Source organism: Odocoileus virginianus, chromosome 4, assembly GCF_023699985.2.
Source record: "Odocoileus virginianus isolate 20LAN1187 ecotype Illinois chromosome 4, Ovbor_1.2, whole genome shotgun sequence".
Lineage (NCBI taxonomy): Eukaryota > Metazoa > Chordata > Mammalia > Artiodactyla > Cervidae > Odocoileus > Odocoileus virginianus.
This window is the reverse complement of record NC_069677.1, coordinates 66656818-66728906: the sequence shown is the minus strand read 5'-3', so window position 1 is coordinate 66728906 and position 72089 is coordinate 66656818. Positions and strand designations below refer to the sequence as shown.

Below are 72089 nucleotides of genomic sequence, written 5' to 3'. Positions count from 1 at the left end.
CAAAGCTCCCAGACTATCCATCTGCTTCCTAAAGATAGAGTCCCATCCTGGTCACCTTTTCTCCACCATGTCTTTTCATTTCCACTGCTCCATGGGCCTCCAGTCCCGGCACCGACACCCTCCTCAATCAGCCTTCCACCTTTCACTTTTAGTACACCCAGGGCCTTCTCATCCTTCCGCCTGTTCTTACTCCTCTGCCCTCTGCTGGATCTTCTTTCCCTATCCCTCTGCTTTTCTAAATTCTGCCTGTACTTCAAGGCCTTATTCCTGAGTAGCAAAGGGAAAGGACATGAGTTTGACATCAGACTGACTTGGGTTTAAATTCAGCTTAGGGTAATTATGAATGATGGAAAGAGGCTGAATGTGTCTAAATGAGAGTACAAAATATTCAGGATCCATTTCTGCATATTAATCTGTCTCAGTTTCCCCTCCTTCCTACATATATCCCTGGAGTCATATTTCCAGGACCGACCTCCTACAGAGACACGTTATGCATAATCATGAGACTATGGCCCCAAATTCCACTCAGTAAACTAGGCTGAACCATGCAGAGGACTTCTGTTACCTGAGAAAGATGCAGTTGTAACTAAAACCATCTGAGATGCTTCCTTTTAGGGTCTTACATCTCTCCAAAGTGGAGGAAAGGTATTCTCAAAAGAAGCCACCCCAAAAATAGCTGGAAAGAAATTTCTAACATGGAGAGTAGAACTGCCCTTCTCAGGTCACCACCCAGGCCTTTTCTAGGTGAGGCCCTTTCCAGGCAGAAGGTGCCCTGACCTTTATATGTAGGGACATGAGAGAAGTGGGAAAGGAGAGATAAAACTTGACTAGTTCTTTAGGACTTATAGCTCTAGATCAGATAAGGCCACTAGCATCTTCTGCTTTTAATTTTTTCTTTGGCCACGTAAGTCCCTAAACTTGTCCTTTAGAAGACCTCAGGAACACAGGGATGACCTTTGGCCTTTTGACATAAAACCTTTCCAAAAAGTAATACATCATGTTGATTTAATTTTGAAAAACAAAAACCACCCAGCCCAGTGTTTTTGCCACCCAAGGCCCCAAGAAATAAGTCCCTTCAAAGTTTATGGGCCTATGATTCTCTAGGAACTACCCAGGTTTTGTCTTTAATGAATTTGCCCAAACACTTCCCCTTGGCAGCAGGGAGACCTTCCTCTAGTGGAATGAAAGTTTCTCGGGGAGACTCCTGAATTAAATGGCTTCCACTCACCTGTATCCATTCCTCTGCTACCCTGCTTTCTGGTCTCTGCAGGCTGGTTCTCTGTCCCCAACACTATCAGATCACTATGGAACAAATTCACTAATCTGTGTTCACTATAAAATATGTGTCATGATTAATAATTTTGCTTGCCTTCTTAGAAATCTGATGAGCTGTGGAGGAAATCACTTGGTTAGCTTGAGTTTACTCATAAAAGATGTCCCACCAACCCAAAATTTGTGCTGAGATCTCTTTTTCACACTGTAAAGTTCTGTTCTGCAAGCAGAGACACGCCAATGTCTTTGAAACTATGAGTGCTTCCCTTAGAATTATAATGATGAAGGTGGCATCTCTCCCTTTGAAACTATTGGTAAAGGGCTTATTCAGCATTCCATGCCTTTCTTCTCTCCTCTTTCCCTCCTCAGGTCACCTGCTCAGATTCAGATGGAATGAAAGCTAATGGGAAACAATAACATCTTTTCCAAAGATTTCTCTACCTTTCTCTGGCTGACTTCACATTTTGTTGGCAGCCTTCAGGGCACTTCACACTTCTCTGGAAAACACTGAGAGCAATTTATAAGCTCTCAGCCCATATAATAAATAGGTTTTCAAAACAATCTCTCTTAAAATTTCCAACATTATCTAGACTGGGTGAGATTCAGTTTTTTCTCTGTTGGTTTCCCCTGGGAGATATTACCAAATAATTATAAAGACCATAGGGACTGAAGGAACAGTTCAGTGACCATAAATCACTGATACTCTGTGACAGGCTTGTCACTGAATGAAAAATATGTTGCAGAGATGACAATACACTGGCATCATATTACTTCTCTCAATCTGGTTTTTAAGTGTGGAAGTTCAAAATTCTTGGTCAGTTCAGGTGTGGTAAATATCTGTACTTTTGCTCCTTACCATCTATCTACGATGGTACTGGTAACCCCACCCCATCCTTGTAATTCTCTGGGGATCCACCCCCTCCCACACTCAGTCCATGTGCTCTTGGTAGGTTCAACCCATGCCCAGCTTCAGGAGTGAATGTGTAAGTTGGGAGTTGGGTCTAAGTCTGTCAGCACAGTGCATTCCTCTGGCCACAGCAGTTGGCTTAGGAATGGTCACATGACCCAACCCGAGCCAATAAGATGCTGCTAGGGCTTGCCAGGTGTCACTAGAGGTAAAGAACCTGCCTGCCAATGAAGGAGACATAAGAGAAGCAGGTTTGGTCCCTGAGTTGGGAAGATCCCCTGGAAGAGGGTATGGCAACCACTCCAGTATTCTTGCCTGGAGAATTGCCCATAGACAGAGGAACCCGGTGGGCTATAGTTCATGGATGGGGTTGCAAAGAGTCAGACACGACTGAAACGACTTAGCACACACAAGCACGCAGGTCTTCTAGGAGAGAGATGAGTGTCTTCATTTCTGGATTTAAACTGTAAGGAGGAAAGAGTTTGCGCCTTGTTGCCACCATCATGTTACCATATGGAACCTGAGACTCTCTGCCAAGTCAGAGCTGAAACCCAGAGCTGAGATGTGGAGAGAAACTGAGTCTGATATAACACTGTTTGAATCTTTAAATCCATCTACAACTCTGAAATAAATCCATCTATAGATGTCTGAAACCATCTGAGTGGTTCAGTTAAATGAGTCAAAATTTCCTTTTTTTTTTTTTGTTTAAGCAGGTTTTGACTGGATATTATTTTACTTCAAACCAAACAAAAAATCCTGAGTGCCCCACCATGTTCACTGATTTTAAGTTTGAAAAATATATTCAGTGATGGTAAAAGTGTAAACTGAGTAACAAAATGTTTGCATTTCTGTATTTCCTATGCTCTCACTGGCCAGACTCTTGACAAGGCCAAAGAGAGAAGAGCAAAACCTAAGGGAAGTCTTCCCTCTCAAGACAGGCTGGGACCTGGGACTCTTTGTTGCAGTGCTTGCACCTGGACAAATATCTCCTTGGGCAACAAAATACAAAGAAACTACAAGGGACTAAAAATAACTGCATACATGTGCAATTGGAGTGAATTCTGGACAAGATACAAAAATCTCCCCCAAAACCCAACTACCGCTTATGAAGAGCCAGGAGCAAAAATAGGGTACTGTGCATGTCACCTGCACTGAACACCACCAAAGGGTGGGCAAACCACCTAAGCCACCCTCCAGCCTGACCCCCTGGACACACCCCTACCCTAACCCTACATAAGGAACCAACTAACACCCTACTCGGGGAGCAAGCAAAGGAATTTGTTCTCACTCCTTCCCGCTGGAGGAGACCCGGTAAAGCCCTGCTTGAATGTCTTGTCTGGCATCTTATCAATTTCTGTTGACTGGGGAGGACCAAGAGTCCTGATAGGTATCACTTGCACTTCCCCATTGCAGATGGGCCTCTGGAGCAGGGAGCAATCAGATTCAGGACCTTAGAGTGCCTCCCACCCCAAAGGGATGTGGAAACGCGGGGTGAAAGAGGCAGCATGAATTTATGGAAGAAACTCATTCAGAGCCAGAGGTCCATGGCAGGAAGAAGCTGGCTTCCTCCTGACACAGGTCAGGTAAGTATTCCTGGCAATTCAAAACATCTTGCAGAGCTGGAAGGCCCTGGACTCCAAGAGAAGGGAGTCCTCACAAGACCTATAATGAAGGAAGAACCTGTACATAAGCAGGAACAGCTTCAGAAAACTGTAAACTGAGCAAAGTTTGGCTCTCACTCACTGAAACCTGTGTCCCCCTCTCAGCACCTTCCTCCCAGAGGTCCACGGTCCCAGTGTGGATTCATTCACAAGAGATGGGTTAGGACTCCTTGGCACAAAGGAGCTAGGGATTTATGTGAACGAAGGAACAACAGGAATAGAAAACCAAAGAAAAACAGAGATGATGAGAGGGAGGCCAGCCTTCAGTTTAGCTCCAGAGGTGAAACTTCTCAAGTGTTGAAAGACTCCCATCTCTAAACAAGGAACAGAATTCCACCACTAGAGTTGCATTCTTTTAGCCTCTGATTTTAATCTCATTAAAATCCAGATCTTCTTGGAGAGAAAATAACTCAGACTTTAAACTGTTGCCAATCATTTGCTCTTCTTTGTGAAAGCTTTGTTACTAGAGAAGAAAGTGTGGTAACTAGAAACATAAATACATGAAGAGGATAGGAAATGCAACATTGTTGAGGAGAAAATGGCATTTGGGCAAGTGGCACAATAAAGTGGGCAGAGCATAGACTTCCAAGTCAGAAAGACCTGGATTCAAATCTTGATTCTATCACTTACTAACTGTGATTGCCTTGAGCTAATTATTTCATTCCTTTGAAATTCAACTACCTTCTTTGTGACACAGTATATAAATACCTATCTCCTTGCCTTTGATCATTATACCCTTTCTGTCTTGAATGCCCACATATTCCTTGCCCTTTGCCTGACTATCTTCTATGTAGGCTCTATGTCACCTGTGTCACCTCCTCAGAAAGACTGGACTGGGGAGGCGCCCTGTGTCCTACAGCACCCACCCACACAGAACAGAGGCTGCATCAGAGGTAACTTGCTATTCTCTAGTGTGACTTCCGGAGAAGGCAATGGCACCCCACCCCAGTACTCTTGCCTGGAAAATCCCATGGACGGAGGAGCCTGGTAGGCTGCAGTCCATGGAGTCGCTGAGAGTCAGACAACTGAGCGACTTCCCTTTCATTTTCTCTTTCATGCATTGGAGAAGGAAATGGCAACCCACTCCAGTGTTCTTGCCTGGAGAATCCCAGGGACGGGGGAGCCTGGTGGGCTTCCGTCTATGGGGTCGCACAGAGTCGGACACGACTGAAGCGACTTAGCAGCAGCAGCAGCAGCAGTGTGACTTCTCCCTCTGAATTTTTCCCAGGGTCTGTGTCTTATTCACCAGTGAATAGCCAGTGCATGGTAAACTTGAGAAGATCAGGGAAGGGGACCTGAAGAGCCCTCACCTAGGAGAGATGGGGACATTGGGGTTTCATGGGCCAGGGGAAAAGCAGGGCCCTCTGTGGGATGTTGTTCTTCCACCATACAGAGAAGCCATGTAGGCAGGGCAGAGGGAGACAGATCGGCAGCCACACCACTTCTGCTCCCAAACCAGCTTCCTAACCTGGAGCAAAAGCCTAAATGGACTCAAGGCAGAAGCTGTGACTCTGCTGTTAGATAAAGTTGAATTCAAGGTCAAAAGCATTGTGTGAGGACAGAAGCAGTCACTTCATAATGATGATGGCTGCAATCCACAGTATGGATAATACTGTCATAAACCATTGGGAATCAAATAACAAAGCATCAACATTCGTAAAATAAAACTACAGGAAATACAAAGAGAAACTGACAAAAATATAAAACTAATAGATTTTTATATACCTCTTTAGATCTGTGATAGATCAAGTAGATGCAAATGAGGGTATAAACTATATGAACTATATGATTAAATTTATGGTTTTTTAGGAAGCTATGGTACATTTATAAAAATTACCATCTTTTAGACATAAATTCCAAGAAGTTGTTATAATGCAAACTACATTCTAAGAATGTAATATAATAAAACAATAATAAGTAGCAAACAGAAACAAAGAAATGCCAAGCACTTGAAAATTAAGGGGAAACATCTCTCTTAATTAACCACTGGGTCAAAGATAATAGATAAATTACAATTGTCAAATGTCTTAAAAATAAAATAATAGCATCACAAATTAGAACTGAGAGACATTCAAACTATACCAACAAGGAAATTCATAACTTTAAACACATATTACACCCATCAGCAGACAAATGGATAAGGAAGCTGTGGTACATATACACCATGGAATATTACTCAGCCATTAAAAAGAATTCATTTGAATCAGTTCTAATGAGATGGATGAAACTGGAGCCCATTATACAGAGTGAAGTAAGCCAGAAAGATAAAGAACATTACAGCATACTAACACATATATATGGGATTTAGAAAGATGGTAATGATAACCCTATATGCAAAACAGAAAAAGAGACACAGATGTACAGAATAGAACAGACTTTTGGACTCTGTGGGAGAAGGCAAGGGTAGGATGTTTTGAGAGAACAGCATCGAAACAAGTGTATTATCAAGGATGAAACAGATCACCAGCCCAGGTTGGATGCATGAGACAAGTGCTCGGGCCTGGTGCACTGGGAAGACCCAGAGGGAGCAGGTAGAGAGGGAGGTGGGAGGGGGGATCGGGATGGGGAACACATGTAAAACCATGGCTGATTCATGTCAATGTATGACAAAACCCACTACAATATTGTAATTAGCCTCCAACTAATAAAAATAAATGAAAAAAAAATTAAATTAAATTTAAAAAATAGACACATATTATGACAATAAACAAGAATGAATATAAATTAAATTAGCATGAAACATAAAAAGTTTAAAAAGAAAGAAAAAAGAAGTTCAAAGAAAAACAATTAATTTATGATCAACAAATAATAGAATTAAAGATTTTTTAAGATCAGGTCCTTTAGAGAAAAAAGATCAACACAATTGTGGCTACCCACTCCAGTACTCTTACCTGGAGACTTTCATGGACAGAGGAGCCTGGCAGGCTATGGTCCAGGGGGTCACAAAGAGTCAGACACAGCTGAGAGACTTTCACTTTCACAATACATTGTTGCATAGTCTAATCAGGAAAGAAAGAAAGTGCAAAAATATAAAAATTAGAAATGAATAAAGAAGAAAACACATACTCATGTCCATTGAGTTGGTGATGCCATCCAACCATCTCATTCTCTGTTGTCGCCTTCTTCTCCCGCCTTCAATCTCCTAGCATCAGGGTCTTTTCAAATGAGTCAGCTCTTCGCATCAGGTGGCCAAAGTATTGGAGTTTTTTCAGCTTCAACATCAGTCCTTTCAATGAACACTCAGGACTGATCTCCTTTAGGATGGACTGGTTGGATCTCCTTGCAGTCCAAGGGACTCTCAAGACTCTTCTCCAACACCACAGTTCACAAACATCAATTCTTTGGCACTCATCTTTCTTTATAGTCCAACTCTCACATCCATACATGACTACTGGAAAAACCATAACCTCGACTAGATGGACCTTTGCTGGCAAAGTAATGTCTCTGCTTTTTAATATGCTGTCTAGGCTGGTCATAACTTTCCTTCCAAGGAGTAAGCGTCTTTTTATTTTTTTTATTTTTTTATTTTTTTTGTATTTTTATTAGTTGGAGGCTAATTACTTTACATCATTACAGTAGTTTTTGTTATACATGAGTATGAGTAGACTCCAGGAGTTGGTGATGGACAGGGAGGCCTGGCGTGTTGCAGCCCATGGGGTCCCAAAGAGCTGGACAGACTGAGCAACTGAATTGAACTGATTGTTTTTAGTTTTTTGAGAACCCTCCTGTTTTCAGGGTGGCTGCACCCATTTGCATCCCCACCTATAGTGAATGAGGGTTCCCTTTTCTCCCCATCCTCATCAGCATTTGTTATTTGTGTTCATTGTGATGACTGTCATTCTGACTGGTGTGGGGTGGTGTCACATTGTGGTTTTGATTTGCATTTCCTTGATGATTAGCGATGTTGAGCATCTTTTCAAAGGCTGGTTGGTCATTTGCATGTCCTAATTGGGAAAATGTCTATTCAGGTCTTCTGTCCATTTTTCAATCAGGTAGTTTGTTTTTTTAATGTTGAGTTGTATGAGCTGTTTATATACTTGGGATGTTAACCCCTTATCAGTCATAGCATTTGTAAATTTCTTCTCCCATTCAAAAAAAAAAGAAGAAAACACAAATGTGGAGAAAAATTCAAAGATATATTTTGCCCAAAACTGAATTAGTAACTTTGAAAATATAAATGGAAAATATGAAGAAAATATAAATTACCAAAACTTCCAAATTAAGGAGAAAATCATGGTAGAAACTAAGAAATATGTCAAAGAGTTACCCTGTCAAGATCTCACGTCTGCCCAGAATACTATAGCCAGGTGATTTTACTAATGAATTCTAGCAAATATATGAGGGGTAGATAATTCTCTTTTTTTTTTTTTTTTTTTCAAAATTGTTCTAAAGTAGGTCCAAAGTAAGGGAACAAATTCTCTACCACTAGGTAACAGAAGTCACAGGTTCACATTTTAAGAAGAGCATATAAGATGAGAGAGATTCTCCTGTCCATAACTGGTAAATATGTCTCACTTTCATACCACAGTTCTGAACTCCTTTGCAGTACCTGAACTGTCCTTCAAAGCTCTAAAAAATAGACTTTGGCTAGTGTGAGAACACCATGAACAAAAGCAAACCTGACGCTGTCCTGCTGTATTTACTGTCCTACATTCTTCTAGTCGAGGACTTTCCAGGTAGGTCAGTGGTAAGGAATCCATCTGTGAATGCAGGAGATGCAAATTCAATCCCTGAGTTGGGAAGACCCTTTGGAGAAGGGAATGGCTACACACTCCAGGATTCTTGCCTGGAGAATTCCATGGGCAGAGGAGCCTGACGGGCTACAGTCCATGGGGTTGCACAGTCAGACACAACTGAAGTGACTTAGCATGCATAGATTTATGAAGCTCAGAGAAACCAAAACAAAAAAAAATATTAAGAAAAGCAGAGCTAGGCATGCCATGGTCAAACTGCTTAATCCAAAGATAAGTGAAAATTCTCAAAAGCAGCCACAGAAAACAGCACACTAGATAAAGGGGAAAAAATATATGAATAATGGCCAGTTCTCTTTAAAAACAACCAAGATCAAAGTACTAAGAAGTGACATCTGTAGAGTGCTGAAAGAAAAAATTCACAGTTCTATATCCTGTGGAAAATATTTCTCAAAAAATAAAAATAAATAAAGACTTTTTTAGATAACCTAAGATTGAGAACATTTGTTGTCATGAGAATGATACTTCAAGAAATGCTAAATGAAATGCTTCAGATGAAAAAGAACTGATATCAAATAGAAATTCAAATCCACACAAAAATACTGAAGAGAACTGAAGATGTGTGTAAATACAAGATATTATATAAATCTTAATTCCTCTAAAAGACATATGACTATTTAAAACAAAAATTATAACACTGCTTTGCAGGCTTTTAACATATGTAAATACAATATGTGTTAAAAGAATAGCACAAAGGACTTTGGTGAAAAAGCACCAAACTGTTACAAGAATCTTACTAAGGAACTTAAGTATAATACTAAAAAATATTTTATCAACCCAAAAAAAGACAAGAAATAGAGAAAGAAAAACAATAGCTGGGATAAATAAAAACAATAAGATAGTATAGTTAAATCCAACATCAATAACTGCATTAAATATAAATATAATGTTTATATTTAATTAAAAAATTAAATAGAAATGGACTAGTAAAATAAGAAAATATGCATTAAAGAGCAGAGACATCACTTTGCTGACAAATGTCTGTATAGTTAAAGCTGTGGTTTTTCCAGTAGTAACGTACAGACATGAAAGTTGGACCATAAAGAAGGCTGAATGTGAAAATTGATGCCTTCTAATCGTGGTGCTGGAGGAGACTCTTGAGAGTCCCTTGGACTACAAGGAGATCAAACCTGTCAATCCTAAAGGAAATCAGTCCTGAATATTTATTGGGAGAACTGATGCTGAGGCTTAAGTTCCAAAACTTTGGCCACCTGATGTGAAGAGCCAACTCGTTGGAAAAGACCCTGATGCTGGGAAAGATTGAAAGGCAAAAGGAGAAGAGGGTGACAGAGGATGAGATGATTAGATAGCATCACTGACTCAATGGTCCTGAATTTGAGCAAACTCTGGGAGATAGTGGAGGACAGAGGAGCCTGGCAAGCTGCAGTCAGTGGGGCTGCAAAGAGTCAGACATGACCTAGTGACTGAACAACAACAACAACAAAATAAAATACAACAAACAACACAGGGAGCTCTGCTCAATATTACCTAATAGTCTAAATGGGAAAAGAAGTTGAAAAAGAAAAGATACATGTACATGAAAACTGAATTACTTTGCTGTCCACCTGAAGCTATTAAAACATTGTTAATCAACTATCAGTTCAGTTCAATCACTCAGTCGTGTCCGACTCTTTGCAACCCCATGAATTGCAGCACGCCAGGCCTCCCTGTCCATCACCAACTCCTGGAGCTTACTTAGACTCATGTTCATCGAGTTGGTGATGCTATCCAGCCATCCCATCCTCTGTCATCCCCTTCTCCTCCTGCCCCCAATCCCTCCCAGCATCAGGGTCTTTTCCAATGAATCAGCTCTTCACATGAGGTGGCCAAAGTATTGGAGCTTCAGTTTCAGCATCAGTCCTTCCAATGAACACCCAGAATGGATCTCATTTAGGATGGACTGGTTGGATCTCCTTGCAGTCCAAGGGGACTCTCAAGAGTCTTCTTCAACACCACAGTTCAAAAGCATCAATTTGTGGCACTCAGCTTTCTTCACAGTCCAACTCTCGCATCCATACATGACCACTGGAAAAACCATAGCCTTGACTAGATGGACCTTTGTTGGCAAAATAATGTCTCTGCTTTTTAATATGCTATCTAGGTTGGTCATAACTTTCCTTTCAAGGAGTAAGCGTCTTTTAATTTCCTGGCTGCAATCACCATCTGCAGTGATTTTTTATGTACGCTATGTCAATACATTCAAGTTAGAAAATATAATTAGTTCCTTTATAACCACAACCTACCAAAACTGACAAAATTTAATATATAATATGAATATCCCTATAACTATTAGAGACATTGAATTTATAGTAAAAACAAAAAAAGTTCCTGTAGTGAAGGATAGATGGTCTCATTCATGAATTTAAAACATTTTTAATACCATTTATTGTCTCAATAAAAGCAGAAAATTATTTGATAAAATAACACCCATTAACAACTTTAAAACTTGGAATAGAAGAAACTTATAAAAGTAATATAATTTTAAAACTACAGTCAATATCAACAAAACTACAGTCAGCATCACTCTCAAGCCATTTCCTTCTCCAGGGGATCTTCCTGACCCAGGGATAGAACCCAGGTCTCCCACATTGCAGGCGGACACTTTAACCTCTAAGCCACCAGGGAAGCCCAAAAGGTAGAATATTTTCTCCCTAAGATTGGGAACAAGGGAAGCATGTCCACTATTACCACCTCTGTTCAGCATTGTACTAGAAGTTCCAGTCAGTGCAACAAGAAGGAAAAAAAATGAGATGGAAAAAGTAAAATATTTATGTACAGATGACATGATAGCATAGAAAATCTTAAGAAATCTACAATGAAATTTATTAGGGTTAATAAGTGAGTTTAGTGAATTCATAGGAAACAGATTCAACATACTAAAATCAGGCTCAGCAGAAAACAACTGGAAAATGAAATTAAAATTTTCTATTACAATGCAGTCAACAAACTTATTCCTTTAAGAATATATTTAATGTAAAATGTGGAATACCACTGCCATTTTAATGATTCCATTATTTTAATGGAAATAATGGTATCTGGAAGAGGCAGAGAGGCCAGGTGGTAGAAATTAATCACCAGAAACAAAGTTGGTGTAATCACCATGAGGGGAAACAGAGATAAAGGGACTACCAGTGTTCTGACTCCTTGGGACTTTTGACAATGGATAACTGATCACAGCATTCCTTGGAATGAAAGAGTTTGACAACCTACTGAGGAATTAATGTTATCTACATAGCTGTAAATACTCTAGTTCAAGCAAAAACAAACCTGATGAATCAATCCCATTACAGAAAGTTAGAGCCTACATTGATTCAGAAGCAGTGGCTATAAGTCTGGCTATAAGGTCAGTGTTGGGAAAGAAAAGAATTGGTGACCAGGAGAACTGCAGGGAAAGTATATGGATGGCCCTCTCAAAATGGGTATAAAATCTGGATATTTACGTCCTATGTGATTGCTAATTCAAAGGTGGTTGTTATAATCAAGTGGATGAAATATTGGTTCAGGCTTTTCAGGAAGATGTTACAGAAAACTCGACATGAATTTTTAGCCAACCCAATAGAATCTGTTGACTGTCAACCTCTTTCCCCAGCCACTTCAGTGCTTGCTTAATGGGCTCCTGAATATAGTGACAAGGAGGGAGGCTATATGTAAGCTCCAAATGGACCTTCCCTACCAATCCTAACCCACCTAAACTACTGCTGAGAGTGACCTGCCAACAGCAGAGATCAGTGCTGAAACCCCAACATGGCACTGTTCCCTGCAGAGGCATCCAGTCACCCGGTGGTACAGGGATTGCCATGCTGCCCTTCCATCCTAGAGGGGCAACAATGTGACCTCATTGAAACAGGTCCTTCTACTGAATCCAGATCAGCCCTACTGAGCACACAGCCTTCTGTGTACTTAAATGCTCATTCACTATCTCATTAATCATCACCACATTGTTTCTGACCAACTCATTTTCATGGCCAAAGAAGTACAACAGTTGGCTCATGCTCACAGAATTCCAACACATCCTAACATCTACCCCATCACCTAAAAGCAACTGGACTCATAGAATCATGGAACAGCTTGCTGTAGACTCACCACAGAGCCAGGTGGGAAAGAATACCTTACAAGATTGGGGTACCTTCCTAAAGGATGTTTTAGGAGGGTAAACATCCAGTAGATGGTAGTTTTCCCCCATAGGTAGTATACCTGCATCTGAGAATCACAAGGTGAAATAGGAGTGGTCCTTCTCATTAGTATACCTGATAATCCACTTAGAGAACTTTTACTTGCTGTCCTTACACCTTTGGGTTCTACTAGCTTAAATAGTCTTAGATTCAAGAGGGAAATCTTGCTGCTAGATGACATAACACTTCCTTTGACTTAGAAGTCAAGATGGAGATCTGGTTGGGTTGGACTCTGCATGCCAGTGATCCAACAGGCAAAGAAGTGGATCACAATTCTGTCTGGAATGATTAATCCTATCTATTGAGGAGAAATTTGGTTGCCACAAGGAGTGTCAATGCCTGGAACCCAAGTACTAAACCTTTTCTACCCAGTAAAGACAGGATTTGCAGTACTGGCAAGGATTCAGATTGTTCCAGTAAATAACATTGACCAGTTACTGTTAAGCTAACTCAGGGCTGTCATAAAGTGAGGGCTCTGAATAATAAGGCTAATGTTCCTTTTCATATAATTAACACAAGAGAAATTTGAGGTTTTGAGAGTAGCTTGGAGCTAATACAAAGTAAATAGTTTGTTAACTTAATTCAATCAAGAAAGTACTTATTTTCCTGTGGAATTCAAAACCTTTCCTTGCAAATTAAACATATGAATATGTCATAAAAAATGTGGCTCAACTTTGAGAGTACAAATGTCCCCCCAAATTGGTTAATGAATAAAAATTACACTAGAATGATTTCATAAGAAGGAAACATCACATTGGAAAACCTGGTCCCAACCCTGAGACATAGTCCCTGTCTTAGTCCATTCACACTTCTATAACCAAAAATACCATAGACGGAGTGGCTTAAATAAAAACATTTATCTCCCACAGTTCTGGAGGCTGTGAAGTCCAAGATCAAGGCACAGATGCAGGATCTGGTGAGGACCCATTCCTGCCATGTTGAGGACAGCAGTCTTTGCTGTGTCTTCAACATGGCAGGAGGGGCAAGGAGTTGTTTGTTCTCTTTTTAAGGGCACTAATCCCACTTGTGAACTCTCCACTTTAATGACCTAATCACCTCCCAAGACCCTATCTCCAAATACCATCCCACTGGAGATTAGGTTTTAATGTGTGAATTCTCGTGGGAACACAGTCAGTCTACAGCAGTTCCAAACTGACTCCATGTTTCTTTGAGCCTTACCACATTATAATTTACTACATCTTAACTGGGAAAAATTGAAGGCAGGAGGAGAAGGGGATGATAGAGGATGAGATGGTTGGATGGCATCACTGACTTGATGGACATGAGTTTGAGCAAGCTCTGGGAGTTGGTGATGGACAGAAAAGCCTGGCGTGCTGCAGTCCATGGGGTTGCAAAGAGTTGAATATGACTGAGCAACTGAACTGAGCTGAACATCTGAACTTAAAAGAGCTTCCCAACCAGAGATCTCACAAATTGAACAAAAATGGACCTTTTTGGCAGAAGGAAGAAGCTCCCCAACACCAGAGTAATACAAGGAGAAACTGAGGGTTCATGAGTTGAGGATGCTGGGGGAGTGTTCCCGTATCAACAAGGCCTGGAGCAGATGACCACTGAGATCTATTCCAGTCCTGCTGGTACAAGCCTCTTATTATAAGCTTGAGCAGACTGCCAGCCCTCTCCCCGACTTACCTCCTCTCCAATTGCCCCAGAAGTGCACTAATCACTATTAAGACTTAGTGCTAACACAAATGTGGTAGGTTGTGGTTTGGAAACCAAAGATCCATCTAATACTTTGATTTGAAACAGGAACATAGAAATAGTTTTCCTTTTCCCAAACTGTCTCATTAGTTTTATTTACCACAGGCTTATTGCTTCTGGACATCAGGCTCTAGAAAATTCTAATAGTGATTCCTCAAATGCCAGCCAGGGTGAGAGACTCTGCAACATCTCATTAGTATGTAAAAATGACCCACAAAATAGGTACTCCTATGGTCATCCTTCCCATTTCATAGGTGAACAAACATCAACTTTAAGAAAGTTATTTCACCCAAAGCTACATAGCTAATTACTAACCACTCTGAAGCTTGAATCCAACCAGACTGATGCTAAAGCCCCCAAATTGGAACTGCTGGTCCAGGGGCTACACTTGGCCTGTAAGTCACATCTCTATTCTGCCTCCCAACAGAACTGTTCACTATTTATCACCTACCACACCCAGCCATGACTTTCCTTGTGGCTCAGTCAGTAAAGAATGTGTCTGCAATGTAGGAGACTGCCTGCAATGAAGGAGACTTGGATTCCATCCCTGGGTTAGGAAGATCCCCTGCAGAAGAGAATGGCAACCCACTCCAGTATTCTTGCCTGGGAAATCCCATGGACAGAGGAACATAGTGGGCTACAGTCCGTGGGATTGCAAGAGTCAGACACAACTTAGCAACTGAACCACCTCTATAGCCAGCCTGGCATAAGATGCCCTACAGCCTTCATTCCCTTAATCCTCACAACCATCCTATGAGGCAGATATTCTAATTCCCATTTTACCAAAGAAAATTAAGGCATCCAGAACTAAAGCACTTACCCCAAGTAAGAGAGATCTAAGAGGCAAAGGTATAACCCACAGCCACATCTGGCCAACCCCCAAATTGTCTTTTTTACCCTTCACCAGGTTGCTCTGATTCACATGTCCCCATGGGAGCTGGCAGGTTTATTTACAGTGCAGTCATTCGTGGAGTAAGAAATGAAAGATTCCCCCAAGAAAATTAGGAGGCCACAGCCAATAATGACTCCAAAAGAAATATGACTACAAATGGCGGTATAATCCTGTGCTTTTGATAATTCTCTCAAGGGAAGATGCATTATGCTAGTTTATCACTTTAAATAAATTCTCAACAACCTATTTACCTGCCAGTTTGTATCTGTGGAGACTGTTTTTGCAACATCAGATAAATGAGCAATTAGAGACTTTAAAAGGCTCTTAAATGTGGTGGAGCTTATAAACCTGAACTCCCAGGGATGGTAAATGTCACATCAAATGTCTTCAGTATTCATTTCATGTCTACCCTTTGTTTTAACAGCTGTGATATGGCACTCCTTATCCTAATCTGAGGACACCTGCCTTCTAGCAGGATATAATGAGAAAATTGGGGACCTGGGACATAGGTTGCTTGGATTCTAGACCCAGTCATCCTTAGATGAACTTGACCAAGTCAACATTTCTCTCAGTTATTTGTTAATAAAATGAAAGGGTTGAAGTTAGGATATTATTAAGAACTCTCTAAGCTCTAACATAATGGCTTCACAAATCTATGCTTTGGCTATGAATAGCTTCGTTCTTTATAATTCCTTGGCAGGATCCTAAACAAGGGCAAGTTTAGCCCTGAATTAATATTAATTATCATTGTCATCATCATCATTATTGTGTGAAGTCAGAAAAAAATCTGTTTGCAGCAAAACAAGTAGAACCATGATCTAAAACTCTACCATTAGAGATTAATTTCTTTTGAATTAGAGGGTTTTAAAATATCTCAGACAAAAGAAATGCTCTGAGGCAATGGGTTACTTTTAAGAAGCAGAAATCTTCTTGCTTTTAAATGAAATTCTTGAATGTGCCCCTCAATACAAACCATGGGGTTTCCTTGGTGGATGTAAAGAATATGGCTGCAATGCATGAGACCCAGTTTCGATCCCTGGGTCAGGAAGATACCCTGGAGAAAAGAATGACTACCCATTCCAGTATTCTTGCCTGGAGAATTTCATGGACAGAGGAGCCTGGTGAGCTAGAGCCATGGGGTCGCAAAGAATTGGATACAACTGAGCAACTAACACTTTCATAGAAACCATAGATATTGGATTTTCTGGATAAAGTGAGAGATAGAGTGGGCACAGGAATGGGCAGGAATCCCTGGGAGCTCCTCCATTTAGGATTCTTGAACTCTCACATGGCCCCAGGTACTGCTCTAAAACCTAGGATTCATTGAGCAACCATTCAAAACATTTCTATAAGCCACTACCAGCTCACATCCTTTAATGATTAAAGAATTCATAGAGAGCAAGTTGAATAATGTGAATAGAGGATGATGGGTGGGTGCTCAGGGGACCAGATTCTGGGATGGAAGGGAGAGGAAAAAAAAACTAACCTGTACTGAGAATCTTCTGTCCACCACATACTTTGCTAGATTCTTTAAATATGCAATATTCTTTAAATATGCAATAACGGGAAAGTATTTAAATACATTCACCAAGGCCCAGTACCCATGCCTATCCTTCTACTTCTGCAGGGGACCGATTCCCCTTCTCTACTCAGAAGGTTGCTCCAGCAATTCTCCCCTCTCTCCTAATTCAGTCATTTCCCACATGGATCACAGACATGGCTTCCTAACTGCTTCCCCACCCATCGACTGTGTCTATCAACATAGCCACTCTGCCCAGAACCACCGATCATTATGCTCCAAGTAAAAGCCAAAGTCCTTCACGTGTGTCCAAGGGCCACATGCTTAGGGCCTGATCCCATCTGACTTCTCCTGGTTCACTCCTTCTCTGCTGCAGCCACAGTGCCTTCCTGCTGCTCCTAGAAAATCTCAAGCACATGCCTGCCAAAGTGTCTTTGCATTGGTTGTCCTCTCTACCTGGGATAGTCTTCAGTTCCCCAGATAGTCACATGGCCCACTCCCTACCTTCTTCAAACCTTCTCTCCAATGTCCCCTTCTCACCAAGTTTCCCAATTTATTACTGCAGACTGCCACTATCATGGGCATGTCCACATCCCTTCCTGTTCTGTAAATTTGTTTGCTGAAGTCTCAACCCCCAATAACTCCAAATGGGACCTTATATGGAAATAAGGTCACTGTCAATGTAATTAGTTAAGATGAGGTCACACTGCAGTAGAGTGGCCCCTAATCTGACTGATGTCCTTAGAAAAAGATAAAATTTGGACACTGAGACACACATGCATAGAGGAAGAATGCCAGGTTAGGATTGCAGTTAAGCTGCCACAAGCCAGGGAACTACCAGAAGCTAGGAGAGTTCCCTGGAATAGATCCTTCTCTAGATTCAGCAGAGGAAGCATGGTCTTGATCCCAGACTTCCAGGCTCCGGACCAGTGAGACAGCACATTTCTGCTGTTTATGTCACCTGGTCTGTGACACTTGGTTACAGCAGCCTTAGGTAACTAATACACTTCCTCTGCTCTGCTTTTCCTCTTTCCCATGAAACTTTAATGAATCATCAGATTTACTCATTTATTCCTTTTAATGTCTGGTGTCTGTCTCCCCTTTTTGGACTATCACTTCTGAAGGGGCACAGGTCTTCATCTACTTTGTTCACTCATGTATAAAGTATTAATATAAAGAATTAAGTGAATGGGCCTCCCTGGTGGCTCAGATGGTAAACAATCTGCCTGCAATGCAGGAGACCTGGGTTCAATCCCTGGGTCAGGAAAATCCCCTGGAGAAGCGAATGGCAACCCATTCCAGTATTCTTGCCTGAAGAATCCAATGAACGGAGGAGCCAGGCGAGCTACAGTCCACAGGGTCACAAAGAGTTGGACTTGACTAAGCGACTAACACACACACATTCAGTTATTGAGTGTTAGTCCCTTAGTCGTGTCTGACTACTTGCGACCCCATGGATTATAGCCCGCCAGGCTCTCTATCCATGGGATTCTCCAGGCAAGAATACTGCAGTGGGTTGCCATTTCCTTCTCCAGCGATCTTCCCAACCCAAGGATCGAACCTGGGTCTCTCATATTGCAGGCAGACTCTCTACCGTCTGCACCACTGGGGAAGCCCACACACACAGATTAAGTGAATACTTTCAAATGAAGGATAAATGCACACATTTCCTCCTTTCTCCTGTGTTCTCAAGAAACCATCATACAATTCTACCTCACTCTTCTGTCTTAGCTCTCAGACTGACTCCCTGACCAACACCCTCCCTCACCTTATGGGCTCTGAGGGTCCATCTCTCTGCCCCTGGGGACAATACCAGCAATGAGGGCCTTACCAGCAATTGCTAGGGCCTTACAATGAGAAGACTATGGCCCAAGACAGTGCAATTAGATTCATGTTGCACATATTTAAGCCTCAAAATTGCCCTCTGAAGCATATGTCATAATCTCATTTCACAAATAAGAAAACTAAGGTTCATAAAAGTTAAGCAATATACCCACAGCGCTCTGCAATTTTCAACCTTCCCTCCTCAACATGGCAGCTTCCCAGAGATAGGAACAACATTTTATCTTTTTTTTCCAGCTAAGTTGGATCTTCATGGAGTTATGCAGGCTTGGTTATTTTCAACATGGGCTTAGTTGCTCCAAGGCATGTTGGATCTTAGTTCCCTGACCAGGGTTGGAATCTGTATCCCCTGCATTGAATGGTGGATTCTTTTTTTTTTTTTTTTTTCATTTATTTTTATTAGTTGAAGGCTAATTACTTTACAATATTGTAGTGGTTTTTGCCATACATTGACATGAATCAGCCATGGATTTACATGTGTTCCCCATCCTGAACACCCCTCCCCCCTTCCTCCCCTGGATGGTGGATTCTTAACCACTAGACCTCCAGGGAAGTAACAGGAATAGCATCTATATTGCTGCATCATCAGCTCCTAGGCCAGCCGGGCATACAGGAAGTGCTCCATGAACACTGCTGAACTCTCCGTAGTGACACCACTGGTGACAAAGTTAGACCAGAACACAGTCTGACCCCACAACCGGGGCTCATACTTTCTCACTCCCCAACCCCAAGGCAACCATGATAATACCCCTCTGGACACGCTCTAATATACACTACACATAGTAGACAAATAGGCACATGTCTTTTTTTTCTTTCAAAAAATGAGATCTTATATATTCCTGTGTGCATCTTGCTTTTCTCATTCAACATTATTCCCCCAAACTCCTCCAGGTGAACTGAATTGGCTCTAAATTATTCTTTTTAATGACAGTGCACTATCACAATTAATTCAACCATATGTCATTGTTTGGTATTCATTTTATTTCCAGGGTTTCTTTTCTTTTTGTTAGTGTTGCTACATTAATAATCCTTAGACCCATGGAAGATTTCAAAGAGTGAGATGATTATATTAAAAAGTAAATGTGTATATGCTTCTACTTGTTATAATTAAAATTTTCAAACATATAAAAGTCATGGAAATAGTATAAAGCACCCCCATAAACCTAATGATAAGCTTCGGCAGTTATCCGGTCATGGCCAGTCTGTAATCTCCCACTCACTTTCATCTCTTTCATGTAATCTCTTACCCACTTCACTACAGTCTAGATTATTTGGGGGAAGGGGAACAGATATTTTATCACTTAATCTATAAATGTATCTGTCTTTACCTGTAAAAGTTAAGGACTCTCCTAAATAACATAACCACAATACCATTATCAAATCTGAAAAAGTAATAATCATTTTTCCTATCATCCAATCTTCCAGAAGTATTCAAATCCCTCATTTGAATCATGAATAATGAATAGTTTTACAACTTGTTCAAATCAGGATCTTAGACTCAAGAATTACAATTGGTTTATATGTCTCTTGTGTCTTAGGTCGCTTTTAAATCAGAAATTTTCGCCTTTATATCTGTGTATGTGTGTGTCTCCCTTGCAAAGTCTCTGTTGAAAAAACTAGGTCATTGTGTTTTCCACAATCTGCATTTTGCAAACTGTTTCACCTTGATATCAACTGTCCTGAACAACTGGTAGTTAGATCTAGAAAGTGAAAGTGAAGTCGCTCAGTCGTGTCTGACTCTTTGTGACCCCATGGACTGTAGCGTACCAGGAACCTCAGTCCATAGGATTTTCCAGGCAAGAATACTGGAGTGAGTTGCCATGTCCTTATCCAGGGGATCTTCCCGACCAAGGGATCGGACCCCGGTCTCCCTCATTGTCGGCACACGTTTTACCGTCTGAGCTACCAGGAAGTTGGTCAAATTCAATACTTTTTGCAATACTTTATAGGTAGTGCTGTGTACTTCCATCAGGGGGCGCACAATGTCTGATGGTCTTTGGCACTATTAGCTATCCCTGGTGATACTGTCTAGATCAGTAGTCCCCAAATTTTTTGACACCAGGGACCGGTTTCATGGAAGACAATTTTTCCACAGACCAGGAGAGTGGGGAATGGTTTGGGGATGATTCAAGGGCATTACGCTTATTGTGCACTTTATCTCTACTATCATTACATCAGCTCTACCTCTGATCATCAGGCATTAGATCATAGAAGTTGGGGACCCCTGTCTAGATTCACCTTTTCAGTAGGAGCTGCAATAGATGATATCACAATTCAATCCCTCTTCAATCCTCACAGAAGCCAGGATACTTCTGTGAAGAGAAAATTCCCCTTATACAGTTCATATAACAAAATCTAGATAAATTATTCTCTCCCTTTATTTACCAGGTCTCAAAATAAGTTAGTTTCCGAGTATCATCCAAGTGAGGGTTGTTGGGGTTTTTTCTTTTGTTTCAGTTATCTTTGTGATTATCTTTAAATGTGAATGGTTAACAAACTCACTCTCTTTCTCTCCAGAAGAAAATGACCTTGAGTTAACTTCCTAGCTCTGTTCCCCTGGAAACATAATAAAGGTGGAAGTTGTCTATGTTACCAGGCAACACTGCTTATAAAATGACTTCTAATTAGTAAACTACACCTGGCCTTGGAGGATACTTATAAAATGACTTCTAATTAGTAAACTACACCTGGCCTGGGAGCAGTGTGAATTAACTATAAATATCTAAACAGGATTCATAGTTTGAGCTTCTCTGAATGCAGTGCATTCTTGTAACTGCATGTCTCTTGCTAGGACCCCTGGAAACTATTCCCCCGGGAGGAAGTAAAACATATTGTTTCATAAGGGAAATGGCGCTCATAAGCTGGGATGGCTCCCATATCCATCAGCTGGGCTGGGTTCCCCAAGAAACAGACTATGAGATGGAAATTTATGCACTAGAGGAGTACTGGAGAGGGCTCCTGGGGAGTGAGGGGAACATGATTGTACAGTGGGACATGTTAAACTGCAACATAGTTGAAACTGGAAACCTCAGCCAATCCAATTGGACTTCCTCAGTAGCTGGTGAGTGAAAGTCACTCAGTCGTGTCCAACTATTTGTGACCCCATGGACTGTATAGTTCATGGAATTCTCCAGGCCAGCATACTGGAGTGGTAGCCTTTCCCTTCTCCAGGGGATCTTCCCAACCCAGGGATCGAACCCAGGTATCCCACATTGCAGGCAGAATCTTTACCAGCTGAGCCACAAGGGAAGCCCAAGAATGCTGGAATGGGTAGCCTATCCCTTCTCCAGCAGATCTTCCTGACCCAGGAATCAAACCGGGGTCTCCTGCACTGCAGGCTGATTCTTTACCAACTGAGCTATCAGGGAAGCCTCAGTAACTGGGGTGGCGCCAATTTAGGCAGGACTGCTCCCTGAATTGGAGCTTAATCTTGGGCAAGGCAGCTCTCCTCCACTGAAAGCAATCCCCAGAGAAAGATCCAGGCGTGGACTGCAAGCAGCCAACAAGAGGAGTGAGTATCTCAGTCTTAACAAAGATACCTGGATAGTGCATTACAGCATCATTGTACCCACTCATTTGGTCTCATTCCTTTGTGCGTGAGCTGTCATACCTGCTCCTGCCCCTGGCATGCTATTCTTCTTGCCCAGTATCCTCTAGCAAGGCTAAATGAGCTAGTGCCAAAAGGGGACTTGTTGACTTTTATAAAATGTATATCCAAATCCACATTTGTTTTATGCATTTCCTGCCGTAGGCCTGGGACCATCATTTGTCCAAAAAGCCCTGGTTCATTTTGCTGAAATTCAGAGATCATAATCTAGGAGACAAAAGGGTTCATTGACCTGGAAGTTAGGTACATGAATCAAGGTAAATTGGAAGTGGTCAAACAAGAGATGGCAAGAGTGAACGTCTAAATTAGCCTCCAACTAATAAAAATAAATGGAAAAGAAAAAAAAATTTTTAATAAAAAAATAAAAAATAAAAAAAATTAGAACTTAAAAAAAAAAAAGAGTGAACGTCTACATTTTAGGAATCAGTGAACTGAAACGGGTGGGAATGGGTGAATTTAACTCAGATGACCATTATACCTACTACTGTGGGCAGGAATCCCTTAGAAGAAATGGAGTAGCCCTCATAGTCAACAAAAGAGTCCAAAATGCAGTACTTGGATGCAGTCTCAAAAACAACAGAATGATCTCTGTTCATTTCCAAGGCAAACCATTCAGTATCACAGTAATTCAAGTCTATGCCCCAACCAGTAATGCTGAAGAAGCTGAAGTTGAACAGTTAGTTCTATGAAGACCTACAAGACCGCCTAGAACTAACACCCAAAAAAGATGCCCTTTTCATTATAGGGGACTGGAATACAAAAGTAGGAAGTCAAGAGATACCTGGAGTAACAGGCAAATGTGGCCTTGGAACACAGAATGAAGCAGGGCAAAGGCTAATAGAGTTTTGCCAAGAGAATGCACAGGTCATAACAAACACCCTCTTCCAACAACACAAGGAAAGACTCTACACATGAACATCACCAGATTGATTCTATTCTTTGCAGCCAAAGATGGAGAAGCTCTATACAGTCAGCAAAAACAAGACAGGGAGCTGACTGTGGCTCAGATCATGAACTCCTTATTGCCAAACTCAGACTTAAATTGAAGAAAGCAGAGAAAACCACTAGACCATTCAGGTATGACCTAAATACAGTGGAAGTGACAAACAGATTCAAGGGATTAGATCTGACAGACAGAGTACCTGAAGAAACTATGGATGGAGGTTCATGACATTGTACAGGAGGCAATCCTCAAGACCATTTCCAAGAAAAAGAAAGGCAAAATGGTTGTCTGAGGAGGCCTTACAAATAGCTGAGAAAAGAAGAAATGCTAAAGGCAAAGGAGAAAAGGAAAGATATACCCATTTGAATGCAGAGTTCTAAAGAACAGCCAGGAGAGACAATAAAGCCTTCCTCAGTGATCGATGCAAAGAAATAGAGGAAAACAATAGAATTGAAAAGACTAGAAATCTCAAGAAAATTAAAGATACCAAGGGAACATTTCATGCAAACATGGGCACAATATAAAACAGAAATGGTATGGACCTAACAGAAGCAGAAGATATTAAGAAGAGGTGGCAAGAATACACAGAAGAACTATACAAAAAATATCTTCATGACCCAGATAACCACGATGGTGTGATCACTCACTTAGAACCAGACATCCTTGAATGTGAAGTCAGGCGGACCTTAGAAAGCATTACTACAAACAAAGCTAGTGGAGGTGATGGAATTCCAGTTGAGCTATTTCAAATCCTAAAAGATGATTCTGTTAAAGTGCTGCATTCAATATGCCAGCAAACTTGGAAAACTCAGCAGTGGCCACAGGACTGGAAAAGGTCAGTTTTGATTCCAATCCCAAAGAAAGGCAATGTCAAAAAATGTTCAAACTACCACACAATTGGACTCACCTCACACGCTAGTAAAATAATGCTCAAAATTCTCCAACCTAGGCTTCAACAGGACATGAACAGAGAACTTCCAGATGTTCAAGCTAGAAAAGGCAGAGAAACCAGAGATCAAATTGCTAACATCCATGGAATCATAGAAAAAGGAAGAGAATTTCAGAAAAACATCTATTTTCTTCATTGACTACACCAAAGCCTTTGATTGTGTGGGTCACAGAAACTGTGAAAAATTCTTCAAGAGGTGGGAATACCAGATCACCTTACCTGCTTCCTGAGAAATCTGTATGCAGGTAAAACAGCATCAGTTAGAACTGGACATGGAACAACAGACTGGTTCCAAATTGGGAAAGGCGTACGTCAAGACTGTATACTGTGACCCTGTTTATTTAATTTATATGCAGAGTATATCATGCGAAATGTCAGGCTGGATGAAGCACAAGCTGGAATCAAGATTGCCAGGAGAAATATCAATACCCTCAGATATGCAGATGACATCACCCTAATGGCAGAAAGCGAAAAACTAAAATGGCAGAGAGCCTCTTGATGAAAGTAAGAGGGGAGAGTGAAAATGTTGACTTAAAACTCAACATTCAGAAAACTAAGATCATGGCATCTGGTCCCATTACTTCATGGGAAATAGATGGAGAAACAATGGAAGCAGTGAGAGACTTTATTTTCTTGGGCTCCAAAATCACTGCCGATGGTGACTGCAGCCATGAAATTAAAAGATGCTTGCTCCTTTGAAGAAAAGCTATGACCAACCTAGACAGCATATTAAAAAGCAGAGAGATTACTTTACCAATAAATGTCCATCAAGTCAAAGCTATGGTTTTTCCAGTAGTCGTGTATGGATGTGAGAGGTGGACTATAAAAAAAGCTGAGCCCCAAAGAATTGATGCTTTTGAAGTGTGGTGTTGGAGAAGACTCTTGAGAGTCCCTTGGACTGCAAGGAAATCCAACCAGTCAGCCCTAAAGGAGATCAGTCCTGAATAGTCATTGGAAGGACTGATGCTGAAGCTGAAACTCCAATACTTTGGCAACTTGATGCGAAGAACTGACTCATTGGAGAAGACCCTGATGCTGGGAAAGACTGAAGGTGGGGGAGAAGGGGCCGACAGAGGATGAGATGATTGGATGGCATCACTGACTCGATGGACATGAGTTTGAGTAAGCTCCGGGAGTTGGTGATGGATGGGGAAGCCTGGCATGCTGCAGTCCATGGAGTCTCAAAGAGTCAGACACAACCAAGTGACTGAACTGACTGAACTGAGTCATGGTTTCAAGGCCTTTTCAGAGGCCAGAATTAAGAAATTTTCTTCAGGTAAAATACATCATGAGTTGATATTGATATTTTTAATTCATATCAGGACTACCCAATATTCTTAACTTCAGCAGTCATCTCTCTGTATGTTCTTTCTCCCATGCCTTAGATTGTGATACTCATTGACATCAACAAAATTCCTCATTTATTGAAAAATACACACACAACCCTTTCAGATGAACAATACTAACACTAGCATTAACAGCACGATTTGTGAAAGAACATAAGCTTTCCTCTTGCTTTATTTTGCCTGTACTTAGGGATCAATCCCACTAGGTAAAATCAAATTACTGTTTTTTAAGCTAACTGAAAATAATTCCTCTTGGTATGATTGTACCACCAACTCAAGTCACAGGCTCATCTTTTTTTTTTTCATTTTGCTTTAAGTTTTAGGATTGCTCTTTTAGCTTAATTTTGCACTATAATTATACAAAATATTTAAGAAGACATAAAAGGAAGGACTACTCATTTACATTCACAAACAAAACAAAAGCGAAAAACAAAGAAGTAAATAGGTATAAACTTGACCAGAAAGTTAAAAATCTATCTTGGGTAAGTTCTAAAAGACCCTTGAAAGACTTAGATATGGGCCTGAATGAATGGAAATATGTACCATATTTATGGATAGCAAAACTCAACATCCTAAAGATGTTGCTCCCTAAATTAACACAGCAACATCTTTAGGATGTTGAGTTTCCAGAACTTATACATCTTATAAATGGAGGTTGTACTCCCTAACCCACATCTGCCTGTGTCCCTACCCCCAACTCCTGGAAACCATCATTCCACTCTCTGTTTCTCTGAGTTTGACTTTTTTTTCCCAAATCATACGATAGCTGTCTTTCTCCATCTGACTTATTTCACACAGCAGAACATCCTGCAGGCTCATCCATGTTGTCACACAAATGCAGGATTTCCTTTTTTATGACTGAATATTCCAGTGTTAGTATGTATGTGTGTGTATCCCATTTTCTCTCCATTCATTTACTGATGGACACTTAATCTGTTTCCATATGTTGACTATTGTAAATAATGCTGCAATGAATACAGGAATACAGACATTTCTTCAAGATACTGACTTCTTTACCTTCAGTTATCCCAACCAGAAGTGGGATTTCTGGGATTTCTTACTTTAGTTCTATTTTTAATTTTTCAAGAAACCTCCATACTGCTTCTATAGTGGTTATATCATTTTACATCCCCACCAACAGAGTTCTAGGGTTCCCTTTTCTCCATATCCTCAACAACACTTATTTCTTGTCTTTTCAGCAACAGCCACCCTAACTGATGTGAGGTGATATCTCACTGTGAATTCAACTTGCATTTTCCTAATGATTAGTGATGTTGAGCACTTTTTATGTACTTGTTGACCATTTGCATGTCTTCTTCGGAAAAAAAATATATTTATTCAAGTCTTCTGCCCATTTTTAGTTGGATTACCTGGGATTTCTTTCTTTCTTTTCTTTTCTTTTTATTTTTTTTTTGCTCTTGAGTTGTATGAGTCCTTCATTTATTTTAGAAATTTACCCCTTATCAAATATATGGTTTAAAAATACTTTCTCTCTTTTCTTTTCATTTTTTTCACTTTCTCCCATCATTTCATTGATTGTCTCTTCACTCTACTGATTGTTTCCTTTGCTGTGCAGAGCCTTTTTAGTTTGACATAGTCCCACATATTGATTTTTGCTTTTGTTGCCTAGCCTTCTGTTGTCATACCCAAAAAAAATCATGTAAAAGTGTATCTATTCACAGAGGACATGAAGTTTAAAAAACTTTTTTAATTAAAAAATATTAGAGCTAATAATGAATTCATCAAAGTTGCAGGACACAGGACCAGTATATAAAGATCTGCTACATTTCTATACCCTAACGATGAACAATCCAAAAGTAAAATTAAGAAAAAATTTCATTTATAGTAGTATCCAAAAAATATGCTTAGGAATAAACTTAACCATATAAGTGTCAGATTTGTACACTGAAAACTAAAAAACATTGTTAACAGAAATCTTTGAAGACCTAAATAAATGGAAAAGTATCTTGTGTTCATGGATTGGAAATTTTAATTTTAATATGAAAATACTTCTGCAAATGATTTATAGATTAAATGCAATCCCTATCAAGATTCTAGTAGCCTTTTGCAAAAAAAATAAGAAAGCTGATCCTAAAATTTATATTGAAATACACCAGGCTTAGAATACCCTAAATAAGTTCTACAAGAAAAAAAAATATGGAGAGCTTACATTTCCCCATTTTAAAACTTTCTACAAAGCCACCATGTCAAATCAGTGTGGTTGATATAAAGATAGACACATAGAACAAAGGAACAGAATAGGGTCCAGTAGTAGTCCATAGTAGTAGTCTATGGTTAATTGATTTTCTCAAATCAAATTCAAAAATTAATTCAAAATGAATCAAAGACCTAAGTGTGATAGTTCAAACTATAAAGTATTAGGAGAAAGTGTAGGTGTCTTAGGCAAAAGTTTCTTAAATGACACAAAAAATGGCAAGCAATAATAACAAAAATATAAATAAATTAGACTTCATCAAAATTAAAACTTTTGTGCTTCAAAGGAAACTGTGAAAAAAAATTTTTTTAAACCTAAAAACAGAATGGAAAAAATAATTACAAATCTTGTATGTGGTAATTGTGTAGTCTCTATAATTTCACAGAACTCCTACAACTCAATAATAAAAAAGACAAAAAGCTCAATTTTTAATTGGGCAAAGGATTTAAATAGACATTTCTCCAAAGTATTGTGTTAGCTGCTCAGTCCTGTCTTATTCTTTGCAACACCAGAGTGTAGCCTGCCAGGTTCCACTGTCCATGGAATTCTCCTGGCAAGAATACTGGAGTGGGTTGCCATTTCCTTGTCCAGAGGATCTTCCCAACCCTGGGACTGAACCCGGGTCTCCAGCGCTGCAAGCAGATTCTTTACCATCTGAACCACCAGGGAAGCCCAAAGAAGATATGCAAATCGACATCATTAGTCATAAGGAAACTTCAAGTCTAACCACAACAAAAGCCCACTTCTTAACCCACCCATTATGGCTGTAATACTAATTTTTGAAAAAAAAAATAACATGCTTTGATAAGGATGTAGAGGATCCAAAATTTTCATCTGTAGGAACCTAAAATCAAAGTGTGGATGGAACAGCTAGCACTCAGTGAATGTTCTTTCTTATTATAAAGGTGATAATCATAGGGAGAGATAATATATTATGCAATAAATTCCTGCAGCCAAATTGGCTCTCGCTTCTGTTTCTTTTTGGACAAAAAATAAGACAGTGTTCATACCATATATATGGTATGATCATGAAATTTCTGCTCTTTTAATCTTTGCAAGCTGCATAAAGTGGAAAGCAAAATTCTCCCCTAAAATAGAAGGTCATTTCTAGAGATACTGAGCATATATTAATGATAAAAGCAGCGATAAAGAGTCTTGTGTAGAATTTCAGCCTTCTGATAAAAGGGATACAGCAGGATGGGACTGGGGAGAAGGGCAGGGGCATAGGAAACAGAGCCTGAGTCTCAGCCAAACTCCATGAGCCTGCAAAAAAAATGCCAAGAAATATTCAGAATGACTTATGCCTGAAGCCTCATGAAAATCAGCAGTGACTATGCAGTGACTAACAAACTCGGTGACTACAGAAAGAAGTGCCTTAAAGAACCTATATCTTTTTTTTTCCTTTAATTCTTTCTACAAACGGTAATTCCCTTTATATATGGCACTATTATTTGTAAGCACTGCACTTTGTTCATCAAATAAAGAGTTCTAGCAATGCAAAAACAGTCCAAGGACAGGAATATCATGTCTACTTTTCCAATGCGCCATACCCAGGCCTTTCAGCCCATGAAGACATACCCCTGCCTCAACTTGCCCAAGTTCCAAGGAAAGAGAAATAGCTTCTGAAATCCAACTCATAACCCCAAAGCTGCCAAGTGACAGCTAAACCTCCAGGATGCTCTCTGCATTGACACTCTTCTAGAGCTGGTCCTCTGGAAGCAGGGAGTGTCCATCAGCCTACCTGCCACTACCCCCCCAGATCCCACCCTCCCTCCTACCCTTTATGGTGAGACATGGTGGGGAGACAGGGATTATGACATAAGCAAATGGCCTGGGGCTGATCTATGTAAATGTCAGCCCATGGGCTTCCTAGCAGGTACACCACCTGTGAAGGCCTCATAACAGCCAACCTCTTGCAACCTCCAAGCAGACGGGCCTCATCAGGGGGAGGAGTGACCCCCTCCAAGGGAGAACTGACAGCAGGATTCCGGTAGAGCAGGCCTTAAAACGTGCCAGGAGCGGGTGCCCATCATGTAGACGCCATGGATACTGCTATGTGTGTTTGCTCTCCATGTTGTACGTGGCAGAGGTGCTGTCCGCGGCTGTGCTCCTGCCTGTGCTGCAAGTTCCTCTTCACCTCGGAGCGGAACTGCACCTGCTTCCCCTGCCCTTACAAAGATGAGCGCAACTGCCAGTGCTGCCACTGCACCTGCTCCGAGAACCCCAACTGCCACTGGTGCTGCTGCTCCTGGGCCAATGACCCCAACTGCAAGTGCTGCTGCACGGCCAGCAGCAACCTCAAGTGCTACTACTACGAGAGTCGCTGCTGCCGCAATGCCACCATCACCTTCCGCAAGGGCCGCCTCCGGAGCATCCGCACCTCGTAAGTGCTGCGCGGCTGACACGGGCCGCCTTGACTCTGGAAACCAGGGGGTGCCCCGCCAACTGTGCGGACAGGGCAGGCCAGCCCTCCCGCCCCAGGTCCACCTCCTTATCTGAAAAGGAGAGGCCAAGAACTTGCTAGCAATTAATTCTAGTTACATTTTTTTTTTTCTTTAGCTGACTCTTTGAAACCCCATGGACTGTAGTCCCGGGCTCCTCTGTCCGTGGGATTTCCCAGTCAAATACTGGAGTGGGTTGCCATTTCTAGGGGATCTTCTCCACCTAGGGATCCAACCCATGTCTCTGCATTGGCAGGTTGATTCTTTACCATCTAGCCACCAGGGAAATCCCTAGTTACACTTTGTCATGGTACAAATATATCACATGGTCTTTGTATGGTGACAGATGTGCCAGACATCGGTGGTGATCATCTGGAAATGTACAGAAATATCAAATCACTATGTTGTGTAACAGGATCTAACATAGCCCTGGGGGTCAGTTACACTTCAAAAAGAAACAAATACAGGAAAAGAGTCGATGTGTGGTTATCAGAGGCAGAAGGTGGGGATGTGGCATTGGATGTGAAGGTCAAAAGATACAAACTTTCAGTTATAAGATAGATAGGTACCATATGTAAAATAGATCGCCAGTGGGAGTTTGGCGTATGATGCAGGGACCCCAAAGCCAGTGCTCTGTGACAACCTGGAGGGATGGGGTGGGGAGAGAAGTGGAAGGGGGTTCAGGAGGGAGGGGACACATGTATGCCTATGGCTGATTCATGTTGATGTATGGCAGAGGCCATCACAATACTGTAAAGTGATTATCTTCCAATTAAAATAAAATAAAAATTAAAAAAAGATAGGTACTAGGGGTATCATATACAAGAGGGTAAACATGATTAATGCTTCTGTCAGTTACATATGAAAGTTGTTAGGAGAATAACTCCTAAGAGTTCTTAGCACAAGAAAAAATTTTAAATTTTTTTCCATTTCTTTCATTTTTATCTGTCGGAGAAGATGGATGGTCACTAAATTTACTGTGATAATCACTTCCTGATGTTTGTAAATCAAATCATTATGTTCTACACCTTAAACTTATACATTGTTAAATGTCAACTACATCTCAATAAAATAGAAGGGAAAGAAGAGCTAAAAAATACTACAAATAATTTGTTTTGTACTTAATGTAACAATAAAAAATATATATTGAATGATGTTATTATTTTAAATATTTTTGTTTACATTTCAAAATGTAGCAATAAAAATTACTTCCACTTCAAAAAAAGAATTTTGTAACAGTGAAGTGTAGGTGTCCTAAACAGCCACTAACCAGTGTAGACCTGAGTTCCAAACCAAGCCCCACCCCATATGAGTGCTGAGCTCTCCTAAACTCCACCTCGCTCACCTTTACAAAATAATAATAGCTGATGCTTAGTGCAAAAACAACTTTCCAGGGCCCATGTGCATGACCCCAGGTAATCCCTGTCCCATGGCCACCACACCTATGAGGAAACTGAGCATTTAAGACATTGAATGACCCAAGATCACACCGCTAGTAAGATGTAGTCAGAATTTTAACCCAGAGTTTGTGTGCTTAAATTAAAATTAAATTGAAATGCTGTCTTTCAAAATGCAGAGTATGGTACCTGCAGTGATTCAGGGGGTATGAGGATTAACATCGCTTTGAAATCTGTTATGTGATATAAAAATATAAATTGCTCTTCCTCTTCCTCCTCTGAACCCTTCATATCTGCAACACTTCTTAGAAAAGCAAGAGCTTCCACAAGCTGCTTTTGGCCCTATGGCCTGAATAAATACCCCAGATGACCATGAACTCCTGCCAGCCTTCTCTTTGTTCCTAATCAGACGCCACTGCATTGAGAGTCTCGATTACTCACTTAGGCATTAACCCACTGTGTCAGGCACTGAATATCCTCTTCCTGCTCTGACCACAGGAGTCTATGTCACTTTGTCTGAGGTGGCAGAGGCACACTTCTTACAGGGGAAAGACCAAAACTCAGCCCTCTAGGACGACAGCATTTGGAAAGGCAGAAAAATGGAAGCAGGCTGGAAAACTTTTCAAGGCTAGAAGAACAATCCTGTGAGCAAAGGTTCAGTGATTTCAGGGAAGGATATGCTCTCTCTCACAGGTCAGCACTTAGTAGATGCTTGGTAAAGGTTACTCTCAACTCATAGACCTCTTGTGATCTTTGCATGAATAGAGAACCCAGGGGTTCCCAATGCAAGTCCCGAAGATCTAAGGAGCAGAAAGTAGCTTCCACACCCCTCTCTCCTCTCAACTGCCCCATTTCCTGCAAATTAGCAATGGAGCATCTTGGAGCCCTTCCAACAAGAGGGGGATGACATTGGCCTCTTGGGGGATGCTTAGACCAGGAACTCCCAAACTTTGTTTTGTATGAGAGTCACCAGGGGATCTTTACAAACTACTCATACCTGGCCCCCACCCCCAGACATTCTGATTTCATTGGCTTGGAGTAGGACCTGGACATCAGGATTTGAAAAGCCTCCCCCAACCCCAGGTGATGTAGAATGGCCTGGAGGGAACAAGAAGGGAAGCCAGGAGACTTGCAGGTGATATGATGGGAACCCATGTACAAAAGGAACAGGCCTAAATCTGGGAGCAGGCAGTCATTGTACAGAGGAGCAGAGGCCATTATCTCAACAAGAAGACCAGGCTGCTTGGCTTGGCAACTGTTTTGGCATGGAATGATGGTCACTGAATGCCTGAGTCTAGGCCTGAGGCTTTCTGATGATGGTCAGAGATGCTACCACAAGTGTTAGGTGGCTTGTGCTAGGTCCGCTGAGATATTCCTTACGTCTGACCTCTCTTTTGGTGTCTGATCCCTGCCTCCCCTGTTCTTCATCACTGCTTCCTGCTCAGCATCTTCCTCATCCCACCTCACTCTGAGCTCACGCATCCCTCCTTGCCTTACTCATCTCCTTTTCCCACTTTCATTTTCACCTCCATGCCAGCTCCCTGGGCCATTAACACCTGTCTCCTCACTACATTCTCTTTTCCTCTTCCCCAAACACCCTTGTCTCTCCCTCTCTCTTACTGAATTCTCTTGCTATCTCTCTTTATATCACACCCTGATTCTCAGAGTCCCACCTTATCAAACTGGAGTAGTCTAGCCAGCTGCCATATGTAAAACTAGCCTGCTTCTCCAGGTGACCCCTTCAAGACCTGGGCAGGAAAAATCAGGGAGGCTGGGAAAGCAGAGAAGGAATAAGACTGAAAACATTGAGGCTAGCAGGTTTGGATACCAGCGTCCAAATTCCAAGAGAGAGCTTCCCAGGTGCCCAAGTCCCCATAGGGGCACTGTCACCAAAAGACCACTCCATTCCAGCATGTTTGGGCACCTTATTTTGGGAAATCACACTTGACTGTCTGGGTTCTGAGACCTAGGTCCCTGGCTAAGGGAATGGGGAAGAAGCCAGGGGCATATAGGGACTGCAAGAAGGAAAAAGTAAAAAAAAAAACAACAACAACAACAAAAAAAAAAAAAACACAGGCATAATGTCAAATTCAACCCCCAGACATCACTAATACAGAGGATAAGAAAGATAAGAATAGTCACAAATTAAGTATCTTATCATACTTCCATCTAATTCACTTATTTTCACAAACTGCTTCTGCCCTGATTGCAGTTTCTTAGAATATGCACTTGAATTTTACAAGTATGCACTTACTTCATCCACGGTTCTTACAATATATGATATCAGTTTCGGATATTAGATAAATGTTCAACAGACACATACAGTAGAAGCATACACTTCTCACAGACTTGACCATTGTTTTTCTCTGCTGTGGACATGGGCTAGCTAGGAGCAGAATGAAGTCATTACAGCTCACATTTACTGAATGCTTACTATGTCCAGGCAGTTAAGCACTTATCATGGATTATTCCGTGGAGACTTTAAAATCCTCATGAAGGAAGTAGTATTGTGAGATTTAATTTATAAAGGAGGAAACTGAGGATGAGAGAGGTGATGACACATCTCAATGGTACAACTCTAAAGCAGTGCATTCCATCATGTGCAACTTTAATGGGGCTTCTACCCCCATAAGTCACAGTTGTGGTCTGATCATTAGAACACTCAAGTTCTGGGCTTGGCTGGGAGACTGACCTCTTGGTGTCCTGGGAAGAACACTTTGCCCACCCCTGTGTTCCTTCTCACACATACCAATAATAATGATGTCAGTGCCCTTTAGGTAAAACCCATGAAGAACACACCTGTAGCTGGAGGACTTTGGATTTACTGTCCCATTGAAACAAGAGAGATACACCATGAGCAAGTGTGAGTTGTCTCAGTAAGAAGGCATCACTAAGTTATTACAGGATTTATGCTCATGGTAGGGGAGGACACAGGGGTAAATCTTCTATTGGGTACCTTAATAAATCTTGCATAGAAGATGGAAATAACAGGGTTGAGCCTACTATTGGTTAAGAAAAAAAGCAGCAGTCACTGCTTTTAATCAGGACAGGGGATGTTTGGTGATTTTTGTGGTTTGGACAATGTTCTTGCTTCTGAGTTCAAACATGAGGAAGTGATTTGTTTCTGCTTTGCTTCACCACAGTCCCAGAATGGCCTTGTCTGCTGTGGGTGTTCTGTGATATTATCTATGGCCAACAGAATCCCAATACCCAGCTGAAAGTGCCTGCCCCTCTAAGCTGTTTTTCTCTTGCTCAGAAATAACAACAAGCAGTTGCATACCAGGTACAACATTCCAAGGACTGCTTAAGGCCATCGAGGTATTCAGTTCCATTTTCATTTTCTCAAGAAGCCCCATCAAATGATTCTATAATGAGGAGACAGGCAGACAGAGATTAACTTCAATGCCGTGAGCCCACCTAAAGGATGGTGGAGGCGGGTTTAGAACCAGGTTTGTCTGACAACCCATGCTTCTCCCCATCACAGCGCGCTGCAACTCAGCGATGCACCTGTTCCTTCCGAGAGGGAGAAACGGAGGCCGCCTCCTGAGTTCGCACGTTTTCTTCTCCTTGCAGCTCCAAGACGGCGCTGCGCATTGGGAGCAGCGACACGCAGGTGGAGGAGGTAAAGATGCCGACGGCCAACAGCAATCTGGTCAGCCACCTGTCGTGCCCCATCTGCGGCCGCCTGCGCCTGCACTCCTTCATGCTGCCCTGCCACCACAGCCTGTGTGAGAAGTGCCTGCGGCGGCTGCAGAAGCACGCCGAGGTCACCGAGAACTTCTTCATCCTCATCTGCCCGGTGTGCAACCGCTCGCACTGCATGCCCTACAGCCACAAGATGCAGCTGCCCGAGAACTACCTGCGCGGCCGCCTCACCAAGCGCTACATGCAGGAGCACGGCTACCTCAAGTGGCGCTTCGACCGCTCCAGCGGGCCCATCGTCTGCCAGGTCTGCCGCAGCCAGCGCGTCGCCTACAAGCGTTGCCTCACCTGCCGCCTCAACCTGTGCAACGAGTGCCTCAAGACTTTCCACTCGGACGTGGCCATGCAGGACCACGTGTTTGTGGATACCAGCACGGAGGACCAGGATGAGAAGATCTGCATCCACCACCCGTCCAGCCGCATCATAGAGTACTGCCGCAACGACGACGAGCTGCTCTGCGGCTTCTGTAAGACCTCCCTCCACAACGGCCACGACACCATCAGCCTCATCGACGCCTGCTCAGAGAGGGCTGCCGCGCTCTTCAGCGCCATCGCCAAGTTCAAAGCAGGTCCTGATCCCTTGTTCTCCCTCCACTACTCCTAGTTCAGGAACTGATGGGGAAGGTGATTTGGGAGGATCTGTTTCGGAGTAGGCAATGGCACCCCACTCCAGTACTCTTGCCTGGAAAATCCCATTGATGGAGGAGCCTGGTGGGCTGCAGTCCGTGGGGTCCTGAAGAGTCGGACAAGACTGAGTGACTTCACTTTCACTTTTCACTTTCATGCATTGGAGAAAGAAATGGCAACCCACTCCAGTGTTCTTGCCTGGAGAATCTCAGGGACGGGGGAGCCTGGTGGGCTGCCGTCTATAGGGTCGCACAGAGTCGGACACGACTGAAGCGACTTAGCAGCAGTAGCAGCAGCAGTTTAACAGAGAGCCTTAGGCTCCACCTGGTGGAGGGGTCCAAGCCCCCGGGAGACATTGAGCCAGGCTGCAAGTCAGTGGCCTGGTATTCACATCTGGCAACTACTGCCAGCCATTTAACTCCCTGTGCCTTGGTTTTCTCAGCTGAAAAATGGGGATAATAGTGTTACCCAATGCAAGTTCATGTGCCCAGCACACAGTGAGGCCAAACAAACCATCAAAATGTTGGAGTTTGAAACAGAGAAATGTTTATTGCTGGGTCATGCAAGGAGACAGGCGGCTCCTGTCCCACCCAACTCCCAAATTCTCCAAAGGGTTTCAGGAAAGCACTCTTCTAAAGGCAGAGTAAGGGAGGGGCAAGATTGGCTGCTGCAAATTTCTTGGTGTCTATATCCTTGTTCTTGCAGCTGTCCACCTAGATCAGGTCACCATGTTCTTGCAAATCTGCAACAAGACAAATGTCATTCTCTGTTCTGCAACTTTTAACCTCTATATGAATGGACTCTTGAAGATCGGAGTCTTGAGAATAGGCTATCATGTATATTTCAGGCTACAGGCAATATTCTTTTACAAAATGTGCAGAGTCAGCAGGAATAAGCACAGGTTAACACAACACAAAGGTTAAAACGAAAGGAACAGATATAATATGGAGTCATATTTGTTCTTCCCTGTTACAATAGTAATAACTCCCTCATTAGATGCTTGTGAGGATTAAATGAGTCACTCTATCTGAAACATATGAAAACAGATCTCACACATAGTAAATGCATAAAGATTCTATAATCTTGGTTATAATTTTCGTGACCTTGGGCCTCATATTGCTCCTTGGAGAATGAAGGAGCTTGATCCTGTAGTATTCTGAAGTTCTGTGAGCCTGTCTAAGATGTTTTGTCCTTAAGTATTTTGTTTTGTCCTTGCAGTATTTTCCCAATTTGAAGGGGGAAAGAATTAAGTGATGTTGAGAGTTACCTCGATTTTAAATTCCCCCCAAGGCTGCAAGCAGTAAAGTAAATGAACTGGTAGCAAATACCCAGAAATAGCTAATAATGTTCTAGTCCACAGCTTGCGACTTCTCTGCATACCTGCTCATGGTATATGTAAATACTACATATACCATAGTTGTAGTTTCTGTAAGGGAAACTGACTCAAGTTCTCATGATGGAACCCAGTACAATAATATTTTACAGATATCAGCAAAGAGTCCAGTAATTTCTGTGTGTATATCCACCAGGGTAGACATGAGGATCTCATTGACTCTTTTAGGCTCTTTTATTAGTGGGAATATCTTCCTTGAACAGAGACTTACTTTACCCAAGCCTTTCAGAATTATCTAATCTTTTCAATAATCTTATAGTACAGCATTAAAATTCCCTCCATGGATAAGACAACTGGGATTCCAAGAAGTAATTGGCAGAAAGTCCCTAGTAAATGGTGACCTAGTCTCTCTGAGTCCAAAACCTGTGTTAATTCCACAGCATTCATTTGACAACCTACTCTGCTAAACAGTGGCCAGAATCTAGAGACAGAGAGACTGAAAAACAGCGACCACCACCACCACCTGCGGCCTGTTCCTCTAAGAGGTGGCCTAGAGTCAAGTGACCAGGATGCCCCAGATCAGCCCAGCTCCTCCCCTGTCAGATATTTCAGTGTCCACAGAAGCATGTCTGATCAGATGACAAGGGGGCAGCTTTCCCCTGAACTGCACAGAAAAGTTCCATTGGACAGAGAGGTGGGTCAGAGACAGACCTTGCTAATTATGCCTCTTAGGACCTCTCACCATCTTATTTCAGGAACACCTTGATTTATCAATTGCTCCATGCCTAGAAATCAATGGACATTTATTAAGTTTGGGAACAGCACCAAGGAAGCCCTTATATTATACAGGAGCCATGTTGCCAGGCAGTGGAAGCCCCTCTTGTTCCTACAGGGTTTTCTTAAGGTGGATCCATGGCCTGAGCTTGACTGGATTCTCCAGAGCTTGGTTTAGGGAGGGGGATGCTGCATGTAGCCTGCTATGGGCCTCATGCAATCATAGAAAGCCCGGGTCTTTAACAAAGTCATGCTGGGATCAACTTCTCAAAGTCCAGGACACCTGAAAAACAAGACAATGAAGGGACATGGCTACAAATTCCAATGAGCCCAGCCGTTGGGAAAGGGCCACTTTTGTGGCATATCCATTCAGATATAGGGGAAGAATTGAGCCTGTTCATCCTTGTTTAAAAAAAAATTTTTTTTTTTTTAACCAGGGCTCAAACTTGTTCTTAAGGACTCAATTCATTTTCGGGGAGGTGCTGTAAATCTGCATTGTTAACAGATCTCCACATAATTTAAAATCAGGTGATCTGAGAACACACTTTGAGAAGCTCTGGCTCTGAAGAGAAGGTTCAGTTTGGGTTGATGCTGTGCAATGTCTGGCTGCTTACTAGGACCAGTGGGAAGCTTTACTAACAACTGATATATGTATCCTGTCCCCATAGAGGTATCGGCTAAGCAATGAGGATTTTTCAAAACTCTCATGTAATTCTAATGTGACACCAATGTTGAGAACCACTGGCTTAAAGGGAGCTCAGAAGTTTAGTGCCTTGCCACTCAAAGTGTGGTCCAAGTCCAGCAGCATGGGAGTCATTTGGGATCCTGTTAGAAATGCAGAGCCTCAGGTCCCACTCCATCAGAATCTGCATTTTTAACAAGACCCACTGAAGGTTCCCTGGATTCGATTCTAAATCTAGCTGCAGACAGTCCCACCCGGTTTCCCAAGCCTCAGCTCAGCCTGATTCACTGAGCAGGTAAAGTTAATAGGTTTCTTTCTTTCTTTTTTTTTTTTTTAAGTTTCCCAGGTGATTCTGGTGCTCACAGAGGGCAGAGAAGGGCAACTGGGGCAATTAAAAACATAAGGCTCTGGAGTTAGGCAAATAGAATTAGGGACAGGCCCTGGTTTCTACTTCCCTGGACAGTCATTTTACCTCTCTGAGCCTTGAAGTGAAGAAGTGAAGTCACTCAGTCATGTCTGACTCTTTGCGACCCCATGGACTGTAGCCTACCAGGATCCTCAGTCCACGGAATTCTCCAGGCAAGAATACTGGAGTGGGTTGCCATTTCCTTCTCCAGGGGATCTTCCTGACCCAGGGATCGAACCCAGGTCTCCCACATTGTAGGCAGACGCTTTACCATCTGAGCTACCAGCCTTAGTGTCCTCTATAAATGGAAATGATGTCTTCCTCATAGGAAGTTATATGCAATGTATAATAATATATGGATATGATTCATATATGGATATGACACACAATAATGTATGGATTGGATCTATAATAAATGATTAATAAATAGTAGCTAATTTTAAATACAGTGCCTGAAAGAGACCTGGCTCTGAATTTGTTCTAAGAAGAGCTCTTGCAAAGTTGCATTTGGTGGGGGTGAGGGGGGGGAGGGTGGGTAGTACTTCTGGTCTCTCCTCTCTTTTCTCCTCTCCTGGGACCGCCCCCCCTTCCCCCTCATCAAGACATTTTTATCTTGTCTCTCTGTACTCTGATCTACAGATACCTAACTAATCCCTAATAAAGCAAGGAATTTCCTATTCAAATATCTTTAACAGTGAGTAACCACTGAAGAGTCAAAGGAATCAATGCATCATTAAGTGGAATTTCTGGGGCCCTAAGTCACAAGCAGGGCTTTCATGTGGGGAGGGCAGGGAGCATTTCTCAGCACCACTGCGATCATATCCTGATAGTCCCCTATCCAGCCCCCATCTGTATTGCTTCTCCATCCACTCTTCTGGGCCAGTGTGAGGAAGGAGGTGGGCAGAGGAAATGAGGGCTTCAGAGAGTAGACCAGAAAGCAACACTGCTGACATTCACCCTGAAGATGTTAGAGAATATGGCAGAATGGCTCACACTCAACAAACACCTTTCCAGCACCTCTATATATCCTAGTCACGGTGGTAAACAAGCCAGTCATCGTCCTCTTTTCACAGTCTGCCAGAACCCTAGGGTTTAATGCACATCATTGTCACAAAGGCCACCACCCACAGAGATCCAACTTACTGTGATCCAGGACCACATTACCAACCAAGATTTGGTCACCCCCATGGCTGAGTAAAATCTGGAAAGGACTATAGCCCATCAATCCACTGCAGAATCAGTCTTTCCTGGAGAGGACCTTACCTCTAGAATAGGCCACAGAAGGTTTACCTGTATTCAATTTGCTGTCTAATGCCTAAAACCCTGTAAAACCAATGAAATTGCCATTTAACAGGCAGAGGTGGACCGCATGCTCACCCTGCCCTGGCATTCTCTGCACTGCAGTACCATTGGGTTTGTGCATTCCTGGGGCATCAGTGGCCTCTCATACTCATATCTATATCCCTAGAGCTTAGAAAAGTAGATGATGTGGAACAGGTGTCCCATAAATGTTTGTTGAATTGTTGAGTAGACTTAAAACCCAAATGCCATGTCAAGGCTGCAGGATGAACTTGGTTTTCCTTGACTTGTAACAGCAGACCCTTTCTGGAAAGGAAGTGGAAGGTGGGGTAGGTAAGACAGGGAGTCCAGCTGAGCCCAAGGGAGTCAAAGCCCCCAGCAGAGAAAAAGGACATGTCAAAGAGAAGCCACAGCGAAGAGGAACTTTGCTGATTTGCCACTATTGTCTAGGGCTGGGTTTTGGTGAATGAGGCAAAGCAATATTTAGAAGTAGTCATCAGAAATTTATTTCTTCTCCCACCCCTGCAAAAGCTTAGGCTTTCACATGGGGCAAATCCATCACTTTGTGACATCACCTCTTCTTAAGTCCAGCTTGCTGACAGGTGAAGTTGAGTGAAAACTAATATCAAGGGTGGCCTTGAACTTTCACCTTTCGACCCAAGGCTGTAAGAATTATTAGATAGAAGTATGCCAGGGAAGGCTGGCTATCATACCCAAGGGAAATATTAGACAAGGAGGAAGAGAAGGGTGTGTGGAGAGAGGCCAAAGTCACTTTATAAACCTATGCTAGCATCTTTCAGCCCAGCAACAAGTGGTTTCCCTCCCTTTCCACCCACTTCTTTGGAGCCCAAGTTAGTATGCTCCAGTTTGCCACTGGCTTTGATATCTGGGGAAATGAAAAATTTAACTGAAGTAACTAACTTGGTTGTTTTGCAGTCCGCTATGAAATTGATAATGACCTCATGGAATTCAATATTTTAAAAAACAGCTTTAAAGCTGACAAGGAGGTAAAGCGAAAAGAGATCAGAAATGGATTTCTCAAGCTGCGCAGCATTCTCCAGGAGAAAGAGAAAACCATCATGGAGCAGATAGAGAATCTGGAGGTGTCCAGGCAGAAGGAGATTGAAAAGTATGTGTATGTCACTACCATGAAGGTGAACGAAATGGATGGCCTGATTGCCTACTCCAAGGAGGCACTGAAGGAGACAGGCCAAGTGGCATTCCTGCAGTCAGCCAAGATCCTGGTGGAACAGATAGAGGATGGCATCCAGAGCACTTACAGGCCTGACCCACAGCTCCGGCTACACTCCTTGAACTGCATGCCCTTGGACTTCGTTGAGCTCTCTAGTGCCATTCACGAGCTCTTCCCCACAGGACCCAAGAAGGTATGTTCCTCCGGGGACTCCCTGCCATCCCCCTACCCCCTGCACTCAGAAATGATGATCGCCAGGAAGGTCACTTTCAGCACCCACAGCTTCGACAACCAGCAGATATACCAGCGAAGCTCCTCTTTATTGTCCTTCAATGCCTCTGCCTGTGAGAAGACCAAGATAGGTCTGGAGGCCTATGGGCGAACCCAGTCAGCTGCACCTGCCAAGCCCACAGATGGCCTCTACACGTACTGGAGTGCAGGGGTAGAAAACCAGCCTGTGCAGAATAGCAATAGCTTCCACAACTGGTACTCATTCAACGATAGCTCTGTGCAAACTCCAGGCCCAATTATTATCTACCAGACTCTGGTGTATCCAAGAGCTGCCAAGGTAAGAAAGGCTCTGGGCCCTGTAGGAAAGATGGGAGGGTGTGAGCTATGGTATGGAGGTGGGTAGTCAGGAAAGTTTGCACTTAGCTCATTGACCACTAGGATCTGGTCACTCAGATCTGTTCCTCTGGACTCTGTGTGGTCAGTCCATTCAAAAGGGGTAAGTTCCTGAATTCTTTAGAGCTTGAGATTGGCTTAAACCAAATAATATATTTAACTCATAGCCAGAAATGCATCTGAAAGCCCCAATTCCACTTCAAAGGCAGCTTCTCTATTGAAAGAGACTGCAGTTTGGGAAACAAAGTAATTTGAAGAGACTGCTTGAAGAGGGTAATATTTCCCAAAGGAAAGCCTGTAACAGTAGAAAGAGAACAGAAATTGGAATTAGAAAAGCGGGCTCCATGATCTATCAGCTGTGATTCCTAAATTGCTACTTTTTCTAAAGAAAATATCTAGACTCTTCGTGATTTGGAAACATTAGAAGGATAATCCCCAATGGAATTCCAGTTCTTATCTCCTGAGATTCCGCTGTTATTGAGGGAAGGGCATGTGGCTCTCACAGACCTCTACAACTCTCAGCGTCAAGGGATGTGACTCTTCCTTGACCTTCTTGGCCTAACATGAACAAATAGCCCATCTTTTAACATTCCTTTCAAATCTAGCTGAATGAATCTAAACTGAATAGTTCATATAATGTTCAATTAGCATCCAGGGAGGAAAAAATGTATTCTACGAGAGCGTATCTTGCCTCCTCTTGGGGTCACTAGAGGAACAATTCCCAAGTCAACCCATGGCCTGCTTCCATGGGTTGCAGAATCCACCTTCTGTCCTCATGGTCTGAGAACACTCACAAAGACACTTAACATCCTTGAAGCCTAAACTAATGGTTCTCAAACATTAACACGCACCTGGGAATCTTGTTATTTGCAGAGTCTGCTTCAGTGGGTCTCAGTGGGGCCTGAGATTCTGCACTTCTAACAGACTTCCAGATGTTGCCATTGCTGCCAATTAGCAGACCACACTTCAGTATCAAAGGATCTAGAAACAAGAAAATTAAAGGGAGAACTGACCAAGCCTTACATTTTTTGTTCTCCTGAAACATCATAATCTATGTTTTGGCAATTATAATTAACTGCAAGAATGACCTTATGTTGCAAGGTAGAACATACAGAACATATCCTCCCATGGGCTGTCAGACACAAGCAAATGTATCTCTGCCCTTCACATAGCAGGTACCCACAACTAAGCAGCTGAACCTACACTTCCAAATGATACGAGATCAGCAAAACCTGCAATATATGTGACATTGTATCAGGGATTGCATAAGGTCTCATCTACAGGCAACTCAGACCACTTGAGAGGTTGGCAAGATCTAGCTCTGGATGGGAACGACTGGTGATATCTGCTCTATACTTGGGCTTGGAGAACAGTCTCCCTATGCCACCTGTAAATGGTCCCTTGATGAATTCAAGAAAGGAACGTACATAGGAAAACTCAGTGAAGTCACTGACTCTCGAAATTGAACCTAAACCTACTGCCAGAGAGTGGTATTTGATATAAAAATATCATTTTTTTTATATTGTCACCTGAATAGGTGAAATACACCTATTTCAGGATCATGGGATGTAGTTCACACAGGAATCACAGTGCTCAGTGATAAAGAAGTTGAAATCGGTGTTGGCATCTCTCTCAAGTGATGATTGACTAACAGTTCTCTTTTGCTTGGGGATATTTGTTTTTGTTTTTTGATTTTAATTGGAGTGTAGTTGATTTACAATGATTTTTTAGTTTCAGGTGTACAGCAGAGTGACTCAGTTACAAATATACATACATTCATTCTTTGTCAGATTCTTTTTCATATAGGTCATTATAGAATATTGAATACAGTTCCTTGTGCTATATAGTAGGTCCTTATTGGTTATCTATGTTATATACAGTAGTGTGTGTGTGTTAATTCCAAGCTCCTAATTTATACCTCCACCACTACACATTTCTCCTTTGGTAACCTTAAATTTATTGTCTCCTTTTGGCACAAGAAGTACTCTTTAAGTTAGCCTTATGAGTTGTCACTATGTATCTTAAAAATCTTAAAGAGTTTTTTTTATAAAAACTCCATTTTATTTCTAGAAATCCCTCCTGAGGAAATGATTAAAAATGTGATGAAGATCCATGCCCCAAAGTGTTCAATGAATCATTATTAAAGTATAAAATTAGAAACAACCTAAATGTTCAACTATAGAAGGACTAAATCATTTATGGGGCAATTATTAAAATGGTGCTTTACTGAATTTTTAATGATATAGGGACATATATAAAATGTAATAAGTGAATAAAAGCAGGAATCAAAGCAATATAATCCAAATTATATAAATTTCTGTGTTTGTATTCTAAAATTGGAAAGAAATAATAATGAATTATTAACAACTGTGAGATTATAAGAGATGTTTATTTTCTTTCTTTCTTATACTTTTTATGTGTTTTCCAAGTTTGTATTTAAAATGAGTACATTTTTATGATCAAAAAATGTTTAAAAACTTTATACATATATATGACTTATTAATAAGTCAAGCTTTTTACACTTCTAAAAGTGTAAATATATACAAAATAATTATAAATTAATCATACAAATTCATAGAAACTTTAAAATATGTATACTTATAAGAGTAGTTATAAATTTATTTTATACACAACATTTTTAAATTTTAAATTGGTGGATGTTTGCTTTACAATTGGTTGATTTATGCCACATAGTAGCGTGAATCAGCCACAAGTATACATACATCTCCTCCCTCTTGTACCTACCTCCCACCCCACCCTCCATCCTACCCCTCTAGGTCACCACAGAGCAACTGGGCTGAGCTCCCTGTACAGTACAATAACACTTAATTTCATGAAAATTTAAATAAAATATGCAATGTTTATTTAAATATAGTTATTATAAAATATTTATATGTCAGGCACAATCTACTAATTAACATCTGTTAATATTTCTCTTCCCAAGAATTGACGTTTTATGCTTTGAGTGTGAAAATACATTCTCCATTACATGAATGAGTCATTTCACCTGTTTGCTACTCTTTTGTATATAAATGAAGGGTTGAAATACATACACTTTTCAACTTCTAGTTGAAATTGCTAAATGTAAACCTTTGAGCCTCCGCTGTAAAATGCCTGCATACATGCTCAGTCATTCAGTCATGTCTGATTCTGCAACCCCATGGGCTACGGCCCACCAGGCTCCTCTGTCCATGGAATTTTCCAGGCAAGAGTACTGGAGTGGGTTGCCATTTCCTACTCCCGGGGTTCTTCCTGACCCAGGGACTGAACGCGCATCTCTTGTGTCTCCTGCATTGGCAGGCAGGCTTTTTACCACGACATCACCTGGGAAGCCCCCACTATAAAATGGGATAATAAAATCTCCCTCCAAGGGAGTTGTGAGGACCGCATGAGTCAGGCAATGTCTGACACAGAATTTGATGTGTAACAGGTGTTCAGTAAATAGTAGACATTTTGGTTAGTGGTGTTCAGAGGGCAAGATCACCTGCGTGTTGACTGATAGGAACTGAAGCCAGAGGAGCATCTGTGTTCTTAAAACGCTTGGTAAGCATCACGTCAGGACTCATCACCCAGCCTTTCAAGACTGTTGCACAAGGTCTTCAGCAGCTAGAGGGGCTGAGTCATTTTAAACTTACCCCATGGGGTCTACAACACAGATCTTCAAGGAAAAGAAAACTGCATGGCGTGTGCTAATACCCCACTAACACATCCATTTCTTCCTAGGTTTACTGGACATGCCCAACAGAAAACGTGGACTCTTTTGAGATGGAATTCTACGAACTCATTTCTTCCCCTCCTAACAATGTGCGGACAGAGCTCTGTGGACAAATTCGGGACATAATGCAGCAGAATCTGGAGCTACACAACCTGACCCCCAACACCGAGTATCTGTTTAAAGTGCGAGCCATCAATGATAATGGTCCCGGGCAATGGAGTGACATTTGCAAGGTACTGTGCACGTTATTTCTCAGACGGATATTCTTGATCCACTCTGGATGCAGCTGTCAGGATGATCGTGAGATCATGGAACTCACCCTGTGACAGGCCCCTCTACTCCCAGAAAACTTGCTTCTCAAGGACACAGAGAGGGCCCCTGGCCTCAACCCACTTTGCCAATGAGGTCTGAGAATCGTCACTTCAGTCTGATTCAGAAAACATTCATGCCAGGTATCAGGTTAGGATGTAGAGGTTCTGAGGAAAATAAGACATAATTCTTGCCTTCAAGGAGTTCAAGGTCTAGAAAACAAATAATCTTGGTGTAAGATAGACAAAAAAAAAGTGACTCATTAGTCCCAGTGGTGACTCAAGCAAAGATAGTGTATCAGATTTAACCAATATAAATACAGGACACATGCAATGAATAAATTTTTTAGTGTTAGTGTGTCCCATGCCATATTTAGGATATAATTATACTAAAAAATGTATTTGTTGTGTATCTGAAAGTCAAGTAGTTGCCGGTGAGCAAGCCAGGAAGGACTCCAAAAAAAGAAGGGATAAGATTATTCTTATCTTTTTTTGTGATGTAAGGCTGGTTCTTCCTTGTATCTCCAGGGAAAATACATTCATAGGCATAATTTTATTGATATTCAAAGGAGAAAGGGGAAAAAAAATGCCAAGACTGCCTAGAACTATCTTACTGTACAACCATGATGGTGCTGTTAGGAATCAGAGTAAATTATATCTTAATCAGAGATCCTTTAGAAGTAAAGAGAATAAATCCATTCCTTTTGACTTTTGAAAACAGAAATTTATAGTACAGAGAGAGAGGACTCTCGTGAGACCACTTGCAGACGGGACACACACCTGATACACAAGAAAACTGGCAAGTCATCAGTTTTTCTCAGTCTCTCCATCAATATCTCTCATTCTACTCCCTCCCACCCACACCCTACTTCCACCTCTGCTTCTGTCCAAATCTACACCACTATTAGCTGGCCCATCATTTCTCCTCCCCTAAATTCAGCTTGCATATGGTTTTGGAGGTTTGTGGTGCAACCTGTGTGTGACCAACACAGTCTGACTAGCTCCATGCCCTTGGACTCGGGTTAAATGATTGCAGAAGAGAATCTGACTGGTTGCTACCTCTGGTAATGAAAGGAAGTGGGAGGTAGGGTGGGGCAGGACTGTGCTGTTGCTCCTTGCATGAGAAGCAAGTCTCCCTGGGAGTCAGGGGCCCTCTACTCCACCCTGATGCGCTGTTTGTGGAGCACAGCACCCCTGTGCACCCCCTCCCCCTCCATGGAGATCAGACACTCACATGGGAAGGCAGGGTGAGTGATGAGAAATTCGCCTGGCCACTTCCCCGTTAGACCCCCAGCCAGGTCCCCTGTCACTCAATTGCCCCACAGCCCAGTTCTTGCTGGTACCCTTCTCTCCAGAGCAAAGAACACCCTCTGCTCCTGCCACATTTGACAGCATGTCCTTTTGACTATGGATTTTTCCTTCAATCTGATTCCATCTGCCTACTCATTTTTTAGAAATTCCTCTGAAATGTCTTGCCATGAAGGGCACTCAGTAATGTTACTCATTTTTTTTTTTTTAACATGTGTCTTAAGTCATTTTTAGATGCAAGGGACAAAGATGTGGGTGGACAGACCAATGAGTGTCAGCCTTCCTTAGGTAGATATTTTGTCATCCCTCTTACACTCTGAACTGCTTGAAAACAAAATCCACGTTTAATTCATCTTTCTTTCTCCCACAATGCTTACCGAAGCACTGTGCATAGAGCAGATTCTTAATGGTTATTGAATGAATACACAGGTAAAAATGTGACCAAACAAATAAATATATGAAAAAATGTCTACATAAAAGAGTGAAGAAAGAAACTGATACATAAATTAATAATTGCAAAGTACTGTAAGAGGCCTTAAAGTAGTTTTGTGCTATTTTACAATCAATCGAGAAGCGACAGCCCCCTGAAACGGTTTATGTCAAGCATTTGCACTCCCTATAAGGAAAGAAAACTCATTCCAGTTTCTTTTCTTTTTAACACAATTTCTAAATAAGCAGAGCACTAATTAATAAGTTTTTCTGGAAGCTTCATTTTTATCTGACTCACAGAGCTGCAATATAGATTTTTCCTTCAGAAGTAATTCTTCCTCCTTTGTGATTATATTAGCATTCCAGGGGAAACTCAGCTTTCCTTAACATTTGTCATGATTTGCATAAGTAACGGCTTCAATAGCAAATGAAAATAAGATGGTGTGTTTGAATGACATTTATAAAGGTTCATAAAAATAATGACTTCAGCTCTTTCCTATAAAATCGAAATATTTTTTCCTTCGGCATCAGTGCTATGCAGGTATTCCTGAAAGGTTTCATTTAAAATGCCATAACGAGGCAGCAGAATCATTTCTTATCCAAAATACAATATTCCCATCCTTTTGTTAAGGAAGTGAAATAACATCTTTTATATTTGATTTTCATAGTCTGCGGCTTGTTGATTTTATTTTTTAGGGATTTTATTTGCAGTCTAATACACGAAGCATGAAAATTAACTTTAACACTTTTTAAAGGTCTCACTCATTGCAGGCCGACTCTGTGTCCAACACTGTATATTCATTATCAGTAATCATCCCAACCACTTGAAGGCAGGGAGTTACTACCTCCAGTTTACAGAAGAGGAAACTGAGGCTCAGAGAGGGAAATTGACTGGCCTTATGTAACCTGAAGGAGTTGAGTGGGAACCTAGGTCTCATCCAAGGCAGGAAAGTTCTTCGTCCCATGCACCATAATCAGATAACGAGATGCAGTGAAGTCTGGGCAGGGTGGGCTCAGCCTCGGGGACCTGGCCTCACACTCTGGAAGGATGCTGTCCAAACAACAGCAGTGAGTGGGACTTTTTTTTACGAAGCAAAATCATACATCGGAAAGGGTACTGGACTTGAGCAGTGAGGAGAGACATCATGCTGGTCTTGCTCACCCCTCTTGGCGCCTAGTTCACAGGTGAGAGTTTCTACCATCCAAGAGCTTCACTGATGTTTGAGAAGGAATGGAGACATGGTTTTGGATCAGTCATGTACTCTGTGGCCTCCATCCTTCCTCCTACTCTTCCTCTAGACCTCAGGGCACCTAACGACCACTGCCCCCGTTCTCACCCCATTGTCTCCCTCTGACTTCAAATCTCCAGGGAAGTCTTTCCTTGACAAATCTAACTTTTCTCTGTGCCTGAGTTTCCTATTGCTGCTATAACAAATTGGTAGCTTAAACAATACAAATTTCCCTATTAACTCACAATTCTGGGGATCAGAGATCTAAGGTGTGAGCAAGGCTATGTAATTTCTAGAGACTCCAGGGGAAAATTCATTTCCTTGCCTTTTCAGACTTCAAGCAGCTGCCACATTCCTCGGCTCATGGCCTCTTCCTCTGTTTTCAATGCCAGCAAATTTAGGCTGAGTCCTCACATCATCATCTCTCTGGTTCCCTTCTGCCTCTCCCTCTTCAACTTTGAAGGACTCTTGTGGTCACATTGGATCCACTTGATGATCCAGTATAATCCCTCTATCTTTTTTTTTTTTTTAACATTTACTTATTTGGCTGCACTGGGTCTTTGTTGCAGTACACAGGATCTTTAGTTACAGCATGTGGGATCTCGTTCCCTGGCCAGGGATCGAACCCAGGCCCCTGCATTGACAGCGTGGCGTCTTAGCCACTGTACCACCAGGAGGTCCTTAATCTCCCTATCTTAAACCAGCTAACTACAACCTTAATCCCCCTTTGCCATGTAACAGGGTTTCCCTAGTGGCTTAGAGAGTAAAGAATCTGCTTGGATTGTGGGAGACCCGGGTTAGATCCCTGGGTTGGGAATATCCCCTGGAGGAGGGCATGGCAACCCACTCCAGTGTTCTGGCCTGGAGAATCCCATGGACAGAGGAGCCTGGCAGGCTATAGTCCATGGGGTCACAAAGAGTCGGACACGACTGAGCGACTCAGCACACATAGCACAGCCATGTAAGATGACGTTCACAGGCTCCTGGAATTTGGTCATGGGCATCTTTGCGGGGGAATTTATTCTGCCTACCACATCTGACATAGACCAGATGTCCTAGGTTACATCAGGTCTGGGGATAGATATTCAGGCCCCAGAATAATCACAAACTGGTACTGTTCTGTGTCATTCCCTACAGTTCTTAAGGAAACGCACCAATCCCTGTCCCCACCCATCCTCTCAAATTCCTTCTCAGTCTGTACTGGCTCCCGCCCCTCAACTGTGCGTCATGTGTGCTCAGGAAGTGGTCCTGCCAGCTAGGCTGAATATCCACAGGGCTGCTTCCTTCCTGCTCAGGCTGCACTTAGGCTGGAAGTCCAGCCGCAGAGCAGGGCTACCTGGCCTTCTTGGACATGTCCAGTTTCACAAAAGCTTCCTTCTGGTTTTCCTTCTGTCCCTACTGCAGACACCCTGCCTTAAGGTGACACACACATCTTCAGGGGCTGGGTTTAGAGGATAATTTGAGTGACCAACACTAATACACATTCGAAATAACTACCCCAAAGCTACCCACTCACTCACCCACGTACTCACAGTGACTCCATGCCTTGATATGAAGTTGAAGTGGTTTATATGCTCTGTCTCCTTAGAATTCATTATTTTCCAAAGGGCTCCTTGATGGTTCATGTAAATAGAACCCTATTGGTCCCTTCCTATTTTCCCTGCCAATAAGTTAGAACCCTGGAATGAGTATAATTTAGGCTCAAACCTGATCTATAATTTTTTAACCTCACACATAGAAGGTGGAATTAGTCAGATACCTCAACCCATGGTCCATTACCAACATGGGTCTATGTAAGGCCCTTTTCTTTTTGTTTGTTTGATTTTTTTGTATTAGAGGGTGCTTTTGTTCTTGAAAGCTATGTTTTATTGGGCAAAAAATCTTAGGACTTCAAGCCCTTTCTTATTTATGTATTTAATTACTTTTGTGACTATTCCTCCCTAAATATATGTTCCAGTATGTTTTCTGTGCATCTTGTTGCTTTTATGTGTTGTTACATGGTGTGTATTGTTTGGAATGTGTTATTAATTTGCACAAACAGCATGGTGTTACATAACTTACTGTGTCTTACCTTTTTACTCTGAACACTGTTTTTATGAACCACCCATGTTGTCGGGCACATTTAGCCCCTAACTCTTAACACTGCCCCATCCTTTACAATGAGCTGGTGTTCACCAGGTTTTACCTGTTTACTCAGCAGAATAGACACTCAGGTGACCTCCAATAATGCTCAGTGAACAGCCTTATTCATATTTCGTGGGTGGGATGGGAATGTGAGACTTTCTCTGGGACATATTATTAGTTTACTAGGGTTGTCACATAAAACGTTACTGACTAGTTGGCTTAAACAACAGAAATGTATTGTCTCACTGTTCTGGAAGCCAGGAGTCCCAGATCAAGGTCTGGTTTCTTCTGAAACCCTTCCCCATGGTTTGTAGATATCTACTTTCTCCCTACCTTCTCCCTGTGAGAAAAGACTCACAGGGTCTGTTATCATTCAAGTGCACCTTGGGTGTGTCTGTGTGCCCAGACTTTCTCTTCTTATAAAGACAATCACACTGGATTTGTTGTTGTTCAATCACCAAGCCAAGTCTGACTCTCTGTGACCCCAAGGACTGTGGCACACCAGGCTTCCCTGTCCTTCACTGTCTCCTGGAATTTGCTCAAACTCACGTCCATTGAGTCAGTGATGCTATGTAACCATCTCATCCTCTGCCCTTCTCTCCACCCCCTTCTCCTCCTGCCTTCAATATTTGCCAGCATCAGGTTCTTTTCCAGTGAGTCAGCTTTTCGCATCAGGTACCCAAAGTATTGGAGCTTCAGCTTCAGCATCAGTACTTCCAATGAGTATTCAGAGTTGATTTCCCTCAGGATTGACTGGTTTGATCTCCTTGCTGTCCAAGGAACTCTCAAGAGTCTTCTCCAGCACCACAATTCAAAAGCATCAATTGTTTGGCATTCAACCTTCTTTATGGTCCAACTCTCACATCCGTACATGACTACTGGAAAAAACAATAACTTTGACTATACGGACCTTTGTCAGCAAAGTGGTGTCTTTAATACACTGTCTAGGTTTGTTAAGACCCTCCATAATAACCTCATTTTAACTTAACTCTTTGAAAGTCCTGTCTCTATAAACACATCACATTCTGAAATACTGGGAATAGGACTTCAACATAAAAATTTTTGAAGGACACAATTCAGCCCTTATCAGACATATACCACGACTGAAATTGCTGGGGATAGAGTGTGTGTACTTGATCTGACTGGATGCATGTACATTCCATAAGGAGTGAATGAGGGTCCCTATATCCTAAACCCCACCTATCCCATTACCACTTTGCCAGGCCGATAGGTATAAAGTGCTGTTTCCTTATTATTTAGAATTTCATTTCATATGCTTGTTTTCAGGATTCCTTCTTCTGCAGATAACCTGCTAAATAACATGTACTCATTCTTCCATTGCATTTTTCTTTCTCTAGATGATTTGTAGTATGACCTTATATATTCTAGATCATGGTTTTAGATACTGCTAATATTTTCTCAGTTCTGACATTCGTCTACTAACTTTGTTCATTGAGTACTTCATGAAACAGCAGAAATCTTCCGTTTTGATGTGATCAGTGTCACCAATTATTTTTTCATGGTTTGACCTTTTGAAGTTTTGTTTAAAAAGTCCTTAAGAAGGCTTAGATCACAAAGGTAATCTTCCACATATTCTTTTATTAACTTTAGTTTCACCTTTCAAATTTAGGACTTTAATCCATCCAGAGTTCACCTTTGTGTGTAGTGCTAGGTATGTATGTTCTCCTTTTTTTGGACATTGAATAGGCCAGTTTTCCCAATATCATCTACTTAGCAATATCCTCTCCATTAGAATACAAAAAAGATGCCACTCTGATCTTGTATTAAATTGCCATATATTTAGAGGCATTTCTCTGAGCTCTCTGTTGTATTCCATTGGTCTGTTTGCTCTTATGTCAGTACCACATTACTTTATTGTTGATTTCAGTTTTGTGCTATGTCTTAATGAACTGCTAAGGTAAGTCTCCCTATTGTCCTTCTTTCTTTTTAAAGGTCTGTTTAGTTAATCATAGATATGTGTTCTTTTACATGAACCATGAAAATTAATGCTTTTTAAAGGTCTCATTTATTGAAGGCCAATTCCATTTTGGAGTAAGTAAATTGAATTCCTAAAGAAAAACAAGGAAAGATAAAACAAGTAGAATTCAGTTGGGGAGGCACTGAGTCTCTAACTTTGAAACAGTTAATATTTTTGTAATATTTCTGATTTTTGTTCAAATCACCTCCTGTGTGTTTTATTAAGGTTTTAAAATTCTTCTTGTCTACAAGTCTTGTACTACATGCTTCTGGTTAAACTATATATTTTACAGACTTAGTGTATATTATTAATGTTATTTTTATTTAACTATATTTTACAATGTATTGCTGGCTTAGGAAAAAACACTGCTGTGTTGATAGGTTAATCATGATTCCAGCAATCTCAATAATCTCTCTGAGATTATTCTGAGAGTCTATCTGTTGATTCTGCTTTTTTTCCCAAGCATAAGATCATATCAGCTATAATGATAGTTTTATCTCTTTCCTTACAATTCATGAACACTGGTTTCTTTTTCTTTCCTTGTACCTTTGGCCAGTCCTATAGAAGAGGCAGCTCTAAGGGTTGATGTCCTTGTCTTATTTCTAATCTTAACGTTTTTGCATTGAACCCTGCTGGTTTTTTTATTTAGTTTTTGTGATGTATAGTCTTTATTAAGTTAAGGAAAGTTCTTTCTCCTTTTAAATTTTTGAGAGCTTGTGCAACTTTATAATTTTTTATATCATTTAAGATAATCATGTGATTTTTCTCCTCTAGGCATTAATGAAATAAATCACATTATTTTTTCTGATGTTAAACTCTACTTTAATTCATGTAATAAACCCCTCTATGATCATGATGCATTATTTTTATAACATACTTGGCTTTAGTTAGCTCATATTTTGCTTTGGAGTATTGCATCTATGATCATATATGAACTGGACCAATATTGTTTTGCTTACGTGGTTTCATCTGCTTCTGGAACCAATATTTTACTAGCTTGATAAAATGAGCTAGGAAACTATTGCTCTTTTTCTATTTTCTAAAACTACTCTTTTTCAAAAGTTTGACAGAATTGATTTGGAAAGCCATCTGAGGTTTGGGGCTGGGGAAGGTCTATCAGCTATCATCTCAGTGTCTTTAGTATCTCAAGTTCTCTTCTGTTTCTTCTGTCCTGTCTCATCTGATCCTCTTGTTCACAAATACACCTCAGTCCCCACTGCCCCATTCACATGTCATACTCAGTCTTTATCTCTGAAGATCCTGTCCTTTAAGACAGAATTTAAATCCTCTATTTTTATGAGTCAATTCCCAACCTGTCACAACACTGTTATTTCTTCCTCACTGCCCCCAGTAGCTCTATGTGTGTATCTTACACATTTATATAACCCTTATCAGGGTTATCTCCACGTATTATTTCCATTTTTATCTAGGAATGGGTAATCTAACACCATACATATAATCTTTATCTTGCATGAAGCCCTGTTTTCTCTAAAACTAAAAATAAATTTTGCAAAACTAGAGAGCATAATGGTAATAGTGTCTATTTTTTGTCCTTTCCCTTTGAATACAAACATAAAAATCTTATATAGACAGACTTTGTGCTTTGTATAAACATTGCTCTTCACAATCCAAACTGCACCCCAACTCCACCTCCCCCATGAGTCCTGATCCATCGAGACTGAGCTCATTGATCCTGTGTGCTGTCTATCACACCCGGATTTTGACCTCACTCCCTAAATGCCTTGTCTGTAAATGTGTATTAGGAAGGAACAGAAATGCCACCAGAGCAAGATCTGGGTAAGTCCATCACCCTCAAGGGAAGGCATGGAGCTTCACATCTAAGCTGAGTCGATGAGACTCCTAGGAAAGTCCTGCTACCCAATGCAAGCTGCCTTTTCTAGGGAGCACTGACTATGCACTGTGGTCAGGGATAGTATGAAGCTAAAAGAGAAACAGTTGGCAGATGTACAAATTATAGTTCTATTCACCTTTCATTCAATTTTCTAAGACACTTCTCTGTACCATATCCAATGTTGGCAATACAGAGATGAAAGACTGTCATTGCCTCTACATCCCAATCAAGGCGCTCACACTCTGGTAAGAAAATGAAACACACTCGCTGAAATGTACAAATGATGAGCTGTGACAGAAACAGTTTCCAGGGTTTGGGTGGGGAGCACCCTGGGGCTACTCTCTGGTGAAGCCCAACACAATGATCAGCACTCAGTCCCATGAGCTGCCTTAAAGAAGTGGGACCTTCTCTGTGAAATCCCAAACCCACCACATAGTAGCTCTGAGACTTTAGGAAATCTACCTGGTTATTCTGAGGCTGGTTTTTTTTTTTGTCTTTGAAATGGGATCAATGACACCTGCCCCATGTGATTTTGGACATGAGGAGCTAATCAGATAATGTGTGCAGTGTCTGGCCCGCTGCAGAGGCAAGGCTCTGGGAGCTGCTGTGCCCCTTGTGGTTGGTGCCAGGGCTCTCTGCTTCTGATTGCAGGTGGTAACACCAGACGGGCGTGGGAAGAACCGAGCTAAGTGGGGCCTGCTGAAGAATATCCAGACTGCCCTCCAGAAACGCTTCTGAGCACCCCTACAGAGCAGGCAGCAACCTCAGAGATGCAACACAAAATAGACACATAGAGACACACACATATGTAAAAGTATTTTTCTCACCACATTCTTCAGTGAGGTTGTAGATGACATTTCCTGGACCTCTGAACCATTTCAGCAGGAGTCTACTAAAAGTTAATAAAAGGAAATGCCTGATGTCTTGGCTTGCTGTTTGCTCATTAAATTGAAACTAAGATACAAAACAGTCAGCAAGTCAGTATGTTTTATTATCTCTGGTCAAACCCGAGGCTCAGAATTCTATAATGTTTTGTAAGAGGCAGCATTGGTTTAAAAAATAAAGTCTGTTGGACTCTATGGGAGAAAGCGAGAGTGGGATGATCTGAGAGAACAGCATCAAAACATGTATATTATCAAGTGTGAAACAGATTGCCAGTCCAGGTTGGATGCATGAGACAAGTGCTCAGGGCTGGTACACTGGGATGACCCAGAGGGATGGGATGGGGAGGGAGGTGGGAGGGGGGTTCAGGATGGGGAACACATGTAAATCCATGGCTGATTCATGTCAATGTATGGCATAAACCACTACAATATTGGAAAGTAATTAGCCTCCAACTAATAAAAATAAATGGAGAAAAAAATAATAAAAAAGAGAAATGGAGACTAACATTTACATAAACCTTAAGGGAAACCTCACACACACACACAAATGTCACTCTCTTTGAAGTCAGGTCCCTGGGTGTGCATTCTGATCCTGGCCTAAGTAGTTCTAGTTACTAGAACTAATGTTTGGGCAAATCACTGATGGATGGGGAGGCAGAAGACATAGGAGACACAGGTTTGATCTCTGAGTAGGGAAGATTCCCTGGAATAGGAAGTGGCAACCCACTCCAGTATTCTTGCCTGGAAAATTTCATGGACAGAGGAGCCTGGCAGGCTACAGTCTATGGGGTCACAGAGAGTTAGACATGACTAAGCACATGACACATGTGAACATATGCCTATCACTCCCTTCCTATTCAGTCTGTTTTAATGTGAAAAAGCCAATATTGTTAGAAGGCACTTCCTAATTATTGAGCCTGAACTTGCCTTCCCATAACTTTAACCCTATGGTCTGAGGCATGCCTCAGAACCAAAAGAATGAGAGTGCTCCCTCTTCTCTTCACTCTTTCTGGTCCTTAGAGCAAAGGAGGAGCAGTAGAATGCCTGGTAGGAGGCCTCCCTGCAGTTCTCTGAAGTAAGGCAGTAAAGAATGGCAGAGTTGTGTGTCAGCTCCAACCTCGCTGAACCTGGCCAGGCCCTTCAGACAACATGATGCCTCCAGAGCTTCTTACCTGACAAGGATCCATGCCCGGAATGACCCTCTCCTGAACTCCACCCCATTGCTGGTTAGAAGACACCACCAGTCTTACAGGCCCCAGCTCAACCACTTCCTTCAGGAAGTCTTTGCTGATCCTCCAGGTGGTCTAATTTGGGATGATACCTCCTTTTTTTCCCTGGGTTCTCACTAAATACAGAGCACTTCTTCCCCACCCCATCCCCCACAGAGTCATCTATTCCAGTCCATGATGCTCAGAAGCACTCATTGGCCCCTAGTCTCTGGGACAGGGGCAGCATCTCATTTATTCTGTTCCATTGGCTAATTTAGTGAAGCTCACATTGCACATTAGTACCAGGGACAGAGGAACTAGTGTTGGAAGACAGCTGCACAGAACGACCCTCCTGTGAACCCCACCCCCAACACGTCAAATTGCACCATGAGGGTCTAGACACGGAAGTGGGAGAGGGCATGGGAACGGACAGGTGGTCAGTGGTCTCCCCTTTCTCTAACCCCATCCTTTTCATGAGCTGTCCCATGGGCATATGTGGCCAGCCAACTTAGCTTCACCCATAGGACCATGGCATTTGCAACCCATAATTTTGCCCAGAGGCTCAGCATCAGAGCCAGAAAAGGGCCTTTCCCTGTGAGAAGCCCCTGGTGATGATCTAATAATGTGAGATGAAGCTCAGCTGATTCCTGCCCTGCCCTACAACAGTATTAGAAGGGGCGGTACCGCAGGGAGCTTCGTCATGATCCTATTACTATAAATGATGGCTTGAATCCACCATCAGATCTGGTATTACCATATAATCATTTCTGTAAAAGGCTTCAGAATCATCATTAGCACAGGGAGCAAATTAACTGACATGCCAGCAGGGATTTTACTACTGATAAACTAAAATGAAATTAGATGAAAAAAAAATAGAATGATACCAATTTTGCATTACAATGATCACACCTACTCAGAGCTGAGAAGAATGACCAGAATCAGATAAGCCTCAGCACCCCATCTTGCCTCTCTAGAGAACATGTAAACTTGAATTCAGCAACCAAGACAGTCAGTGGGATTCTCCAAGAAGCCCACTTCACTGGTAGCTGAACTATTCTCCCAAATGCAAGATGGAGTTCCTGAGTGGTGCAGAAATCCTTGCACATCATTGGGTCCCTGGGATATGGTTTACACAGACTGCATCCTCTCAGGACTCTTCCTGTGGTATAAAAAGGGAGGCAAGGATCTGGTGTAAAACCAGCACTCCCCTAATCTGCCGTGTACCCTTGAGTGAGCTCCTCTCTCACCTTGCCTGAGTCCCTCTCATCTCATAAAGCAGGATGTCAGCTTTATTGTCTATATGATGATGTGGTTTGTTTAGATATTTTACAGCTAATCTTTTATAAAATAAGAATAATGTTCCTTTTCCCATGTCTTAGGACTGTTGTCAAATGCAAATGAGTAATAAATGTGAAAGCATGTAACAAAGTAGAAAATACTATTAGAAAGGAAGTTTTTGTTTGTTTCTTTTTAAAATTGGAGAATGATTGCTTTACAATGTTGTGTTGGTTTCTGCCTTACAACAACATAAATCAACCATAAGTACACATATGTCCCTGCCCTCTTGAACTTCCCTCCCACCCCCCCCAAACCCAACCCAATCTTGTGGGTTGCCACAGAGCACGGGGTTGAGCTCCCTGTGTTCTATAGCAACTTCCCACCAGCTATCTATTTTACATACAGTAATGTATGTTTCAATGCTACTCTCTCAAGTCCCACCCTTTCCACCCCCCACTGTGTCTCCACGTCTGTTCTAAAGAGGAAGATTTTTTTAATTGAAGTATATTTGATGTACAGTATTTCATAAGTTACAGCCATAAAATACAGTGATTTATAATTCTGCATGTGCATAGTAGTACACATATGTGTGTACTACTAACATAACCAAGAGATTCATAAATATACACCACTATGTTGAGCAACTGGAGAAGGAAATGGCAACCCACTCCAGTATTCTTGCCTGGAAAATCCCATGGACAGAGGATCCTGGTAGGCTACAGTCCATGGGGTCGCAAAGAGTCGGACATGACTGAGTGACTTCACTTCACATCACTTCAATGTTGAGCAATAATCTCACTGTATATCTGCATATTTCAACATCCCTGTCAGTCTTTCTTTAGAGAACAGTGTTTAAGTACAGGAACAGATAATTAGTGGCTATGTCTACTTGAAAAGACTTTGTAATATATTGCTATAGTTGCTAGCTAAGAAAATGGTAGTTTTCTAGCACTTCTCTTTCTTACTTTTTTTTCTTTTCACTCTAAATTCATTCATTCATTTAACACATGTGTAATGAGACCTGGGTACAAGGAACACAGTGGGGAATTAAACAGGCATGGTCCTGCCACACATATTTTACAGTCTAATGAGGAAGACAAAGATATAAGTATGCTGATGACTAGAAATGATGAAAAGTGCTAGGGAGGAAAGGAGCATGGAGCTGGGAGGTATGAATTCAGAAGAGGGTGAAATGGCCTGAATGTTGCAATCTCCAAAATTCATCTGTTTAAACCCTAATCCCAATGTGATGGTGTTTTAAGGTGGAGCCTTGGGAGGTAATTAGGTCATGAGGCTGGGACCCTCAAGAATGGGATTAGTGCCTTTATAAGATGAAGCTAGAGAACCAATTCACTGTCTTTCTATCGCTTGAGGACACAACAAGAAGGCAACCATCCACACCTACAGAAGAAGGGTCCTCACCTTCTCATAATCAGAACCTGATTATGCTGGTGCCCCAATCTTGGACTTCCAGCCTCTAGAACTATGAGAAGTAAATTTCTGTTATTATAAGATACCCAGTCTATAATGCTTTGTTAGTAAAGGGCTCCCCAAGAAGTGAATGTAAAGCTATCTCCTTAAGAATGGGAAGAAACCAGCCATGTTACAAGCAGAAGAGAAAAACATCCCAGACAGAGTGGCAGCAGTGCTAGGGCCCTGAGGCAGGAAAAAAACAGGAACACAGCATTCCTAGAGGCTTGATTGCAAGAAATTAGGAGAAAAAAAGGGTGGGAAATGGCCTTGGCAGAACTTAAAGTCCATCACAGAGGGTGTGCATGTAAAGAAGCTGTAACCCAGGCAATGTCACAACCCTATTTATATTTTAGTAGCGTTACTTCCGGTTCTGTGTGGACAGTGAGTTGCAAGGAGCCAAGAGAAAAGACAGGAGGACTGTTAGCACCAGCGTGGTTACCTGGGCTGAAGAGACAGACACAAGGTGGAATCTAGAGAGTTTTCTGACCAATGGTGTATATGGGTGAACAGGCGAAAGTAACCAAGGATTGTGTCAAAGATTCCAGATTAAGCATTGGGTGGATGACAGATTCAGAAAAGGAAGAGACAAGTTTCAGTTTCAGGGAAACATTAGAGTTCTGCCTTGGGTGAAAGAGGATGCTTGAAGGATTAGTGAGTGGAATCAGTGGCATCTGGTTGTTGTGTCAGTCTGATTCAGTCTGGAAAACACACCAGTCCTTTTAACAGAGTGGACTGAATACAGGAATTGATCAACAGATGTTGGAAGACTCAGGACCTAAAAGAGGCATTGGGATAACACAGAGGTGGCAACTATCATCCCTAGGTGCCACTGTCACCCCCATGGCCAGGGAAATGGAGGGAAGAAGGTGTGGTTACCAGAACCAGAGGCTGTGAGGAGGAGCCCTGCTGAGCTGGAACTCAGATCTCTGAGCAAGGGTCACTACCAGGCTGGTTCTGGTGTCTCTGGGGGAGTTCTGGGAGGCCAGTTCTCGGGTGTGCGGAGAAAAACTGGAAACTGTCAGTGACAGTGGAACTGCCACAGCCTGGGAAATGATGCTGCCCAGAAGAGGGAACAAGACAGGAAGAAACTTTTTCCTACACCCCCTCCCAGGAGCCCAGTCTTCCTCTGGTGTCCTCTAGTAGCAGAGCATCATGGAGTAAGCTGGCAAAAAAAAAAAAAAAAAATGCTATCTGCAGAGCCACAACCTCAGCATCAGAGACCAAGTCCAGAAAGGTGGGGTAGAGGCTGAGAGACATCAGCTTAATAATTGGCACAATTAAGTGAGACTAGGACCCAAATTATAGGCCTGGACTGGGGACACAAACTTGAGCCATCAATGGATGTGATTCAGTGATTTGCTAGAATACTAATGGCATCAATTGTCTCCAACTCAAATAGGCTCTGCAGGAGAGACTAGAGAGACAAGAAGTTAGTTCCTGTCTTCAGGTTGCTTACTAACTGCCAGGCCACCTGGAAAGCACATGGGTGTCGAATCTGTTGTGTGGTCTCTGGAGCTATGGGGCCCCATCCCAAGTAAGCATTTGAATCACCTATGGAGCTTTTTAAAAATAAAGATGCCCAGGGTCCACCCCAGAGCCAGTGATCAGACGATAGGGCCCAGAGACCTTGGTTTTGGTGTTTTCTAAAAGCCTCTGAGAGATTGTGAGGAATGGCCCTTTCCCAGACCAGCAAGCATGTGGGACCCACTAGATTTGCTGAGTTGCTGGAAGATGGTTCCAGGCTGCAGGAGGACCAGAATTAGCCTTCGAGGGATGGGCAGGAATGATAAGGCACAGGCCAGAGGAGAGGCCACCATGAAGATGGCTTGCAGAAGGGCATGGCAGCAGGAATGAATGGAATCTGGGCATAAAAAATCCTCAGAAAATGTTCATTGATTTGAGTTGTTAAAGTCTGAATTTACCCTTTGCTATTTATCTTTATCTCTCATTTTGCCCTGATAATGAGAAACAGGGTATGTGGGGAAATGTCGATATCATTTCAACAGCTGCTTTGCTCAAAAATAAATAAAGGGGTATATGCAGGGGAAAAAAGAGATAATATGAACCAAAAATGGCAGGACCAATATTATATGCAAGTGCCCCTATTTCTGCCCGCTGACAAGTCTTCCTGGTAAAAGCCATCAGCAGCACCCAGCCACACACACTCAGCTCTCTCTCTCTCTCTCACACACACACACGTATATACACATACACTCATAGGAATGAATATATGTGCACACAAACACACATATATGCACACATGCACTCCAGATTCACTACCTTTGAACCATATCATCTCTCCCAAAAACCTTAAACCAATAGGAATTTGTCTTAGTTGCTCAGGTGGTAAAGAATCCGCCTGCAATACAGGAGATCTGGGTTCAATCCCTGGGTAGGGAAGATGCTCTAGAGAAGGGAATGGCTACCCACTCCAGTATTCTTGCCTGGAGAATTCCATGGACAGAGGAACCTGGTGGGCTACAGTCCATGGGGTTGCAGAGTCAGACATGACTGAGCAACTACCACATTCACTTTTCACTTTCACTTAGATTTGAAGGATTAGAAGATCAAAGAGGCATGGTTCTTAAATGTCCATCAACAGATGAATGGATACAGAAAATGTGGTACATACATACAATGGAATGTATGCCACAAAAAAAGCGAAACATTGCCATTTGCAGAAACATGGATAGACCTAGAGATTATCGTACTAAGTGAAGTAAAGCAGACAGAGAAAGACAAATGTATAATAATCCTTATATATAGAAACTAAAATATGACACAAATGAACTTATAAATGAAACAGAAATAGACTTACAGACACAGAGAATAGACAAGTGGTTGCCAAAGGAGAAGATGGGGGATAATTAGGAGTTTGGGATTAATAATACACACTATATAAAATAGATAAATAAGGATCCACTGTATGGCACAGGGCAGTATCTTCAGTATCTTCTAGTAACTTATAAGGAAAAGAATCTGAAAATGTATATATGACTGAATCACTTTGCTCTACACCTGAAACTAACCCAGCATTGTAAATCAGCTGTTTGTTGTTGTTTAGTTGCTAAGTTGTATTCAGCACTGTTGCGATCCCATGGATTGCAGCCTGCCAAGCTGCTTTGCCCTGGGATACTCCAGGCAAGAATACAGGAGTGAGTTGCCATTTTCTTCTCCAGGGGATTGTCCTGACCTAGGGGTTGAACCCTGGGTTCAGGGTTCAATCAATGCATCTTCTGCATTAGCAGGTAGATTCTTTACCACCGAGACACCAGAGAAGCCCAAATCAATTATACTCCAATGTAACTCCAAGTCTGCAATGGGAAGGGGACAGGGAGGAAGGGAAGGTCTGACAAGTTGGAAAGATGATGGGAGACCTTTCCCTGTCACCCTGTTTTCCAAAGAATTCACAAAGACATTTTGGCTTTAAATCACATGATTTCTTTGCCAGAAAAACAACCAGAAGTCAGGTTGTGTAGAAGCTCTCAGAAAAGCCAATATGCTCCAAGGCAAATAATTGACTGAATCTAGGGGAAAAATGCAATTTAGGGAGAAGCCCAAGGGACACGGGTTACTGCAAAACTGAACCGGGCCCAGAAGCTTGAAGTTTTTACAGCAAATTGTAGAAGTTAGCAAAATAGAATCCTGAACAGAGTTCTTCAGCTGCTGTGAATCTATGCATGACTTCATTTTCATTCCTTTAATTCCACCAGGAGCTACAATTTCTAAATTTTCCTTCAGGAAAAAAAAAATCATTTAGCTCAGAAATAATGCTTTCTATATAAAACTGTAGATGTTTCAGGGTTTATTTCTTTGATTTTTTTTTTTTTTTTTTTGCCTTCCAAGAAAATCAAGATAAAGGGAGTCTTTCATCTTAATAAAGCCAGCCATAGCAAGTTTCTTTCCAAGCCCCAAAGTAGACAACAAAGTCACTCCATAAAAACGGATCAAGGGCTTTCCTGTTGGTCAGTGGTTAAGAGTCTGCCTGCCAATGCAAGGGACATGGGTTTGATCCCTGCTCCAGGAGGATTCCACACGCTGCAGAGCAACTAAACCTCTGCCCCACAACTACTGAGCAGGTGCTCTAGAGCCCGAGAGCCACAACTACTGAGCCTGCATGCTGCATCTACCAAAGCCCGAGTGCCTAGAGCCCGTGTTCGGCAACAAGGGAAGTCATCACAATGAGAAGCCTGTGCACTGCAACTAGAGAGTAGACCCCACTTGTCACAACTAGAGAAAGCTCCTGCACAGCAACCAAGACCCAGAGGAGCCAAAAATGAAATTAAATAATTACTTAAAAGTTTAAAACTGTACCCGCCAAATAGAGGAGCTGATAGAGGAAGCTCTACCCTCCATGGGTTTCCACACCGGAAGCAATCGGAGAAAGTCAAAGCCACCCGCTTTGGGCTCTGTGTCCAGACCAGGTTTGGTTGAAGGCATGGAACATCCCCAGGGCCATGAAAGTTGAAGGAAATTAAAGGAGCAGAGAAACAAGCAATAGGCAGAGCAGACAGGGGAACAGCACAGAGAAAGAGGTAGAAGTTAGATTAGTGTATCGAGTGCATGAGTGTAAAACAAAGAAATACAGACATTGGTCTCTGCCCTTGTTTCCTGACACAGAGTGTCTAAAACTCTTGTAAATAGGAGTGCTGGGAGGATCTTTTATTCTGACATTTAACCTTTGACCCCTGTTTCTGATGCAGAGCTCCTAAAATCCTCCTAATTTCCTAAGTGATGAGAGCATCTTTTGTTCTATTGAGACAACTCTGGGTGGACTCCTGGGTGGCTCCCAATAGGGGTTGATCACCAGAAAGACCAAACCCTGTTTTTGAAGCTGGGAATTTTTCAGCCCGACCTCTCACCATCCTCCAGAGTGGGGAGAGGGTCTGGAAATGGAGTTAACAAGCAAACATGCTTTCATGATGATGCCCCATAAAAATCCCAATAGTACATGTTCTAGGAGCTTCCAAGCTAGTGAATACATCATGTACTTGGAGGGTGATGCACCCCAACTCCACAAGGACAGAAGCACCTGAATTCAGGACCCTCCCAGACCTCTCTACTGTATCTCAATCTGGTTGTTCATCTGTATCCTTTATGATATCCCTTATCCTATACTAAACTAGTAAACATAGGGGATTGTTTTCCTGAGTTCTGTGAGCTGTTTTAGCAAATTATCAAGCCCAAAGAGGAGTTGTGGGAACCCTGACGGTTGGCCAGTGGCTCAAAAACGCAGGTGACCACCTGAGAACTGCAGAGGCAGTCTGGTGGGATTGAGCCCCTCGCTGCTGGGATCTGAAGGTAGACAAGGTCAGATTTGAAGTGAATAAATGGCAACCCACTCCAGTGTTCTTGCCTGGAGAATCCCAGGGATGGTGGAGCCTGGTGGGCTTCCATCTATGGGGTCACACAGAGTCGGACACGACTGAAGTGACTCAGCAGCAGCAGAGGACACCCAGCTGATGTCATGGAGAATTAGTTGGTGTTGGGAAACCCTCACACAGAAGGAAAAAATACACAGGAATGTGTTTTTCCTCTCCAAGAAGGGATAAGCCTAGATGGGGCATTTGTGGCCAGATAAGAGAGGTCATGTGAAGAGTTGACTCATTGGAAAAGACCCTGATGCTGGGAGAGATCGGGGGCAGGAGGTGAAGGGGACGACAGAGGATGAGATGATTGGATGTCATCACCGACTCGATGGATACGAGTTTGAGTAAACTCCGGGAGTTTGTGATGGACAGGGATGCCTGGCATGCTACGATTCATGGGGTCGCAAAGAGTCAGACATGACTGAGTGACTGAACTGAACTGAACTGAAGAGAGGTCAGTGAAAAACAAATTTCAAGTTTATCCTATGGGTGATGAGGTTGTTAAACTGGAAATAAATAGTAGTACTAATTATAACCAAAAGAGTTGACACTTATGATTCTTTCCAGGCACTGTACTAAGCATTTTACAGGTATGGGATCATTTAATTTTCACTAAATTCTATGAAGTAGGCCCCATTATTAATATTAGGGCTTTCCAGCTTGCACTAGTGGTAAAGAACCCACCTGCCAAATAGAGGAGACATAAGAGATGCAGGTTCAGTCCCTGGGTCAGGAAGATGACCTGGAAATGGCAATCCACTCCAGTATTCTTTCCTGGGAAATCCCATGGACAGAGAAGCCTGGTGGACTACAGTCCCTGGGGCCACAAAGAGTCTGACACAACTGAAGCAACTTAGCACAGCAGGCACTATTATTATCTCCACTTCACTGGTGAGGAACTGATCCACAGAGAGGTTAAATAATTTGCCCAAGGTGACACAGCTTATAAGTGGCACAGAGAAGTTGAGACAGGATGCAGCCTGGCCCTGGAGACTGTGAAGGGTGAGGGGTCTGCCCTGCCTTCACCCTGTACCCTGTCTCATGCACAGCCATTCTGAAAACGAAGCTGAAAAGTGAGAGGTAGACGGGTGCCTGGGGATGCTTCTGGGTCTGATCAGGATCCACACTACCCTCTTAAATCCTCTGGTTGGAGTAGGGGTCCTGCCACTTACATAAACTTCCACTTCATTGTCTACTGTTTTCAGATTGGGGCTCTTCAAGTGCAAGCCTGGGCGGGTCATGATCTAAGCAGGTCCAAGATGCCCTGGGAGTAGGGAAAGGTTCTCAGAGGAGGCAGGTGAGGAGGGTGAGTGGAGTCTGCCAGGTGGCTCTGGGGGAACAGAGACATTAGGAGAGGGACCCAGGTCCTGGCCTGGACCCAGCGAAATCCACTAAGATCTTGCGACCATGTTCAGATGGGCTCTTCCTCTTCATTCTCGTCTCATCTCAGCAGAGGCTTTGGGCATGGTCCCCCACAAGGGACACTGAAAGAAGGGCCACCGAGGTCCATTGTTACACATTAGGGCCCCGAGCTCAAGTGTGTGTTTTCCGCTTTAAAAGCAGCTGAGGTATGTGGGCAAAATTGAAGGGCTAAGCTGTCGAGAAATGGTCTCTTGGGACCAGCCCAGTGCTCTGTGGGTTTAAAGGTGAGAACCCACCTGCTGATTGGACCTCGCCTGTGATGTGTAGATTGTCTCAGGGGATTGATTCCAACTCCGAAAACATAATCTCTCTCCTAGCTCTCCAGGAAGAGCTGGGACAGGAAGGGGAGGTCCTTCACACATATGCAGAGATTCCCAGGAGGACACCTCATTTGAACAATTGTCACCTTCCCTGGGTGATTCCCCAGAGAGGCACAGCCTAGGAGGCACCAGAGCTGGGCCCCTGTGCTGTCTCAGCCACTCTGTGTCTGCAGGACCCTGTCAGGGTGTTGACATTCTCTGATCCTCAGGAGTTCACTGTTAGAGGGGAGAGTGACACTGGAAAGGACTCTCATGAAGACCGCAGGGTATAAGGAGAATATGTCCCCACAACCTCAAGTGAAGTGCTGACCTGTAATGGATGCCCAGTAACCAGGATGCGTTGCTACAGTTGCGATAATAATCCACACAATTGCCATCATTCCATTCAGCCATGTCTGGATGAGAACTGCCTCTTTTAAGGCAGAGCAGTTCTGAATTTTTTCAAAATTCCTAGACTTAGACACAACTTAGCAACTGAGCAATAACAACAACTTTGAGAATATGGAGAAATGACAGACCTTTGCATAAAGCACACACCCACACAATTTGGAACAGGATGTCAATACAGTCCAGAAGCCCGTAATCCCACCTTTGTGCCCTGTGGGAGTCTGGGGGCTCCAAGTTCAAAGGCTCTGCATTCAGGAGAATTTGCCTATCTCTGAGCTCCTTCATTTTGCCCTGAGATGAGGGTAAAGGCGCCTCTTGGCACTTTTTTCCCAGGGCAGTTTTAGGAGGCCCATCACCATCACTGCCAGGAAGTCCAGTATTGGGCCACAGAGCAACCAAAGAGTCTTGGGAATCAGCATCCTCACCAAGCAGTGAGTGCAGCCTGAAAAAATAGCAGTGCCTGTTCCACAGGCAAGCTTGCATTTTTCGAACTTGAAGCTGCTATGGCAATGAACAAATGCAAGATACAAAGAGCTTCTGAAAGCACAAGCAACAGCCTGTGCAGGTACCAGAAACAGCCTGACATTTACGGAAAACCACAAACTTGACAAGGTCAGAAATCCCTGCTACAGTCCAGTTGCCCTTCCGCCAGTCCCCAGCCCAGCATCAGCATCCAGCATCCGTGACAGAGGGTTGCCTAGCAATGCCTGAGTATTGGGCCTCCTGTGGCCACTAACCTAATTAAAGTAGAAATCTTTTAGAGCACGGTTTAAATGGAAGAAAATCATGCCCCTTTATTTAGGCCCTGCAAATAAATCCCATTTCCAGGATCCCCTGGTCATGGATTCTCCTCATAGCCACTTAGCCAGTTCCCCATAACTAGACTCTCATACACAAAGAAGAAGATTGTGGTTGGGTTGGTTTGTCTTTGTTTCTTTTTCTTTCATCTCGCTCTCTTAAAGTCACAGAAACTAAAGTTAGAATGATTAAATAGTTTTGCCTGATTTTCAATGTGGAAAGACTATGATTCAATTTTCTTCCAAAGAACTACTCAATCAAACCAGCAGGTCCCAAACTTACTATACTGTAGCCAATGAAAATAGGGAGAAATTTAATAATAATAAAAAGCAAAGATGCCTTAGGGCAAGAGAGTTGAATAAATGAAGCTTTTTTCTAAAGCCCTCTCCATCACCTTTGTGTTCCTCCTCTGATTCCACACCTGTGCTTCTTCCAATCCCTCTCCCCAGCTCTTAGTGAATCTTCCAAGCAAAGGTGAACAAAAAGTCTTGGGGCAAAGGTGAACAAAACCTGGTCCACTGGACCTGACCTAAATCAAATCCCTTATGCTTATACAGTGGAAGTGACAAATAGATTCAAGAGCTTAAATCTGGTAGACAGAGTCCCTGAAGAACTATGGATGGAGGTTCATGACATTATACAGGAGGCAATGATCCAGATCATCCCCCAAGAAGCAAAATGGTAGTCTGAGGAGGCCTTATAAATAGCTGAAAAAAGAAGAGAAGCTAAAGGCAAAGGAGAAAAGGAGAGATATAGCCATTTGAATGCAGAGTTCCAAAGAACAGCAAGCAGAGATAAGAAAGCCTTCTTCAGCGATCAATGCAAAGAGATAGAGGGAAACAATAGACTGCAAAAGACTATCTGTTCAAGAAAATTAGAGATACCAAGGGAATATTTCATGCAAAGACGGGCACAATAAAGGACAGAAATGGTATGGACCTAACAGAAGCAGAAGATTTTAAGAAGTGATAAGAATACACAGAAGAACTGTACAAAAAAGATCTTCATGACCCAGATAATCACGGTGGTGTAATCACTCACCTTGAGCCAGACATCCTAGAATGTGAAGTCAAGTGGGCCTTAGGAAGCATCACTAAGAACAAAGTTAGTAGGGCTGATAGAATTCCAGTTGAGCAATTTCAAATCCTAAAAGATGATGCTGTGAAAGTGCTGCACTCAATATGCCAGCAAATTTGGAAAACTCATCAGTGGCCACAGAACTGGAAAAGGTCCATTTTTATTCCAATCCCAAAAAAAGGCAATGCCAAAGAATGTTCAAACTTATGCAAAATTGCACTCATCTCACATGCTAGCAAAGTAATGCTCAAAATTCTCCAAGCCAAGCTTCAACAGTCCATGAACTGAGAACTTTCAGATATACAAACTAAATTTAGAAAAGTCAGAGGAACCAGAGACCAAATTGCCGACATCCATTGGATCATAAAAAAAAAGAAAGCATTCCAGAAAAACACCAGCTTTATTGACTACATCAAAGCCTTTAACTGTGTTCAGTTCAGTTCAGTTCAGTCGCTCAGTTGTGTCCGACTCTTTGCGACCCCATGAATCGCAGCACACCAGGCCTCCCTGCCTATCACCAGCTCCCGGAGTTCACTTAAACTCATGTCCATCAAGTCGGTGATGCCATCCAGCCATCTCATCCTCTGACATTCTCTTCTCCTCCTGCCCCCAATCCCTCCCAGAATCAGGGTCTTTTCCAATGAGTCAACTCTTAGCATCAGGTGGCCAAAGTATTGGAGTTTCAGCTTCAACATCAGTCCTTCCAATGAACACCTAGGACTGATCTCCTTTAGGTTGGACTGGTTGGATCTCCTTGCAGTCCAAGGGACTCTCAAGAATCTTCTCCAACACCACAGTGCAAAAGAATCAATTTTTCAGCGCTCAGCTTTCTTCACAGTTCAACTCTCATACATGACCACTGGAAAAACCATAGCCTTGACTAGACGGACCTTTGTTGGCAAAGTAATGTCTCTGCTTTTTAATATGCTATCTAGGTTGACTGTGTAGATCACAACAAACTATGGAAAATTCTTAAAGAGATGGGAATACCAGACCACCTGACCTGCTTCCTGAGAAATCTGTATGCATGTCAAGAAGCAACAGTTAGAACTGGACATGGAACAACGGACTGGTTCCAAGTAGGGAAAAGTGTACGTTAAGATTGTATATTGTCACCCTGCTTATTTAACTTATACACAGAGTTTATCATGCAAAATGCCAGGCTGGATGAAGCACAAGCTGGAATCAGAATTGCCAGAAGAAATATCAATAACTTCAGATACACAGATGACACCACCCTTAAGGCAGAAAGTGAATAACTAAAGAGCCTCTTGATGAAAGTGAAAGAGGAGAGTGAAAAAGTTAGCTTAAAACTCAACATTCAGAAAACTAAGATCATGGCATCCGGTCCCATCACTTCATGGCAAATAGATGGAGAAACAATGAAATCAGTGACAGATTTTATTTTTTTGGACTCCAAAATCACTGCAGATGGTGACTGCAGCCATGAAATTAAAAGACACTTGCTCCTTGGAAGAAAAGCTATGGTCAACCTAGACAGCATATCAAAAAGCAGAGACATTACTTTGCCAACAAATGTCTCTCTAGCCAAGACTATGGTTTTTCCAGGGGTCATGTATGGGTGTGAGAGTTGGACTATAAAGAAAGCTGAGCACTGAAGAATTGATGCTTTTGAACTGTGGTGCTGGAGAAGACTCTTGAGAGTCCCTTGGACTGCAAGGAGATCCAACCAGTCCATCCTAAGGGAAATCAGTCCTGAATATTCATTGGAAGGAAGATGCTGAAGCTGAAACTCCAATATTTTGGCCACCTGATGCAAAGAACTGACTCATTGGAAAAGACCCTGATGCTGCGGAAGATTGAAGGCAGGAGGAGAAGGGGATGATAGAGGATGAGATGGTTGGATGGCATCACCAAATCAATGGACATGAGTTTGAGCAAGCTTCAGGAGCTGGTGATGGACAGGGAAGCCTGGCATGCTGCAGTCCATGGGGTTGCAAAGTGTCGCACATGACTGAGTGACTGAACTGAACTGAACTGAAAGGTGAACAGAGATCTATTACTTCCTTTTCCTTTTTAACATTTACATTTAAAGTTGCTCAGTCGTGTCCAACTCTCTGCGACCCCGTGGACTATACAGCCTATGGAATTCTCCAGGCCAGAATACTGGGGGTGGGTAGCCTTTCCCTTCTCCAGGGAATCTTCCCAATCAAGAGATCAAACCTAGGTCTACCACATTATGGGTGGATTCTTTACCAGCTGAGCCATAAGGGAAGTCCAAGAATACTGGGGTGGAGAGCCTATCACTTCTCCAGGGGATCTTCCCAACCCAGAAATCAAACTGGGGTCTCCTGCATTGCAGGTGGATTCTTTACCAACTGAGCTATCAGGGAAGCCAAAAATCTGACACTTGTAGTTTGTTTCCTCCTGCCACTTAAGAGAGAGAGAAAAAATGTCTGACACTTGCAGCCTATTTCCTCCATTTGGAGACCCCTAGCCTTCCTGCCTGTTACCCTCTCATTCCCCCTTTGTCTTTTAGGAGAATTATGTTGCTGAGAGAAAGGGGCATCATTTTCATTCCGGAACTGCTTCCTAGCTGATAAGCTTCTTCCCTTGTTTATCTCTCAGTAAATGATTGGTCATCTGCATTACCTGCAATTCAGGAAGCTTCCACCAGAGGGTGATACCCCATTTTTG

General features: G+C 42.3%; 1 protein-coding gene across 2 annotated transcripts; it reads left to right on the top strand.

The window, feature by feature from the left end:
* Window positions 1–29638: 29638 nt before the first annotated feature.
* TRIM42 (tripartite motif containing 42) lies at window positions 29639–56135 on the top strand. 2 transcript variants are annotated; one of them, XM_020882075.2, is made up of 5 exons: window positions 29639–30178; window positions 35207–35904; window positions 41393–42216; window positions 45996–46220; window positions 55867–56135. In XM_020882075.2, the coding sequence occupies exons 1-5, from the start codon at window positions 29838–29840 to the stop codon at window positions 55951–55953; spliced, it is 2175 nt and encodes a 724-aa protein (XP_020737734.2). In that variant the 5' UTR covers window positions 29639–29837; the 3' UTR covers window positions 55954–56135. The 2 variants fall into 2 exon arrangements, with proteins under 2 accessions (XP_020737734.2, XP_070322777.1); XM_070466676.1 differs by lacking the exon at window positions 55867–56135 and adding an exon at window positions 47017–47527.
* Window positions 56136–72089: the final 15954 nt, after the last annotated feature.

What these genes read in the sequence shown, in the direction of transcription:
- TRIM42 (XM_020882075.2), top strand. Translation starts at nt 29,838, where the DNA reads ATGGATACTGCTATGTGTGTTTGCTCTCCATGTTGTACGTGGCAGAGG. An exon ending in CATCGCCAAGTTCAAAGCAG is followed by an intron (nt 35,905 to 41,392) that starts GTCCTGATCCCT and finishes GTTGTTTTGCAG; the next exon opens with TCCGCTATGAAATTGATAAT. An exon ending in TGTATCCAAGAGCTGCCAAG is followed by an intron (nt 42,217 to 45,995) that starts GTAAGAAAGGCT and finishes ATTTCTTCCTAG; the next exon opens with GTTTACTGGACATGCCCAAC.